This window comes from Anopheles marshallii, chromosome 2, assembly GCF_943734725.1.
Source record: "Anopheles marshallii chromosome 2, idAnoMarsDA_429_01, whole genome shotgun sequence".
In the NCBI taxonomy this organism is placed as follows: domain Eukaryota; kingdom Metazoa; phylum Arthropoda; class Insecta; order Diptera; family Culicidae; genus Anopheles; species Anopheles marshallii.
In genome coordinates this window covers 62,633,362-62,704,442 of record NC_071326.1, presented here as the reverse complement: position 1 = coordinate 62,704,442, position 71,081 = coordinate 62,633,362, and the positions used below count along the sequence as shown (strand labels likewise).

General features: G+C 41.1%; 8 protein-coding genes across 8 annotated transcripts in view; 3 read left to right on the top strand and 5 right to left on the bottom strand.

Moving 5' to 3' along the window:
* LOC128719154 (cationic amino acid transporter 3) overlaps positions 1-890 on the bottom strand; it is a 2,980-nt gene extending 2,090 nt beyond the window's left edge. The window contains exon 1 of the mRNA XM_053812776.1: positions 864-890. Within this exon, the coding sequence (XP_053668751.1) occupies positions 864-890 (27 nt within the window). The remainder of the gene's footprint in view (positions 1-863) is intronic.
* A 20,929-nt stretch (positions 891-21,819) lies between these two features.
* LOC128707163 (general transcription factor IIH subunit 2) lies at positions 21,820-23,166 on the bottom strand. The gene is made up of 2 exons (XM_053802111.1): positions 23,108-23,166; positions 21,820-23,026 (listed from the first exon to the last, which is right to left on the bottom strand). The coding sequence occupies exons 1-2, from the start codon at positions 23,164-23,166 to the stop codon at positions 21,820-21,822; spliced, it is 1,266 nt and encodes a 421-aa protein (XP_053658086.1).
* Positions 23,167-23,493: 327 nt separating this feature from the next.
* Positions 23,494-24,140, top strand: LOC128707776 (ER membrane protein complex subunit 4). The gene is made up of 2 exons (XM_053802732.1): positions 23,494-23,549; positions 23,680-24,140. The coding sequence occupies exons 1-2, from the start codon at positions 23,494-23,496 to the stop codon at positions 24,131-24,133; spliced, it is 510 nt and encodes a 169-aa protein (XP_053658707.1). The 3' UTR covers positions 24,134-24,140.
* Positions 24,141-25,674: 1,534 nt separating this feature from the next.
* Positions 25,675-26,528, top strand: LOC128719024 (B-cell receptor-associated protein 31). Its single transcript, XM_053812643.1, has 3 exons — positions 25,675-25,903; positions 25,992-26,281; positions 26,349-26,528. The coding sequence occupies exons 1-3, from the start codon at positions 25,675-25,677 to the stop codon at positions 26,526-26,528; spliced, it is 699 nt and encodes a 232-aa protein (XP_053668618.1).
* Positions 26,529-29,953: 3,425 nt separating this feature from the next.
* LOC128708148 (uncharacterized) lies at positions 29,954-57,230 on the bottom strand. Its single transcript, XM_053803109.1, has 7 exons — positions 57,176-57,230; positions 35,180-35,520; positions 34,430-34,601; positions 30,928-31,039; positions 30,632-30,816; positions 30,389-30,472; positions 29,954-30,048 (listed from the first exon to the last, which is right to left on the bottom strand). Exons 1-7 carry the CDS (start codon positions 57,228-57,230, stop codon positions 29,954-29,956), a joined length of 1,044 nt encoding a protein of 347 aa, XP_053659084.1.
* Positions 57,231-58,396: 1,166 nt separating this feature from the next.
* Positions 58,397-59,906, bottom strand: LOC128707209 (bifunctional peptidase and arginyl-hydroxylase JMJD5). The gene is given in 5 exon segments (XM_053802159.1): positions 58,397-58,654; positions 58,719-59,139; positions 59,175-59,328; positions 59,390-59,555; positions 59,619-59,906. Coding segments are annotated over 5 exon segments (1,287 nt in total).
* A 6,860-nt stretch (positions 59,907-66,766) lies between these two features.
* LOC128710111 (poly(U)-binding-splicing factor half pint) lies at positions 66,767-68,793 on the top strand. The gene is made up of 3 exons (XM_053805152.1): positions 66,767-66,897; positions 67,269-67,772; positions 67,845-68,793. The coding sequence occupies exons 1-3, from the start codon at positions 66,782-66,784 to the stop codon at positions 68,791-68,793; spliced, it is 1,569 nt and encodes a 522-aa protein (XP_053661127.1). The 5' UTR covers positions 66,767-66,781.
* Positions 68,794-69,630: 837 nt separating this feature from the next.
* Positions 69,631-70,142, bottom strand: LOC128707500 (NADH dehydrogenase [ubiquinone] 1 alpha subcomplex assembly factor 2). The gene is made up of 2 exons (XM_053802454.1): positions 69,895-70,142; positions 69,631-69,832 (listed from the first exon to the last, which is right to left on the bottom strand). The coding sequence occupies exons 1-2, from the start codon at positions 70,140-70,142 to the stop codon at positions 69,631-69,633; spliced, it is 450 nt and encodes a 149-aa protein (XP_053658429.1).
* Positions 70,143-71,081: the final 939 nt, after the last annotated feature.

The following is a 71,081-nucleotide window of genomic DNA, read 5'->3' as shown; positions in this document are numbered from 1 at the left end:
TGCATATGAGAAAGTGACCGAAGTAATGGGGTAACTTGGCGGGCAGAGTGCTCGCACAAATTAGCACGAACCGAGCCAGCAAACCGAGCAGTATTGCGGAAGCCAACGAATTGGCAACGGTCGATCAATTTCGTTTGGCTATCAAATTGGACGTCTTGTGCGTGTAACGGACCGAAATAAGGTAATTCCATTTGCGCACCAACTAATCTACGGTCGGTTCCCAAGCCTGCGACTTAATTTCAGTGACCATCTCCTTTGCCCATCTCTTTAGTAGCGGATATTAACGAACTACTTTCACCCAACGCGCGGACAGCCGGGGAAGCAACATTTCTTAAATTCAAATTTACCCACTTAAGGTCGATGACATTTAGAGCGTAAAGGTTTTTTTTTTTTATCGGCGTACACTAAAAGCCTTTAGTGCTAGCCGTAATCGAGAAATAAGTGCCTTAAAGTGAACGGAAATGATTATTTTCTTGTGTTTTGCTTAGTGAATCTAATGATAAGCGTCATTGATATGAATCTTTGGTGAGGAGTCATTCAAATCAGGTACCGACTCGTAAAAGATTCATGAAACTTTAAAAACCTTTTTCAGGACTTAAGACTTCAAATTTTTTTGTCACTCAAAAAAGTTATGTAACTGAGTGTATTAAAATGCTTACTTCAGGAGCAAGAAGCGTGTAGGAAAATAATCCTAAAATCATGTTTCTGAAGAGAATTATTATTCTAGGAGGATTCATAAATCTTTGAATTATCATAAATCTATGGAGATTCATTAATCTGTCATGAATATGAGGATTCACGAATCTTTTTTTCTGAATGTAATGAGATCATTTGATTCAGTTCAAAGATTCATTCAGATTCACCCTTACTGATAACACTATATTATCCATTCATGTTTGAAGTTAACATTAAAATTTGGAATTGTGTTGGGGTGTTTTGAAAAAAAAACCCAACAGCATTACTCTAGTACACAAGAGTGGGAGTAATCACAAAAGTCCAAGGTCAACGAAAGAGACTACATTGGACAAACAGGAATCAAAATGGACGGTAACACTAACTCTTGTATGTCGTTAGTTCACTTCACAGACAAAGCGACTATTATTTGCATGTCAATGCAATCCAATAAGGGTCTGGTACGAACTCGTTTCACTGGAACCTGAACAAATCTCGTCAAGCGTACTAATTTAGATTGCGTTTCGTTCCGTTAGCCGGCAGGGTAGGGTTGAGAACCTGCTCGAGATAAACCTTGACGACTGGCAAACTATTCGTGATATTGAATCACAATGACCTATCGGACACGGTACCGAGAATAGCTTAGAGTGCACAGTTACCAGCTGGACGTAGTGATCCAAGAAAGAATAAATGTATTACCGCTTAAACTCCTTCTGCTACGACAAATTCAAACAGCGAATGTAATCGTGTTCGGATCACATTAGTGATCATTGTTGAACACAGCTTAAACAAAACACCAATTTAAGGCACACGTTGCGACCAACAGAGTACCGACAAGCGTTTGTTCCATTAGTTAACACCCCGCGGCTACGCATGCTACCAACGCAACAAAACATCAAACATGGCGCCTAATGCGGTCTGCAATAACGGGGTGTGAATTACGTCTAACGTTTTACGCAAACATTGCTCTGAACGGATGATGAATGGAGGAACAAAGCACAAATGGACGATAAACGACGTCGACAATGAAAACGGTATGATTGGACGCGTATTAGTACACCTAATTGATTATGGAGTTATCATTTTTTATGATTGCGTTTAATTGTCTACGACTGTTTGCTTTTCTGATTAATTTGCAAGAATTAAATGAATGTAAAATGTATACCCGCTCACTTTTTTAAAGGTTCGTACCTTATTTTTTTTCTCTTCATCAATTAGTGCTTTTATTCCTAACCATCTATCAATACGGGCACATACAACCATATTGACCTGTAGCCAACATGCCTTTACAGTGCGTTGGAAATACTAAGAGAATTGCACTCTTAAAATATTAGTTAATAAGTGTTTTGTCCAAAATTATCTCCAAAGGTATTTATTTTGGTTTGTTGCTAGCAATTAGGTTAGGTTAATAACCAGTAGCTTTAGACTTTTTCGAATTCAAGGGTTTTTAGAATTCCAATACATTTCTTCCCCTAATTAAAATTCAAATCACACACAGCCGCCTAAATTTACGCCAGTCAAGTCGCTTAGTAGAGCATACTTCGACGAGGAGAGAAAAGATATTCAAACCCATTAATAATAAAATTCAAAACCACTATTGTACACTTAAAAATTGTTAAAAATGGATATAAAACATAACAAACTAACCATATTGAACTGCAACTTCTACCGAATGGATTAAAAAAGGCAGTTTTTGAACGACTGTGAATAAAACAAGGTTAAAGAAAATTGAATGCAGAAATGCAGAAGCTTGCTTGAATCCTATGTTTAATAAGCATCTATAAAATATTATGCTAGGCCATATCGGACGACCATACGGGAACCAGCGAACCTTAGCTTACGCCATTTAAAAAAAAAGTCTGATCTTATTTTCATTTTTTCCTGTAATTGGCTATCAAAGGGCACTCCGCGTTGTCCGCAAACTTATCATAAGAAAAATGTTATTGTCTTCATCTTTCGAGTGCCATTTGCGGGGTTGGAGGTCTTCGTTAGATCATTATAATTAAACATTTTCAGTGTAACTCTTACAAGTCGGATAGCAGGTTTGTCTTGACAAACAGTTTCACAAAACAAGGATCGTCACAAAAAAGGCACAAAAAAGTCAGATCGACCATATCAGGTGAATACGGAGGGATTTCAGTTGATAAAACTATTTCGATTCGGTGTGACGCAGTTTGAACAAAACCTTGAAACCAATTGGCTTATTGTTTTGGTAGCGGTTTGGTTTCTAATCAAATGAGAACGTTGCCAAATTTTAGCTGCGCATAGTGGGATAGCTTTAAAACATAAAACAGGGTGTGGATTATCTTCCAGCTGGCAGGGTACTCGTATGAAAAATAGGTGAAGTATGTCGTTTTTTTTTTAAATCATACGTTATAAAGACTTCTTGGCTCATTCCATTAGGGTAGAAAAATCTGCACAAAAGCTTTCACTGGTCTCTGTGTCGTACAAGGCAATAAAGGCAGAGGTAAACCCATCACAGTAGACAGCGCATGCTATGTAGCAACAGTCACTTGTTCGAACGCGCTCCTAAGGTGTTCGGGACAAATCGATCGCTTCTTTCGTACGTACGAAACGAATGGTGTAATTAAATTATTACACAATGCGCCTACTGTGTCGACTGCTAAGATAGCAAGTTTTCGTGACTTGTCATCTCTGTCCTCGATTAGAACCAGTTCCCAAAGATAGCACGGAGTAGGTGAATGAATAAGAAGCCCATAATGATAATGGGTTGTCGATAGGGATCGTCATCATCGTGCGAAACAGAAGATGATGTATGGTGCAATGTGTGATCGATGCACCACGGGCGACAGACATTGTACCACACGGCCATGCTGCCATGATTCTGGTGGAACCAATGTCGCAAAGCATGCTCTAAGAGCTGTGCGAGTGCAAGGACGGTCAGTGAACCGAATGCCGCGAACGTGTGCGTTGATTAATGCACCGTGCAGCAACCCCTCCTCGGGCGGATCTTTACCTCCCCGAAAGTGACAGATGGCAGTCTCGGTTAGGCCTACCTCACAGCTTTCGAGCGATCGCCTTGTTTTGGTTCGAAACGCATCATGAGTTTCATTGACCACCACGGTGCGCAGTGAGGCCAGACAAACAGTCGGACAGCTATCAGCTTTGTTTTGCTCGTCTCGTTCGCTTTCATTTCGCGGGTCCACCCGAACCGCCTTGATACTGTGCCAGTGTGCCATCTATCCCGATACGGTTCCTCTACTTCACACAAGCTAGCGGTGATGCAGTTCTTATGCAGAAGGTTAACAACCACGCAGTGAAAGCATCCTCACTTGATGGCCTCCGTTTACGTTGACCGCACTCCCGGAAGTTGAACATTAAAAGGCTTTGCGTCCAACCTAGAGGTAGAATTCACCAGGGGGTTATCGGAAACTGCTGACGCTTACAGTAGTTTGATGATGGGTTGCTCATTTATATTTTCAACACACAAGGCACGTTCAATAAGCAAACGGAAGTACCACCACAGTGATTTATAGAATTAACCTTAAAAGAAAATCACATATACCAACGTGATCATGATTTCACTGCCCAACACACCGAATGATTCAAGCGCAACTTCACCATTCTTCATATTCGATTACTCAATATGTCGTCCTGTCCGGCCCACTGATACGATGGGCAATGCATACTGATAGCGCAAAAAAATCCGCCCGCCTGTATCCATCATACCCACAATGACGCCCATTCCCATTCCAATTGGACATAAACAGCTCAATTAAAAATGGTTCCTATCACTTGATAAGCCAACGGGTTTAAATGTCTACCGTAGTATAGAGCATACGAACTTACCCCCACAGTATGATTGCTTCTAAATCACCTGTATTAGAAGGTGCTGATGTTGACGGGTGGTCGACAGATAAAGGGTGTTCAAACTCAATCATTACAGCACTGACAAAGAAGTGGGAGTGTTACGGTAAACACGCCAGAGAAACAGTTGTTTAAAATTCAAACTATGCTCAGCTTTATTTGAGCAGCAACGCATTATTTACGCATATTATGTATGAAGCTCCAGATGGTAATTTTTATATCACCGGCAACAAGTTACCAATTGTGTATCGATTAATACCAGGTAAATCAGGCTTGTAAACAGCTTACTTGGAGGTTCGTCTGGTAGAGCTTGTCGAATGAGTCGAACTCTCAGAACTGAATTAAAGGTGTGTGATAACGCGTCGATGCCTGCAGACAAGAATGTTCGGGCGCGTGCTGGATTGTTGCCAGCGTTATCGTCATCTAAAGTTGAAGTGGGAACGTTAAAACGTGTCCAATTGCTACTTCTAATCCGATGGAGAGCGAACAGCATGGGACAAGAGTGAGATAAAGCGGAAAGCCTAAAGTGCTATGCATGAGAAAAAGATGCTATAAAAACACAGATCCATATTGCTCACCAATAAAAATTCTCAGTACAGAGATTAGGTTGGAAACATTTGTTTAACTCACACCATTTGCGGACTCGTCTTACAAAAATGAAGCAAATCGAGTTGTTCTGGCGTTATTCCAGTGACGTTACCGTGCCTGTCCATTTATTACAATCACCCTCACATTCCTTCAATTTCTTCCAGCAGACTCTAAACATGTAGGCCGTGGACAGTTGCGCTCTGTTTAAATATGCAGATTTGCTACCAGCTCGTGCGGATAAAATCTCGCGAAAGGCTACGTTTAATTGCATTCCATAAAAGCGCACACGACCTGAACCGGAACGGCGGTACACCGCTGTACGTGTACTGTCCACTGCTCAGGGTCTCTGTCAGGGTGGTTGCTCCACAGCTTTAACTTGAGCGATATCGTTAGTACCATCACCCATTAGACATTTCCTGCTTTTCTGGCAGATGATGATGGAGAGCAAAGTTTGGCCGCGGCTATGACGCTGTATACTACCATTTTTTGATGGATCGATCCTTAATCAAGCCGAGGGACTTACTGAATGCTTGTAGTAAACAATCCTTCCAGATAAGCGTATGGCCCTAAAAAAAAAACAATAAACTATACCCCACGCCACCCTCAAAACTGGCCATCGATCAGATGGTAGTAAATCATATCGAAGATACCGCTGTGTATGGCAAAGTGCCAGTGGGGTACCGACCTCTGCCGTATCTAGCATGAGCCACCCCGGGCTCGTGACTGCCAGTGACGCTGATAAGCTCATCGGTTCATTGTTGAATTGCACTGCATCCAGCATGTGCTGCCGTTGGCGTTTTTGCCTGAGGTAAAGAACGGTCGAGGGCGTTTAAGTGGGTTAATTGGGCGAGGAAAAACTGAAACCAAGGTCCCATCTTTAGTGAATACATTCTTGCCGAAAGTGAGCAGAGTTGTTAACCCCGTTCGTTGGGATCGGAATGAGTACAGACACTTTACGCCAGACAGAGTTCCAACACATTGCCAGTGAGCAAACATTCTGTTTTTCGTTTTCCGTCGGCCCAAACAACCCTGTTTCATTCAAATCTGTCTCGTACAACATCACACTGGATAAATAATAATACATCCTTCACTTATTGAACGGCAATTATCTTCTGGTTTTACTGACATCTTTCTTCTTTTGGATCTTCGCTCAAGCTATTCAAGGTAAAGGACAGATTATGGCGGTAAATGATGTTAAAGGTGGAAACAAAGGCTGTGGCTGCATCAGAATTTAAAGAAGAACCCAGTTGAGTGGTATAGAATATGGCATAGGTATTGGAGTTTGTAAACCTTCAGATCAGATGCCTAGTTGAGATCTCTAGATTATTGAAGTTTGTAGACGCTGTACATAAAAAAAAAAAGCCCGAACGTTGTCAGAGTCGTTGTCCTCAGCTGACATTTGCAAAGATCAACAAAGAAAAACAGACATCTCTTCATCATTAAAATGTATTCCACAAACGCCTCTCTCTAGCGCATTAACTATGGCTAATAAGCCAAAACAAAAATCCCCTGGAGCTCATCGGGTGGTTATACACTCGGGTCTTTCGTCAAGGTTTGCATGCTAATTCTACTGCATTGACCTGTGCTTCAAATAAATGAAAACCGGTTTTTGCGTATATTAAACTCGCTGAAGATAGTCTCTTCTCCAAAGTGGAACACGTATAAGTTTATGCTTTTCTATATAAACTCACTTTTACTACCGTAAAGCCCTACACAACTGCAACTCATTAGAAAGTCTGTGTCTGTGAAATGGTTTACAATCGCATTTGGTACTCACTTTATGGCTCCTTGGGGAATCCATAAAAAAATCCAACACTTCATGCAACATACGCCTCAAAATGCAGCACTTGACAGGAAGTGTTAGTGCCGTAAATTATGGTGATTGTGTACGGTGTAACAAATATTTATCAAGAAGCCCAGAAATATTTGAATGCAAGATATTGGTTTAGGTTGTTTTTAAACAAATATTTGCAGAAACTAAACGATCATGCAAGTTAATACAAATCAGCCTGTAATACGGCGCGGCCCGGTGATGTGTTGGTAGCGACAATGGTCTTCACACGACGGGACTTGTTATAAAATTCCATTCCAGATCAATTCCCCGTTCGCAGAAACGTCTATTGGGAAATAAAATCAAACAAAACAAGAAAAGTCAGACCTAGACTTATTGAGGTTGTGTGGCGAAGATTTTTTTTTGATACATTCATTATACGAAGGTCAGTAGATTTGGTTCAACTTCCTACCACACTGGCATCACTGTATCTCTGTATCTAGTAGCCGCCTGATCCGCAATCAAAACATAATAATACACACACCTACGAGTTACCTTCAATGTTTCATACTGAACTTGATTGTTTCAGTATGTGGATACGGCACGTTCTACCATCTTTTACACATTTTAGACCCCCACACAACACCTTCCCATTCGCATCCCAATCGACCCGAACCGACGCCGAAGGTCACCAAAATACGTTGGCGAGTGTTCACAAGAAGCGAAAGAAGCTTGGCAGCGAACATCCCAGCTCAGTGTACTGAGATCCGACACAGATTCTCAGCGTTGTTAATAAGTCTAGAAGTTGTTGTTGAGTTTTTGTTTTACGGGCATTTTCCATCGAATCTGGCAGATTGAACAAATAAAAAGAATAACATCTGAACGACCAGCTTCCATCACGCGAAAACGACTCGGGGCATCAACAAAATGGCAACAAAAAAAAGCAACCTCAAAAAAATAATCATTTCATCGCGTTCCTCTCGTGTTTATCCCATCCAACTTAATAATATGGCAGCGAATAAATGAGAAGGTAAAAAAGCGTTGGCGAAAAAATACAAGCACTAAAATGGCATGGCAAAAAAAAACCGAGCAGATATTCTGCAATAAACAGTTGTCGAACAGCCATCAACGACTCGTTCCGGACGCACAGCTGTATTAATACTACGAGAGTTACTCCCCGTGCCGTCCATTCCGCTCACTTCCCAACCATATTTTAACCCACCAGCGATTTCTTTTTGGCACATCAATGGTAAGATCAATGAGAAAAAAAATTGACTAAAATCATTCGAATACACACACTGATGGCATAGAGATGGCGTGATGATCGTGATGGGGAACCTGAAACACTCTGTATTTTTTGCTACGATATAACGCCAACCGCAGATGTGAATCCGTGCTAAAATGCATTGTCAAACGGAGTAATTTAATCGATGTGATCGTGTAATATTCACACACAACGCCATCCGTGGCGAATGAAAGTCATCAACAAAACATTTATCATCTTTAATAATCTCCTACAACGGCATACAACTACATGCACCGGTATCCAGTAACACATACTGGAAGTAATGTGCGTTTCACGCATAATCTTCCATACTGACACTTGGTTCAGCATCAAGGGCTAAACGTACAAACCAAGGCCATTATAAGGTGATTTTGATTAAAATTCAAACACAAACCCCAACCCGTATGGCCTAGATGATAGAATGCAATTATGGATCATGTAAACCCAAAAATGGTCCCATATTCGATGGCCAGTGCCGTTTCGGGGTGGACATTTTTCGGAATATGTCTCTGAGCATTTCGGTTGTTTCGGGGTTTTTTCCACTCCGCACCTATATGAATGCAGTACGAATCAATGTTTCAAGCCGACAAATTACTTTTACACGCACAGACACACAACAAACGGTTGCACAAGTCAGCTATTGCCTTTTTGTCACGTTTTTAAAGGTGATTGACTGTATACAAGCGTCCATTTATGATACCGAAGGGCTTTTGGGGAGACTGGTGTCTATAAAACCCTTGACGATGGCGATGGCGATGGTGGAATACAATATACGGCACTGTAGTAAGTAGCTATTCGGAGCCTTCGGAAACGCAATGCGATGGTATTAGTCGTAAATATGCAGCCACCGCGTGTAGCCGTGCGGGGAACACCACGCTGAGAGCACTTGAAAATACCGTCAACGAAACTTGACGACTATGAAGGAGTTTGACACTAGAAGCTGACATTGCTACGTGAAGGATGCAGAGCGTATCGTCTCGCTATCCTTGTAACATTAAATCGTACGAAACGTGGACATATTTTGCCACCAGCACAGAGAACAAATGTAAATGGGTATTTCTATAAGCGCTTCTCTCACAAAACCGTGCAATATTTTGTACCGTACTTCATCGATCGACAATAGTTTTGGTTAGCGAAATCAATGGCAGATCACATTCGACTTGGAGTGACTAGGTTTGGCAACAAAAAATCATTTTAATGTACCAAATTTAGTTTGCCACAAAACAGCTTTCACTTTTGCTTCTAAACCACCCTAGTAGCAACGGATACAAACGGCCACGCTATTGGTATGGGCTCTGCGTACTTTAGTTGCGAGCTCATTGTAATCTCTCTGTTGGACAATACCACGCGTAACGGTGTCACTGCGATAATTCTAACCTTTTGCACCACTTTAACGTGTTTTCCAGCACCGTTCTGCGGTTCAACACATTCAACGAGAAAACTTCATCAATTTACACTTCTAAACTGTGCTCGGATTGTGGCTCTAACAGGCGTGATAGCACTTGAATCTAATCTTACCAATTAAGTAACGCACGCACTTACTATGTCGAAAACTTAAACAAGCAGTTTCTTGGATCGAACAGTTAGCAAAGCAGATTTCGATCGACGCGACAACGTTTTGGCTTTCGGTTACCGATCAACTGTACCGGTCGACGTCTGGTCGGGAAATGTGCATTTTTTTCTAGCAATTCCACAGGTGAGTGCAGGTGAGCCCGCTGTCTGCCCGCATCTGATGGAGGGGATACACACGACGCGTACACACATGTCCGTCTGCTCAGTATGGCAAGCTTTTTGTGCTAGTGTGGAGCTGTAGCTGGGGTGGTTTTTGTTGTTGTTGTTGTTGTTGCTGTGAGAGAAGATAAGTAGTGAACAATACAATGAAGCTACAGCTATGTAGCGTAGACCATGGTCTATGCAAAGAAGGCACATGAAAAGCGTAGCTTTGGGTAGAGCTCCAAAAAGATTTGTTTTCCACAAAGCAAAATAAAGCTTAACTAGTGTTGTGCTTAATGCATCTTTTGAGAAGAATCATTCATATGAATCTTAAGAGGGGAGTCTTTCAAAGCAGGAATCGCCTCTAAAAAGATTCATGAATCCATCGATCAGTGGCAACTAAAGCCCCTTGAAGGCCTAAAGTGGAATGGCAGTTGATTAAAATTGTTGGGGGGACAAGCATAACATGACGGATATGACGGACAAGCTCCTAGGTGATAATAAATCTTGGATCAATCATGAATCTTAAAAGATTCCGTTTGAAGATTCATTCAGATTCATGAATCTGAATCAGAGTCACCCATCACTAAACTAAACCATTCCCTAATTTTAAAATTTAACACACCTATGTGCGTCTCTTCATGGTAGACGGGTAGAATCCCTGTTAAGGAACGCTTTGAAAGATTTAAATGCAACGAAAAGCTAGGAGACGATACAAATTTTTTGATAATCGATTTTTTTTATTTGTATATTGCGAATACCTTTAAAATATATAATAACCATTATTTTAATCATTTTACTACGAAGAGTAATAAAACAAGAATAACTAATAATAACTATTAATTAATAACTATTTGTGGTACTATTTTTTAAGCAATCACAAATTGACGCTGTTCGTAACATTCCCGAAGTACTTAAAAGTAAACCCAACTAACCACAACACAAGCTAATTTCGTTCCGTTCTTATCTGCTGCCTGAAACAATAAAAACATCTTCTGCGAGTGTATTTCCAAAAGATTAAATTCCAACGTCAAATGTTCTCTACATTGCCATATCGATGACGGGATACGTTATCCAAGCAGAGCGAGACAGCACCAATTGCCATCAGATGTCTGGAATGCCTGAATGGTAATTAGCTATTTGGTCGCAGACTAGAAATGGATTATCACATTGGTGATGGACGTCAATAATCACCGAATGTAAGTACAGTTCAAGCTTAAGCACATTTCCCGGAGTTTTGTTGTAGTATGGGTGAGTTTGTGGTATGCAGATTCTATCAGCAAGCGCAGCCCTTGATAACACACAGTCTTACCATGCAACGGTACTGCCATTGGTTTGAATGGGAGATTAATGAAAGAAAAGAAAAACAAAATGATACAAACCTTTCCAATAGGTTTGGGGCTTATAGCGGATATATGCACTCAATCATGGCGCAGTCGGTTTGATTGATGCCGAACCGTAGATTGCACCGAGGTGATTGGGCAATCGTAATCATCATATCACAAACGCACACGGTGTGATCTAGTCGCGATAAAGGTGATTCAATGTGTTTAGGGATCGCTGCGTAGTCTTACAACGACCCGATAAACGATATTGCTGTCGTCTCGGGGCTAACCATAAAATGTCTGTTAGTAAACAGAGAGTAATAGGTTTGCCAAGTACGGATAGATTACCACCGGACTTTAGATAGGTACACTGTAATTTCTTTACAACTGATTAGATAATACCATGCCCTAAATCTATAGGACAACCATATGATAACGATCTGGTAATGTTCATAAACAACTTAAAATTTACATACAGTTTCATTATTTACCTGGAAATCCTCTTAATATAATGTGTCATAAAAACCGAAATATGTCCTCAGTAATCACACGACACGCCGCTTCACGTTAATGAGAAAACTGGTACACTCGATACAGCTGACAGGAGCGTGATCTTGGACAATACAGATGGAGTTGTGCATAATGCCGCCAAAATCTCCATAAACGGAGGCGACCAGGCAAGACACAATGGAAAAACACTTGCGCTGCCGCACTGAGCACTGAGGTTATCATTAGGATACGCTGTTATCAACCTCCAAAACCGGTTGTAGCATGCGTTTTTGTACGTAACTAAGGTGAAGTGGTATGAACGAGAGAGAGACAGAGACAGAGAGAGAGAATAAAAGATAAATTGTATTCACAGAAGGGACACACTTTTTTACACGGTTGAGAAGAGATCTCTTCGGGCCCGATGAACTAGCCCAAATAATCACGGAAACTTTTTCGTGCCTTAAAAAGTGTTCAACCAAAGAAGATCAAATTATGGTAGTCTTTCAAATAGTTCAGAAATATTGCTTCCCATGATGGCGGTCTCAAACAAATTTATGTTTTCATACTGGAATGCAAACGGTATCTCCAACAAAAAACAAGAACTAATACAATATTTAAGAGATTATAATGTTGATTTGATGGGCATTGTAGAAACTTTTCTCAAACCGACACAAAAATTCACAATACCTAATTATACCACACACAGGTTTGATAGAATAGAAGGTGCCAAAGGAGGAATATTAATCTTAGTTAAAAATCACATCCAATACAAAGTAGCAAAAAGTCCAAATCTTAAAATAATCGAAGCATTAGAAGTAGAATTATCCACAACAAAAGGTTCCATTGTCTTTACCACAGCATATCATCCAGGCGCAAACACAGATGTGAGTAAATTTAAAAATGATATTAAAACTTTAACCAACAGAAAAAATAACTTTCTGATATGCGGCGACCTTAATGCTAGACACAGACTATGGAACTGTACTACTACAAATTCAGCTGGAAACTGCCTGTTTAGGGAGATGCAAATAGGTTGCTTTACCATTTACCACCCAAACTCACCTACATACTACCCATTAGATCCGGCACGGAAACCCTCTACAATAGACCTCACATTATCAAATGTCACTTTCGAAATATCCGACCTGATAACCAAAACCTGCTTGACATCAGACCACCTACCCGTGATTTTTTCCGTTTCTATTTCAAAACTAACAAACAATTATGAGCAAAAAATATTTGATTACAGCAGTGCAAATTGGAGTATATTCAAAGAACATATAAATACCACACTGAATCCATTTGAGACGCAATTAAGCGACATTCAAAATCATACACAAATAGACGAAATGATAGAAAACCTCACATTAACCATCACAACAGCTCATAACTTATCAGTCCCTCTCAAAACACCCAGTACTTACAGGATGATTATACCACCAGAAATAACCTCGCTCATAAAAATTCGTAATATAGCCCGGAAAAGATGGCAAAGGCACAGACAGGACGTTTCTCTTAAAAATTCGTATTACCGACTCAAAAAGAAAATTGAACTAGCTTTGTCGGAAGTAAGAAATAGAGAATGGACAAAGAATTTATTGTCAATGAATAACGATAATGCCAAAAATAACAACAAACTCTGGAAATTCATACGCATTATTAAAAACAACATTAGATCAATCCCCCCACTGAAATGCCATGATAAAACTCTAATAACTTCTGAAGAAAAATGTAAGGCGCTTAAAGAACAATTCCAATCAGCACATAATTTTACTACACACTCAAACAGGAATGTTGAACATAAAGTGGCTAGAGATATTAAAAATTTACAAAATTCATCCATCACAACTGAGCAAATCTTAGAAAATCTGTTAAAGCCGAGAGATATTAAAAAAAGGTTGACAAATTTAAAAACTAAAAAATCCACAGGTTGTGACAACCTAAACAACCGATCACTAAAAAGACTACCACGCAAAGCAATAGTATATCTGACCACCATTTTCAATGGATGCCTTAAACTTGGCTACTTTCCTAGTCGCTGGAAAATAGCTAAAGTAATCGCAGTTCCAAAACCTGGTAAAGATCCATCCCAAGTAGAAAGTTATAGACCTATCAGCCTTTTAAGTAGTCTTGGCAAAGTATTCGAAAAATGCATTGAGATCCAAATGAGATTACACACCTCACTAAATAAAATAATCCCATTTGAACAGTTTGGTTTTCAACCCACATTATCTACAACTCACCAGCTACACAGATTAACAAAAGACATAAGAGAAAACAGACACAAAAAAAAATCTACAGGCCTAATACTCTTAGACAGTGAAAAAGCTTTCGACAGAATTTGGCATCAAGGACTGATTCACAAACTCATACATCTCAAATTTCCGATGCATCTTATTAAAATCATTGAATCTTTCCTTAAAGAGAGGAAAAACTTCATACAGATTGGTAAATGCATGTCAGAAAAGTATACTCCCACAGCAGGAGTTCCACAAGGCAGCACATTATCCCCTCTTCTTTTCAACATCTACACATCAGACATTCCTACCATGAAAAATTGTACCAGATATTTATACGCTGACGATATAGCCATAGCTTCTTCTGCAAAACATTCAAAAAGCATTATAAAAACGCTGAATAATGGACTTAAAAAATATTCCAAGTACTGTGAAAAATGGAAACTTAAAATTAATGGAACCAAATCAGAAGCAATATTTTTCACCAGGTTGAAAAAGCCTTCTAAATTACCTAATCAAAACGTTAAATACAACAACAACGAGATTCACTGGAAAGAATCGGTCAAATATCTAGGCATATTATTGGACAAAAGATTAACCTTTAAAATCAACACTGAAGCTACTGTGTTAAAATGTGAAAAATTGTTTAAAATTTTATACAGCTTTCTACACAGGAAATCTAAACTTAACTTTAAAAATAAGATACTGCTCTATAAAGCAGCAGTACGTCCATTAATTACTTACGCTTCCCCAGCTTGGTCAGATTGCGCTAACTGCCACAAAAAAACACTCCAAATAATTCAAAACAAAATCCTAAAATCTATCTTAAATGTTCCTCCTTGGTACCGCACAACCTTACTGCATGAAAAATGTAAAGTGCCTCCCATTATCCAATATATGAAAAACATTCAAACCAACTACATAACAAAATGCCAATCAAATCAACTCCCGGTTATAAACCGACTTGGCTCTTAGGCAGAATTATAACAAATGTTATAACACCAGTTTTTTTTTTTTTATAAAACATTCAATCGAAATTCAGCCAAGTTAAAAGTATTTAAATAGATTAGATAAAATAAAAATTAGTTAGGTATTAGTTATAATATTTTAGTTATAAGCATAGTTTGTTAAGAATTATTAATGTTATTTTTTTTTTTAACTTGTTGTTGGGTTTTTACCTGAAAACTTTCCCACACATATTTCCAAACGCCTTACAGGTAACAAATTAATCCTATCTAAAATCGCTATGCGAGCGAAGTTATTTACAACGGTGAGGAAAGACGCGAAAGTCGAACCCGCTCAAAGAATTTTCTATGTATAAATTTATGTTCTTCTCAATAAAACTTAACTCTACTACTACTACTACATGGTTGAGAAGAATGGTATCGTCGAGCTCTTCGCTGAGGTACTTTAATGAGAATGCACATTGCATTGTAATTAAATGAGGTGTGTTTTAAATAATTTAAATAGCAAAAAAGTGGAAAAACGAATCAAGCTTGTCATACATTTTATCCAAAGAACTTTGATCAGGAACGCTGGATTGGTTTTAAATTCCGAGAAGATTGAAGATCAGTTGTAATGATTTTGTTTCTTCAATTTATGTTCATAATATAACTCAACTATAAAATTCCATGTCTACTTTTCATGAACATGATTCTAAATCGTCCGTTTTGCTAGCCTAACCCAGTCAACCAGTTCGATTAATCGAACGCGAAACAAGTTTTGAAAAACAATTTCCATTTCATCATATAATTTTTACAAGCGAACGTTGTTTCAGTGTGAAAAACGAACAAATCTCGAACTGGAATCGAGACTAGACTAAGGATCACTGAGGTTACCAACTTCATTACGATTTTTTTTTCTAAAAGAGAGGTACTTCAACTTGGTATTGCAAAACGTAATGTGAGTCGTTTCTAAACTAAACTAAACAATTTGTAATTTATTGATGGAAAAAAGTTTTACAAAAAATCATACGTGTTGCCGATCAATTGCGCCTTTGAAACAAAACCCTTTTAGCCGCGTTCGAGAGGAATGTGCTCAGAAAGATTTTTGGCCCCGTATGTGTGGAAAGGCAATAGAAGAGCTGCTACAATGAAGATCTCTATGAGCTGTACGACGAAATCACTATCGTACAGTGTATAAGACCCCGGCTGGCTGATAATGTCATGAGAATGACACCGGACGACCCAGACCGTAAAGTCCTTTTAAGTCGACCAAATGGACAGACCAAAATTCGTGGTAGGCCCAAACTGAGATGGAGTGATGGCGTTGATGCGTCCGACAGAAAGGGCGGGATAATCGATTGGCAGATGACGGCGCTCGGCCGTGAGCGGTTTAGAGGTCTCATGCATCAGGCCAAGACCACTGAGTCCTGAATTTCTTCTTCTTTATCGACACAACAACTTCAAGAGCTTAAGGCTTACCATTTCTGGCTTTATTTGGCTTTATTTACCTCCTCCACCCCAGACTCTTAAATCTTGGGTTTTAGATTTACACCATCAAAATGTAGCTGTACTATTGTAAATAGATATCTTATATTAGAATTCAAATTAGTAACATACATTTGGCGTAAATTTGACAGTTGCGCAAAGGAAAGAAATTCTGCTTTGTACTTATCATACTTCATGAATTGACAAAAAAGGTAAAGAAAGGTTGAATTACAGTACTATAAACCAATGAGTGGATAAATCGTTTCCTTTAGTTTCCTTTTCAACGAACGCGTCATACGAAGTAGTTCATCGGATTAAGTTATGGGAAGCTGGGTAACCAAACAATTGAACTAGTGTTCTTCGACAATTTCTTCTATTCTTCGACAACAAATTTCATGCTTTTCCTTAGGTGTGGCTGTCAGGATGCAACCTGACAGTTAGCTACATGGTGTAGCTGTTTTCTTTGCAAACACTGTAGACAAAAATGTCAAACTCTTAACCTAAAATATACACACGTGCTTCTGCACTTCTCGATAGGAAAGTCGTCCGTGTCGCCTCAAGCTTCTATTACATCCGAAAAACTATTTCAGGTTATGGGCCCAGTATAACCCAAACCTAGTTCATCTGTTTATTTTTTTTTCTCATCGTAGTCTCCCTGAATACTGTTGATCCAATGGAAGAAGAAAAGAAAGTGTATCTTTTCGATGGTACGAATTTCAGCAACTGGAGCTTCCGGACGGAAGTGTTGCTGGAGGAGCTGGATCTGATTGATTGCATTCGTGTTGAAGCGGAAAAGGCTTTGGAATGCAAAGTATTGGCTACTGATTCGGCTGAGGTAAAGAAAACCAAGGAGGACCAGCTGAAGAAGAGGAAAAAGAAGGATGCTAAATGCAAATCGGTTTTGGTGCGGAATATTGCCGACTCACAGTTGGAGTATATAAAAGGTAAACAGACCCCGCGAGAGATTTGGACCACTTTGGAAAACCTTTTCGCACGTCAAGGAACATGTGGCCAGTTCTATATTATGAAAAAGCTTTCAGCGATGAAGTTTGTGGAGTCAGGTTCTCTCCAAGCGCACCTACTCGGGTTCGAGCGGATGGTGCATGATTTGGAAGCAACCGGAATCAAACTACAAGAAAGTTTGGTTGTGTTTTACCTGTTGCAAACCATGCCGAGTTCATATGGACAGCTAGTGACTGTCATAGAAACACTGCCTCCGGAACAAATGACGCTGGACTTTGTAAAGGCTCGTCTTCTCAGCGAGAGTTTGAAGCGAGAAAATAATGGAGAAATGAGCGAGAAGAACGATTCCATGGCGTTTGCTGGAAAAGCCCAGAAACATAAACTGAAGTGTTTCTATTGTAAAAAGTTTGGGCACAAACGCACTGAATGTCCCATATTAAAAGATCGGCAAGATAAGAAAAGAATGTTTGCACATGCGAAACCGAGAGCAAATTTCGCTGATGCAGAAAACCATGGTGGTGGATCAAATAAAAGCGTAAGTTTCGTGGGTGTGAGCAGGGGAAATACAGTTCCCATTGAGTCGAATCGTATACGATGGTATATCGATTCAGGATGCTCGGATCATCTGGTAAACGACAAGACGCTATTCGAAAAGTTGCATCCGTTGCAGAATCCAGTCGAAATAGCAATTGCGAAGGACGGTGAAACAATCGTTGCAGAATACACCGGTACAGTGAAAGTAATAACGCTTAAGAATGGTAAATATGCTACATATATCATTCACGATGTACTATTTGTTCCTGAGCTGAGATGCAACCTATTTTCGGTATTGCGTGTGGACAAGGCAGGTATGCGTGTAGAGTATTCGAACGGAGAAGTAAAAATTCATTGTGGATCTGACATCATAGCGTGTGGTTCTCTACAAGGACAATTGTACGAGCTCAAGTTCTGGAGATCGAATTTCGACAGAAACAAAGTGATGTTGACACATGGTCGTATACCGGAAAATATGGATTTATGGCATCGTCGCTATGGACACTTGAACGGTAAAAGCCTTGAACATCTTTTTCGTAAGCAAATGGTATTAGGAGTAAAAATGCCATGCGATTCGAAAGATTTCAAAGACATGAATTATTTCATGTGTAAACCGTGTTTGCTTGGTAAGCAAACTAGAAATCCGTTTTCAATACGCGAAGGAAAAAGATCGTCACGGGTACTGGAACTGATCCATTCTGATGTATGTGGACCAATAACTCCAATTGGAATATGTGGTATGAAGTATTTTGTTACTTTCATTGATGATTGGTCGCATTTCACAATGGTGTTTCTCATCGAATCAAAAGATGAAGTATTCAATATGTTCAAGGAATATGAAGCTCAAGTAACCGCAAAATTTGGGCAGAAAATAAGTCGACTTCGCTGTGACAACGGTGGAGAATATCGAAGCAAAATGTTCGAGAGGTTTTGCAAACAACGAGGCATCTACGTAGAGTGGACGGTTCCCTACACTCCAGAACAAAACGGGGTTAGTGAACGTATGAATCGAACTCTAGTGGAAAAGGCACGTTCTATGCTGGAGGATAGTGGTATCGACAAGAAATTTTGGGGTCAGGCAATACAAACTGCAGCATATCTTACGAATCGGAGCCCATCATGTGCGATTCCATCTGGTGTTACACCATACGAAATGTGGGAAGGTAAGAGACCTGATATTACTAACTTACGAACATTTGGTTGTAACGTATTTGTACACATTCCGAAGGAGCACCGAAAGAAAATGGACGCGAAGTCATGGAAGGGAATTTTTGTTGGATATTCCCATAACGCATACCGTGTATGGAACGAAAGATCCCAGCGAATTGTGGTTGTACGTGACGTCATATTTGATGAATCTAAGCGATACGAACCGGTTTTTGAACGAAAAGCACCTTTTATGTATCCTGCAGCTGAGAATGATCCAAATGATAAAAATTGTGAGTCGTTAATGATAAATGATGATGAACCTCAAACATTAATTGAAGAAGAATCGGATGACGAATTCGAGAGTTTCTCTGAAGGAAGCGGAACAGCATCGGGAGGTTACCGTGATCAATCTGAAGCTGAGCCAGAAAGTAGTGAGGAGTCAAGTGCGAAGCAACGACCGCAAAGAAACCGCAAACCTCCTGAATGGCATAAGGATTATGATGTCGAGTTTGCGGCATATGCATTAAGTGCAACGGCATATGTGGAAAACGTACCAAACTCCTTGGCAGAAGCCAGAAATCGAAATGATTGGCCCAAATGGGAAGCTGCGGTACAGGATGAGATGTTTTCGCTGGAAAGGAATAATACCTGGGTTTTGACGAAATTACCTTTGGGTCGTACAGCCATCACCAGCAAATGGGTATTCCGAATCAAGAGAGGAATAAACGGACAACCTGATCGGTACAAGGCACGTCTAGTGGCCCGTGGTTTTAGTCAACGACGTGGTTTTGACTATAGTGAGACATATTCTCCTGTTGCGAAACTTGACACTATACGTACTGTGCTCGCAATGGCAAATCATGAGAAGATGCTTATACATCAAATGGATGTGAAAACGGCCTTCTTAAATGGAGAACTGCAGGAAGAGATTTATATGCGTCAGCCAGAAGGTTATGAAACAGGAACAGATTTGGTATGTCGTTTAAAAAGGTGTTTGTACGGATTGAAGCAAGCATCAAGGGCATGGAATGAGCGTTTTCATTCATTCGTTAAATCTAGATTGAGATTTGAAAGGAGTATGATCGACCAATGTATGTACATCTGGAAAACTGATAGAGGATTGGTGATCATGCTGATATATGTGGACGATATTATCATCGCTGGTACGTCATTGCGGCTGGTGGAGACGGTGAAGAACTGTTTGGCACATGAGTTCGAGATGACTGATGCAGGGGAAGTAAAATACTTCCTTGGTATGCACATCGATCATGACTTGAAAAACTGTGTGATGAAGATCAGCCAGAAGCAATATTTGGAAAGCTTATTGCAGCGATTTAAAATGGAAAATTGTAAGGTGGCATCAACTCCAATGGAAACCCACTTGAAGCTTCCTCGCGGTGAAGAGAAGGATCGAACGAATCAACCCTATCGAGAGTTGGTTGGCTGCTTGACATACGCTACGTTGACTACACGACCAGATTTGGCAGCTGCTGTTAATATTTGCAGTCAATATCAAAGTTGCCCAACGGATTTACACTGGACTTACTTGAAGCGAATTTTGCGCTTCGTCAAGGGAACTTTGGATGTTGGCTTAGTGTTTCGTGGAAACCCTGAGGCAGTGACGATGGAAGTGTTTTCGGACGCCGACTGGGCAAATGATCCTGTAGATAGGCGATCTATCAGTGGTGCAGTGTTCAAAGTTTTTGGGTGCACTGTTGCTTGGATTACCCGAAAACAACAGGTTGTCTCTCTTTCATCGACGGAGGCAGAACTAGCAGCATTGTGCGTAGCTGCATGTCATGAGCAGTGGTTGGTACGACTGTTGCGAGATTTAGGATACGATCCTAAGGAGCCGATATGTTTCTACGAAGACAACCAGTCGTCCATAAGAATTGCTGAAGAGTCGAAGGATTTTGGACGCTTAAAACACGTTGATGTAAAATTCCATTATCTTCGAGACTTGATACGGGAAGGAAAAATCTGTCTGAAGTATATACCATCTGCAGATCAACAAGCGGATATGATGACTAAGAGTCTTCCAGTAGCGGTTTTTCGTAGACATTGCTCAAGCATTGGTTTGGCTAACTGTAGCGGTTGAGCAGGGGTGTCAGGATGCAACCTGACAGTTAGCTACATGGTGTAGCTGTTTTCTTTGCAAACACTGTAGACAAAAATGTCAAACTCTTAACCTAAAATATACACACGTGCTTCTGCACTTCTCGATAGGAAAGTCGTCCGTGTCGCCTCAAGCTTCTATTACATCCGAAAAACTATTTCAGTGGCAAGAGGCTGTAAGACGGTATCCAAGGTTTTAATATGATGTTCTGCAATTCCACGTAGCAAGTTCATGACTACACTAGCCCAAATGTTTGGCAACCAATCATGTCTTGTGTGACCTCCACAGCCATTTTCTTGATTCTTGTGCACTTTTGTTTTATTTCGCATTTGTGAAATAGGTTTGTGGGTAAAAGTGGGTAAAGAATTCGATTTTGTACGCTACGTAATAAATGGTATGTGTAATTCACAGTGTGTATTAATGTGTAAACATAAGAGTTAGCTTACCTCTCTATTTTGCAAGCCAAGACCGAATAAACAATTAAAATAAAACAAAAAAGTAAGCATTGAACAGTAGTAACCAAAAATTCCTTCATTCAACTTAAAAAAGATAATGTGGCCTCTATGTTTCGGATGGCTTTCCTAAACACGATTTCGATAAGGAGGATAGCGCTAAGACGCATTTCTTCTCGTAATAGATTGTAATATAGTGTTTCTTACGGGTATGTATATTTGAACCACGTTCAGACATTTACATTTACTCACCGCTACTTTCGCCTACTCAAATGACGGATAAACTGTGTGGTGGTGGCACTGGTTTACGCGCCTGTAAGCTTTGAGCAGAAGCCGGAATCGTCGTACATCCAACACACGAGTGCAAAGTTTCATGAATGAAAATATCGCAATCGATGCAAAATACTTGCTGGCAGGCACCACACTCGTACACCATTTTATCTGTACCAATAACGAGAGTTTTCTGACATGCGTAACAATTTGTTACCGGAGGATCTCGTGGTTCCAGCACCTGTAACTGTTCCAATGGTAGTTCATTAAAATGCGGCACAGGGAACAGATGATGGTAGCTGCGTGCAAGATGTGGTGCCGAAGCTAATGTGAGACCACACGCTGAGCATTCCACCGGCAACTCGCAATACTTGCTGTAGCACTGAGGGCAATGGTAACCCCCCGAGGTAAGCTTGGCCGGTTCATCTGCACTGTCAATGTGACACATGCACATCGTCAACGGTGGTTCCTTGCCCGACTCTGTTTTGCCATGTGGGAAACCCATCTTTATCAGTGAAAACTCCTGTTGATTGCCGGCCTGCGGTGGATCGATGTGCTGCAGCAGTTGATCTTTGTAGTGCGCATCGTCTAGTACAGCACCGAACATCCCGCCAGTTTCGGTGCAAAGGAACTTACAGATTCGAATTTCAGCTGACAGTGAAAGCACGGAGCAACGCACACCCTCCGTTTTAAGATTTTCTATCGTCAGATGAACGTCGTTGGGGTCGCAGCTGGTCAAGCTTCCCATGATGATCAAAATTTCTCTGCTAGCGTGTTGCGGAATCATGCGTAACGTCTTCAGTGCCAATTCCAGGCCATTTTGAAGCGATGGTTCCCCGACCAATTGTACACCGTTGTTTAATGCATGTACCGCCTTAATATGCTTTCGGGAGCTACCACCCAGTTCGGAGATCTTTTCCGCGCGCTTAGCTTTCATTGCAATAACACCAAGCTGGGAGATTGGGTTCTGATCGAAGAATTCCTCAATGAACAGTTCAAGAAGCTTAAGCGAGCAGATAAAGCGGGTTGGTTTTAGATCCGGTACAGTCATAGCCTCGGAACAATCGAGCAACACGTATAGATGTCGCATCATTCCGAGCTTGCTGAAACCACGTTTCATTGCTTGCCGCTTGCGTTTGGCCTTCTGGATGATGTCGGAGACAGAACCCTCGATAAGGCCATCGTCGTCTTCTTTGATGGCTTCCCTGGGATATATGCAACGGAATGAAAAATTATCAATCAGTCGGTAGGGAATGAAGCAGCTTCTGCAGCGCGAAGCTTCTTACCATGTTTTCTCGTATCCAGTCTCCCAGCGATATTCCTTTGGATCTTCTTCCTCCGCCATTGTGATAGTTTTATCACTTCGAGGTTGGAAAGCAATTAGTTAAGAAATACAGACTTGTTTCAGTACTTTTTCGTACAGTATGTTTGTTGCGCGCCGGTGCTAGCTGTATTTTGTTTACATCGGAATGCTTTGGACCCAGGTGGTGAAAAATGCTACAACTCATCGGGACTGCTGTCTATACAATTGTCAAATAAACGTCAAGGTGCAGCAAAGAGAAGAAAAAAAAACTCACACACACGATTTCAGTGCATGTTTTTCTACCATACAAAAATCCTAAATTTTGTGCAATAGTTTTTATTATCATATTGAAATTGAAGACAACTAACAATGGCAACAAAGGTAGCAGCTAAGAAGTTCAAATGGGCGCTGGATTTCAACACCAAGTTCGTAATTTATTGAATTAGTAAAGCGTGGCTCTGCGCTGGTGGTGCAAGGCTAAACAAATAGTGAAATTCTCAATGCTTGTTTTGGTATAAAATGTGCCTTTCCTTGTTTTGGTTGCAGGTCTCGCAGCAGCGGTTCTGATATTGCCGCGCCGCCTGGTTACAATCCGTCGGCTGATGTGATCAGCAGCAAGGTGGTGAACCAAACCGATCAAAGTCACCTAATCCTGAAGAAATCGTGGGAGATTGCCCTTGGACCTATCAAGCAGTTCCCGATGAACCTGGTAATCATGTATATGTCGGGCAACTCGATCAGTATCTTCCCTATCATGATGGTGGTGATGATGTTCATCCGGCCGATCAAAATGATACTTTCGACGCATTCCACATTTAAAGTGATTGAAGGTATCTCTGCCACCGGTCAAAAGCTCGTATTTCTGCTTGGTAACCTCGTCAACATCGGTCTGGCTTTGTACAAGTGTCACAGCATGGGCCTCCTTCCAACGCATGCGTCCGATTGGTTAGCCTTCGTCGAACCGCAGAAAAGATTGGAATACTCCGGCGGAGGTATCTCGTTACTTTGAGCCGAAACCAGCAAAAACCAAATCCGGGTGTGCATTTTGGTAAACAGTTTGTATTTATTATTCACTACCACATAGAGGATGGTGAGAGGGCGAAACAATAAAAGACGTAAAGCATATACAATATAGCAAAAATTTGATCTGCATCACTTAGTGGTCAGCATGATAAACAAATTACTCTAATGTAGCAGTGAAAGAACTAATTTAGAGCCATCCTGAGAATAGTATGCACAAACAACAGTCCCGCTGGCCGCGTGACGGCTATCATCGATCCTTAGTTACGGTTTCTTGTACTGATCAGCAAATTCTTTCGCCTTTTCCAATAACTTGCCCGGTTCGTCAACTCTCGGTACCTAAATGATGAAATCAGAACGATCAGTGACCGGTTACTACGTCGTCATATAGATGAAACAGGAACTGTAGCTCACCTCATAATTTTGGGAGATGTAAATTCCGGTGTAAACACCGGCACCGAACGTCAGCTGTTTGGGATGAAAGAAAAAGTAAGCAAAGGTCACTTAATCTGATCACAACTTTCCCTCTCTTCGTTGATTTTTAAGCATCAAACTTTTTTAGATCTAAAAATAGTCAGCGGTACACATGCTGCTTCTATCATTGATTCAATTGAGACGCGAAGATTATGCAATGGCTTTGCTCTATCTTTTCGATCATGTGATGATCGGAAACAAACAAATCTTCCAAAACTCTGGAGAAAACTCACCAAGAACTTCAACATGTCTGATATTCCGAGTGGATCCACTTTGGACTGCTCTTGTTTAACCCTTGGGGTACTGGAAAACGAAAATGCACGGCAAAATCTCTTGTTTGGAAAACGAGGTAAACAAATGTAAACTGTCAAACCAAGTTCGAAAATGGTCGAAGCTGTTCGAAAATGCCTTCATTTTTGAGAAAGTTGCGTTTTTCTGTTCATTCGCAGTCAGTAGCTGTTTAATTAAAAAAATTATATATTATTTGTCGTTGCATAGCTACATGCTGCTGGAATTATACACCTTGCCTCTTTATTTTTACGGAGATGCAGAATGCATTCGGTAGCAATTCGCTGTTCGTAAACCGACTTCAGTTTGACGTTTGACGTTTAATGCAACACTGCGTACCAACAACAAGTCCAAGGCCAACTTCGCAGTAAAAACGTTTTTTCTTCTGTTGAATTTTGCAGCTGTTGGACTACGGTGAGTCAAACGCGTTCGTCAATCTGTTGTTTCGTCGGTCAAATACAGGTAAGCCCTTTCCTCCCATCTTCCCAACATCTTCATCCGTGTCTTGTTTGGGTTCAAAGTTTCATCAGCGACATACGTGTCTCTAGCACTGCTATTTGAAGCGCATCCGTACGTTCAAGGCATGCCATTGCTTCCTGATCGTACGCCGCGTTGAGACCTTTCTGTGAACCCTTGCAATACCGGAACAAATTTGTGTCGTGCGAAAACAAAAGAAAAAACACATCAGCGCTTTCCCATTTGTGATATTTATAGACTGTGCCGTACCCATTCTGAATTCTTGATAAAGCGTATTACAGTCCTGCCAAAATGACTCTCGTCTGGGGCATTATTGCATCGTTTTTGTACGTGGAGATATTCGTCGTGCTTTTTCTCGTTCTACCACTCCGGAGTCCCCAGCAATGGCATCGATTTTTCAAATCCCGCTTCCTGGCAATGCTGAGCCGCCAAGCTCAGACCTATTTCTATTTGTTGCTGGCTGTGTTGGTTCTGTTCCTCCTGGAAGCCATCCGTGAAATGCGTAAATATTCGTCCAATGGTAAGTGGTGCAAACGAAAACATACGTTGAAATCGAACCCGTAGCAGAGTGTTGGCTCATGTTTCTTCGATTATTGGCTCGCTTATAGATCATACACACACCGAAACTCACTTAAACGTGGAGATGCAACACAGCATGCGATTGTTCCGGGCACAGCGCAACTTTTACATTTCCGGCTTTGCCATCTTCCTGTCGTTGGTGATCCGTCGCTTGGTGTCACTCATCAGTGGACAGGCAGTACTGCTGGCACAAGCAGAAGCTTCAATGAAGCAAGCGCAAAGTGCAACCAGCGCTGCTCGCACCTTGATGAATCAGCAGAAGGACGGCGATAAGAAAGCCGATGCCAAGGACAAGCCGGCTGGCGGTGATGTTCCAAATGTGAGTTTGACGTATTGTGCATTGCTGTCGTGCAATGTTTCATTATCGTTTATGTGGCTATTTTCAGACCGAAGACTTAAAGAAAAAGGTCTCCGAGCTTGAACAAGAGCTGGCCAAGGAGCGTAAGGATAAGGAGGCTATGAAATCCCAATCGGAAAGCCTGAACCGCGAATACGACCGTCTAACAGAAGAATACAGCAAACTGCAGAAGAAAATCACCATTTCTAGTGCGGACAAGAGCGACTAAGGTGTAGTGGTTACTGTTTGCGACTAACCATCACTAATATTTTCATCTTTCGGTTTAAAAGGTTTTTTTTGTTTACGACATTTTCAAATGTGCGTACATTTCTATTCTACCAATGATGTTCATCAGTCATATAAATTTAAGTATTTTTCAACCTTTATATACATGCTTTTCGATAAGTTCACGCGTCATTAAACAGGGTTTCAGTTTTCTTACTCTTTTAAACGCAGTTGCATTTCCTTCTGTTTTTTTTCAATTACGTGCTTCACGTTCAATACGATTAGTGGAGCATTTAGTGTTACTAAGTACTCCACGAGCGAAAATTTAAGACAGTGAACTCTATGCAGCAGATAAAGGAAGATATCCTTTTCCAGACAGAGTGATATTAGGCGACAGTACTGAATTTCGAGGGACTACACAAATCTTAACTGTTTGGAAATAAAACAAATCTGTTGAATGTAAAAAACTAAGACAAAATAAATGTTTAATAACAAAACGACGCTACGAATTCGGCTATTTCATATTTAATTTTTGATTGTGATGAATCATGCAAGAAAGTAATCTATGTTACAATTCTTTGATAAACAATCGGTACGTTGGTAATCAACGTAATCATAATCAGCAAAAGCTGGTCCGGATAAGATAAGATTCACGAGCTTACATACAATGGTGAATGGTCCTTATGCTTATTGGTTTCAGCGAAGATGTGCTTCAATTAATTTATGGTGTTGGTGTATACATGCACGTGGCAGCATGTATCAACGCACATCCAAGCTTCGATATATGTGCTAATCCCAACCCATGGGGCGGTTGGTGGCGCATAATAACACAGGAGGGGGTGGATAGGAAATGGGCTAGCTGAACGACAACCAAACGCTAAACCAAGCAGTCACTAGGCCCTCCAAAGGTACTTGGGCCAGGGCCTGTCTCCTTACCACAAATAAATAACGGACAACAGAAAGCTTAAGGATTTCTCGATATGGACTTAACGATAACCGATTCTCGTTACGCCCCCAGACTACGATTATTATGGGCTTTTGTAATTCGCATTTGTAATATATAGCGCACCCAAAGACTCCGAAAATACTAAATGACGTCCTAGCCACACATAAACAAGGACCTCGAAGGTTTATCGATAAAGGTTCGACAAAGAATGTAGACAGCGAATGAAATCAGTGAGCGAAAACAAGGATGAGAAGATTTGGTCAGTTACCAGCCAAAGGTCGTCTCGCGATGGGCTCAGTATTTTTATCAATTACTAAACGATTAATTCAACGAGCATCGACGAAACACGAAAGGTCATCCGTCGGCTTAAGAATAATAAGGCATTAGGCATTGATGGAAGTAGTAGTAGCAAAACTGATAAAAAATGGAGGTGTATTACAAGAAAATGAAATTCATCGAATTATTATTGAGGTATGAGATAGTGAACCGATGCCTTGTGATTGGAATCTTGGTATCATCTACCCCATATACAAGAAGGAAGATAAGCTAGAGGGCAGCAATTACAGGGGTATTACCGTGTTGAATATCGCCTACAAAATATTCTCCCTTATACTAAAAGATCGTCTTGTTCCAGAAAAGGTAGTTGGAAACTATCAGAGGGGATTCCGACGCGGAAAATCAACCAATGATCAACCACTACACTCCTTCCATCTCTTCATCGACTACAGGGTCGCATACGACAGCATAACCAGAGTAAAACTTTATGACGCAATGAGCTCTTTTGGAATCCCGGCCAAACTTACCAGATTAGTACGAATTATAATGACCAACACCACATGCCAGGAGATGGTGGATGGAAAACTCTCAGGCCTCTTTGCTGCCACCAAGGGTCTGGGCGCCAAGGGGGTGGGCTAGCTTGTCTACTCTTCAACCTTGTACTAGAGAGGACCATCCGCAACTCGGAGGTAAACACTTCAGGGATCAGGACCAGGAAGCAATTAAGATTTTGGCATACGCTGATGATATAGACAAATAGGTAAGCGATCTTTCGAAGTCGTCCAAAATATCACCTATCTTGGGTCATAAGTCAGTATCGACAATAAAATTGATGTTGAAATACGCGCTAGGGTGCTGGCCGGTTGTCAACCAATCATACTACAGTCTGAGGAAACTTCTTCACTGAAAACATCTATCGCGACGAACGAAGTGGGAACTATATAGAACCTATATAATTCCAGTACTCACATCGTCTAAGACATGGACTTTGTCCAAAACTGACGAAACCCTCTTATCCGCGTTCGAGAGGAAGATGCTCAGAAGGATTGTTGGCCCCGTATGTGTGGAAGGACAATGGAGGAGCCGCTACAATGACGAGATCTTTGAGCTTACTGCCGTACAGCGTATTAGACTCGCCAAACTCCGGAGGGCAAGTTACGTCATGAGATTGATACCGAACGACCCAGACCGTAAAATACTTTTGAGTCGTTCAAATGGACAGAGGATGCGTTGTAGGCTCAAATTGATATGGAATGATGGCGTTGATACGTCCGCCAGAAAGGCCGGGATAATAGATTGGCAGATGACGGTGCTCGATCGTGAGCGGTAAGTGGACTCCTGCAGCAGGCCAAGTCCGCGAAGCGGTTATAGCGCCTGATAAATAAGTTAGTAAATAAGTAAGTAAGTAAATAATAAACCTGATATGGACTAACCGAATAAAAGCTAAAATGCGAACCGCACATTGAAAACCAAGAAACTTCCAGCTTAGATATCATTAATTATCGCGTTTTCCGTGATTGCGATTGATCATTGATCGGAGCGATTGATCTTATTCAGTTTCCCCGCCTAGAGCCTCCGGCCAATCCGCTTAAGGGCCCCTCAAGCGAACATCCACCATTGGAGATAATAAAGTATGGATTTAAATGAACGAATTTAATCATGTTTTTAAGCAAACCAAAGAATTGCTACTACGACACTAACTCCTCGACTCATGGAGCTACCATCAAAAACATTAGCTCGTCTAGTTCATTAGTCCTTTGTAAAAGCATCAGACCAATGATTGCTATACGAAAAACGTATTTTAAGAATATTGTGGTTTTATAAATAATACCCAATTATGGGAAACATTTGATCAATATTTTAAAAGGAAACCACCATTGGCAACATATCTCCTTCCCGTATGATTACGATAATTAGACGTCATTTTTAAAGAAATTAATTAATTTTAGAGCAGCAGGAGAAAACAATTAAAAGTTGCGTGTGCGAAAAAGAACAACCTAATGTTTTAGACCCATTAAACTTACCTAACTGTTTCTTTTAATTTATCAATTGTCATCATGCTTAAAGAGACACATACTGATGCTTTTGGTGATTTTTGTTTTGTCTATCACTATCATCGCATTATACTTTTTTTTACCTATTGGACGAATAACAAATCACCTAAACGAAACACAAAACCGTCTATGTATGGTTCGATTCGATCGTTCCTATTTGATTGAATCCGTATCGTGTCGCCAGAGAACAGCGCGCTGTAGAAATACAATTAAACTAATCAACCAACCGGCAAGTGGATTTAATTGACCTGCAAACGAAATACGATACATAGCAAAAATACGATAAAATGAGTAAAGGTGTGCTTTGAAAAATGCATACATTCACGCGCATCACAGATGCAGATGGATACGGACGGGATTAACCACCCACACCGATCCCGTGTCCGGCAGGGCTTGTGGACGGTAGGAAAAATAGGGTACGGGATCAATATTTTAACACCACCCAAACCACACGCTATCCAATCAATCGGACCAACGTTAGGCAGGGTTTGGAAAATGGAAACTGTCATTTCCGGTTCCGCCAGTCGAATTCGAACGACGTTGGGATCGAAAATTTATGGACCAATCAAACTCGCTCACAATACTGACCTGCAGCACCATCATCGGAAAGCAGCTGAAAGTGGCCCCGTTCGTCCATCCGTAAGCGACTCCATTTCGTCAGTGGTGTTGGATCTACACGAAAGCGTTTGCGTTTGAGGAAGGGTCAAATATGGTTAGAAGCGCAGTCAAAAAATGACGTTCGATTGTGGGGAACCAGTGTAAGCTCGGTATCACACATGTCCTCCGGTGCATTGTGGTTACAATCCTACCGGCCCGATGTTACACACTTACCGTAATAGATGGTTTCGCGCTTGCGGATGTAACCGGAATCGGGCACGGTCAGTACGCAGCTGATCGAGGTCGGTGAGATGAGCAAATGTTTATCGATTTTCCCGTAAACGGTCTTATTGTACATGTGGTTTGCATCGGCGGTGACCAATGTGCGCGAGCTGACCAGGAACAGATTGCCGCTAACGCTGTATTTCATGGTGCGAAAGAAAGATTCGATAGTAGCATTAGCCGGTGAGATATTTACGGCTGCAGCATGTCCGTGGTCGTTCGTTAAAGGATCGTTTCATTACACTTACAGCAACAGAAGGTTAGGTTCCGGATATATCATGAACACGCTGCATTTGATAAGCAACATATTTTCACTTTCACCATCATTTTCGTAGTGTAGCAGTAACGTCTTTTCGGGCACTGGAAAGAACAAACGGCATTAAATTAATTAATGGCATTAAAATCGAAGCCCTGTTTGTGATGTGTTGTTGCATATAATTTGTAATTAATTTACTTTTATCAATCAGTGAAAACAGCATGAGAACATTGTAAAAGGAATATTTTAAGCCTAGAATATTCCCATATTGCGGCCTGATTCGTGTGCTTTGCAGTTTGCGTTTTTGTATAAACTCATGCACAGCATTGAAAATGGGAAACGTTCGATGAAAAGCGCACGTTCGCATTGTCAGTATTATTTCATGTGCCACTTCCAGTAGCACTGCATTGATGGACGTAGGTAGTTTATATTTTTAACGACTCATTTGCATAATTCTCACCATATTAATAATTTATGGACAAGCAAGCATGCTACATGAAATAATGCAAGAGATGCAAAAGGTACAAACTGTGGTATCGTTAGTCTGTTTCGCTGAACCAATTTTGGTTTAACAATTTTTATTTTGTATGGTTTTATCTGTTTAATTTAATGTCATTATGAGTAAGAGCGTTTTAAAGCGTTTATGGAAAAAAGTACCAGTATTACAAATTTGTTATGCTTGAAAAACGACCAGTCTGGTAAATATAAGGATGATTTCTTGATGGTTGATTTTAAAATCAAAAGGATGTTTTTCTTAACAACTTGCATACAACGGTAGTCTTGAGAAGACTAAGATGATAGGATCGGATACAGGCTTGAAAATTGTTCTCTTTTCCAAAGAAAATAAAACAAATGTCACTCACAAATCTTCAATGTTTCTTGCATGCACATAATGCATGTTTAATGGACTAACAAATTACCGCCCAAATGGTACAGTTAGTAATGTAGAGTATCTACGACATGCCGAATCTAAGTTCAAATCTCAAATAAGCCGTTCTTTTCTTGAGTGAAATATCAAGTAACAGCTTTTGAACACAAGTTTAATCAAGATCTAGGTCATGCCTGGCCATCTCTGGCTTGCTAGTCTTATTTTGCCACATATATGGATAGTCAGTCTAGTCAGTCACTCCTAGCTCCTCCGCTACCATCATGCCACCCCACCACCCGTTCGCCCCGGATACTATTTTAAGGACCTTGGAACCTCTCGCCGCGCTCTTTAAATCTTGACTTAATTAAACGTAAGAAGTTCTCGAGTATCAGATTGGTGAAGTGAAATATCAAAAATATGTGCAAGCCTGAGATGAGACGAAGCTAAAAGCAGGATTGGATGGAGCCCACAACTGTCTCAGAATTCAGTAACAAGGGAATGGGGGGGGGGGGAGCTGGAGGTCCTGTGCATATTTTATAGCTATTGAACGGGGAGGGGCTTGCATTCCCATTGCTCCAGAGGCCCCACTAGCCTACGAAGAAGGTTTAAGCGGCGCTTGTCGGTCCCATTTCTAGGATGCTTATGCGCTTTTCCTATTAACCAGTTTTTTTCCGGGGCCCCTTGCACGGCGGGGCCCTAGGGGGCCGCCTACTCCGCCCACCGTTAGATCCGCCATTGGTTCTAACTTACCTTACCTAGTGTAGTAACACTAATACACTTAAACGGTAATTATGCTATAATTTACAGAGTGTCTCACACCACAAAGAGCTTACTGTACTGTTTGGTGGCACAAAGACATTCTGAGGGTGGTGAAAGCCAGAAGGATACGATGATTGGAACACGTGATAAAGTTGTTTGAGTAATAAATAGTAATATCTACCAAGAAGGTACGCGACTGTCGGTACAGCCGAGGGTATAAAAGTGTCAACTTATAGACCATCCTTCCTAGAAACGGATTGAAAATTTGACCGTTTTAGCGAGACGTAGTCGGAAGCAACTGTGAGCGAGCCAAGCAGAACAAGTTTTTAAGAAACGGGAAAACTATATTTAAGTAATACGTCCCACACTGTGGCTAATTTAAACGGTACAAACTAGTTTGTTGCTATACAGCACAAGCAATAGTGGAACTAAAAGGCTAAATATCATCCATATTTCCATCATGCGGAGTAATCTATATGAGCAGACAAATATGAAAAGGAACAAGCAGGATATTGCTAGTGATGAGACGTTCATTTCGAACCTACTAGGTTCGTTCAGTTCCTTTTGTTTTTTGTGGAACGATTAAACCCAGGTGTACAAAAATGCATAATGTAGTTTTATGGAACCTACATGTTTCGTTCGTTAGTGAACCTAGGATAATGTTTTTTAAGTGAACCTAGGATAATGTTGTCTTCCATTATCACGGTTGACGGCTGTCCATGTGCCACGATATTGTTGTGTAGGCTTACAAGGTTAGTTTCTGTGTGGAATGGTTTTTCTCCAAAACGGGACGAAAAAGACCAACTTTTAAGAAATTTTAACAAAACACGTTTATAAATTATACCTACGTTCGTTAATGGTTATAGTTGCTATCGGTTCGAATATGACATCGTTTAATATACGTCTTTATATTCACATTTTTCAAAAAGATCACTTGATCTTGACATACAATTCATTGCACCAAAACATGTTCAAAAATTCTTCCTCTGCTGTTTGAGAGAATGTTTTCAGAACTCTGATAAACAAAAAATGTGTCGATAGCAGCGAAGAATTCATAGTAAAACATTTACTTTCATAACCTATTTGAAGAAAATGGAATCGAAAACAGTAAATTAATTTTGAATAATATGTTTAATAATGGTAACGAATATATAAAAATCATATCATGGAGGATTGTTTTAATTTTCCCGTGAAAGTAAGTTTAACGAACCTACAAGGGTCGCTAAGTTCCTTCAAGAAACGACCATGGATCCGTTCTGTAAGGCAAAAAAGGAACTAGATACTGCTCTATAATTTTTCAAATTTCGACCACAGAGGCTTTTTAAACGTAGTTAAATAACCTTTTTTTCAGGGAGTCACAGATAATCATACGATAACGTTACCAGAAGCATTATCTAAAAGTAGAAATTGTGTAGGCTTGGTTAAATAAACCGTTCTATAGTTTTTAATAAGAGAGTTTGATACGCATAGCAAATTGTTTTCATCCGGCAAAACGGACGAGAAACTATAAATAGATGCCCACCATGATAGCAGTAAACAGATGGAACGCATGCGGTAACATAATATACCGTGAACAAACCCCCCAATTCCCCCATGTCGCAGGTCGGTAAAATTCCAAGATGTAAATCAATAGATGCGATTACATCGTAAAATGGCACAACGCAACACGATCTGCCAGCTGACGTTTACGAAGCATACGACGCACAACCCTCAGGAAGGGTAATTACATCCCCGGCCTAATCGAATCACATCTACCATCCCGACCGGAGACTTCGGGCCGGATGTGCCGGAGCAGAGCGGGACGAGAAATCGTTCCGTCTATGACAGAAATCAGGACTGTCGGCGTGGGCAGGATGGGAGTACTTACCGACAATCTGAAACCGTGCCATTCGCCGATCGAACGAATCGTACGTCTGCACGGAGCACATGTACTCGCCGCTGTGGTTCAGCTTCGGATTACGTATCACCAAGGCACGGTACTTGTAGTTCATGGAATCGGACATCGAGTAGTTGGTCTGTAGCTCGTACTTAAACTGGTTCTGTGTCGCGTCGCAAGGGGCAGCAGTTTACCGAAAGGAAATGAACATTGGAATGCCATGAGGTGCTTGAAACGGTTCGACCTTACTGTCAATGTGCTTGGGAATGATGGAATGAGAATTATGGATTGCTTCGAGTGCGTGTACAGTATGGCGCAGAGATTGGCTGCGGACATAAAGCTGAATTTGGCATTAAATCGAAATTTAAAAATAATAGCACTTCCGTTAATAGAGGAAAAATCTGCTGAAAGATAACATTAATCGATCGTACTGTGCTTTAAATAAGATCTTTTTGTACAGCGCAAGGCATACATTCAGGCGCTTTTTTCTTAATCCCCACATCAATGTAGAGGCTATATATTTTTTTTTAAATTGCATAAGACCAAACATATATTGGTTAATGTTGAAGGATAATCATTCAAACTTTGCACACTGCCGCAACGTCTGAGCCACACTGTACCTGCTCACAGTATGCTGTTTTATGATCGACGACGTTAATGAAGAGCAAAGCCCGCCCCATTTCTTCACTCACACGCCAAGGAGCTCCGGCGTTCGGCGCTTCCTACCCAGCACCTGCTTACCATTCCCACCGGTGTCCGGGACGGTATCCACTGGTAGATGAGCTTCTTGTTGAAGTACCACTTGAGCACGAAGCCACACTCGCGTGCCTTAATCTCGTACTGACAGTCCATGATGAGTGGCTTCAGGCCGGCATCGGTGAAGTTCATTTCGCCCGGCACGGTAGACACGATGACGGGGCGATGTTCCTCGGTGGTCGATGTCATCGGCAGGCCTGTGGTAACGTCCTCGCCACCGTACGGTACCGTCGGGTGTGTGCCGGATCCGACCGCATCGTAAGTGCTCCGATCGAGAACGTACGTCTTCGGTACGTTTAGGTTCGTTATGTGCACGGAATGGTACGCTGCGAATGAGAAAACGGCACAGAATCAGCGCAGGTAGAACAACGCGCCAGGTACCCCTTGTACCGTCGCACCGATGTGTGTGGTTAGATTATAATTTTATGCAATTCCCTCCACATACCGGGTGGGCTCCAGTTTGTAGCGAGGTAGATTCGTTTAGCCGCTGGAAATGCTCGCCCACACTAAGCAGGTTTATACAACCATTTGCAACCATCACCCGCAGAACAGCGGTTCCCGCACCAAAGCACACGCGCGTGTTATTCAGATCCTCACCGTGCGCCCGGTGGGGAAACCATGAAGTGATTGCATCGCTAGCAAAAGCTACCAATACTGATGTCACGCGGAATAATCATCATCATTTGCATGTAAATTCATTTATCTTAATCACGGTGGACTTTGTGGGATGTGCGGAGGTGTGGTGCGGTATGCGAGGAAACCCGTCACAGGGTCCCGTCAAATCATTTTACGAGGCCATACTGAGGCAAATGGCGAGACTTTCAACACGCCCCGAACCGTGGAGGGTGGATCCGTTTTGGTACCGGCAAGAAACGCCGGTGTGAAATGAAAATTCGTTTCGCTCCGCGATGAGATTGATGTAGCACAAAGGTACAGCGTACCGTATGCTGTGAGCATGCTGTGTGAAGTTGTTGTGGCGATGTTGGAAAGCATAAACGTAACTATCACGCGTCTTTTTACCGTCTCCACCCCCACCACTGTGGCCGGTCGGCCACAGAAAGGGCGAAGCAAAAAAACAAAAACAACAACGATTGCTGTTGAACATGAATATTTCATTCAACTCGTTCCTTTTGCTTATGCTTACGGTCTGTTTTAAGCGTACCTTTGGTTGGTTGGTGCGCGTACCGTTCGTGCCCGACGTCAAGAAAAAAGCTCTGATGGCTGTTTTTCCTTCTGTCTGTATCTGTGTGCACAGCTCCTTACAAGCTGTTGGTGCCATTCTGTTCTACCCCTCGATTAATGGAGCGGGAGCGGGTGAATATAAAAATGGAATTAGAAAAAAAGGAAACGATTGCACTTCATCCACTGTGGGCTGTGTAGCATCTTGTTTATTGTGTAGTCACTGTAGGATGAATAAAAGCAAAACGGACACAAAACATAACCATTATCACCATTCGCACCGGGAATGGACAAGTGTCGGTTCGTTAATGAAATTTGATACTTGTTTCACGCTCCCGCACGGATGATTGATCATTGTTCTAGTGGACGGCTAACGTTGCAGTCCCTTGTACGCTCATTTCCATTTCATTGTTATTTTACTACATTATTTGCTTCATTTCTTTCATTTTACTTTCACTCGAACGTATTACGATTTGAAGTTTTTCCCAATAGAAAAAAAAAACTTGTTTCCGTTTTTTTTATTGCCTTTCTTACAACTGTTCTTTCCTCTGCTACAATTGCATCATGCTTCATAGTTTTTTATTTCAGCGTCTTACACTTCCATCCAGCACCAGCCTGGCAAGCTTATGCAATAGTGATTTGCACTAGTACGCGAATGGCTTCACCCGGACGTTTGCAGCTCGTGCGGCAAATGGAAAACAACCACCACCGGGGACCACTCAACTTTAGCCATCCCGTGCGCTTGCTTTTAGTGCAATTAAAGCAATATCAATACGATGTACAGTCATTGCATTTTCGACTGGCCGTCCGGATTCGCCTTCGTCTCCCACCGGGCCAGGGTTTGCTCAGGGAATTGGAAAAATGCATGATAAACTTACTGTATTGCATAGCATCCCGGGCGCGCTAGAGAGATATCGTGACCCAACACAGCCATTCACAGCAGGCAGTGAATACGCGAGAGGGTGAAGCAACGAGCAGCGGGTTGGAAAGTTTAATTCAATTTCATTCCACACCACCAACTGCAGCAAGCGGGTCAAGTGGGTCAAAGTTGTCATGCTGGGTTTTTCGGGGCCGGTTGTATATGGGCTGGCCGGCTTACACTTTACCGTCCGCTGAGAACCGCTCGCTGCAGTACGAACGAGCGACCGGATTGGGTTGTGGGTGCGGATAGAATGCAAACGTTGCACTATACCGGTGGTCAGTATCGGCAAGATATCGGCATTGTTTGTTTTATAGCAGCCACCAGGCGTCTCCATCGGGTGAAATGCACGACGATGGCAGAGATTACGGTGCACGTTTTCTGTGAGCAAATGTCCTAAAAATAATAATACTTTGAACAAGAATAGTGACCGGTAAGGAAATTGATACTTCTAACGAAACGTTAGGTCAAATAAGTAATGAAACTAGAGTTGTTTAAGGCACCTTTGCTTGAAAAACTTGGCTAGATTCAGCGAGCAATTATGTAGTAAGTAAATTATTTACAAAAAAGTTTTTAATAACATAACACAGAACAAAATTATACTTATCTTTCTCTGATCAATATTGCTCTGAGCAATACTCCTTCGGCAACACAACAACTGTCCCACTTTTCACCACAAACATCAAATTATGCCTCAAAAAGTTTAACCCAACAATTGGCAGCTTGTGGTTTGATTTTATAAAACACAAAACAAAAAAACCAACCGAAAGCCTCTTTCTGCCTTGCACTATACGGATAACTTTGATAAGCTGCGATGGTTTCGAGGCTTTTGGCGGTGTTAATTTTAAGATCAAAAAGTACTGGAAGGATACGAGAACTGAACGGAGCAGTGTAGCGGGTGAGTAAGAGTTGAGATTTGATTGAAAATATTTGTTGTGGAGCAAAATAAAGCCGCGTCAATTTTGAAAACGCTGCAAATGGTGCAGAAAACTGGACAGTTGGAGAAAAGTTTAGGTTGAAAAATGTTTTGGAAAAAAAGATGCAAAAGTTGTGCTTTTATCTACCGCAGAAGTGTCTTTAGTTGATGAATATTCACGATGTTAATTGAAGGAAGAGGGACACAATGAAAAAAAAAATAATTTCAATTATACTACAGAAACAAAGAGGAACAGCAGTAGTATTAGCTTATTGTTATGGTCTTTATGGACAGTTCCCATATTGGATAAATATACTTGAATCAATAATGGACAAGATTGTTAAACATTCTGCTCAAGGTAATATTATAATATTTTGAACGGTAAAATGAACAAGACGAATAAACAAAATGTAAATATGCTGACTAGACACCATGAACAAACGAACTAATATGCACAGTAAAGTGCCATCTGAACAGCATATCAATGAATTTTACGGACTCCAATCATCCCAACTACACATCGCATAATATGATTGATTTGAATAAATAATAAAACAAAATAACAATAAAAAAATCCCTAACCCAATTCTACAAATTTTCTACCCGTCTTTCGATGACCAGCTCGGGAAGGGTGTGGGTTAAATATTTGATGAACTTTCAATTTCGGGAACTGGGAATCGAATCGAGAATCGGGAATACTAATTCCGGAAATACATTCCCAAAATCCAATTCTGCCCAAAAGTCCAGCCCAAAAACCAAATGCGTGGCAAAGTGCTACCCATTTACAACGCCATATGAAGCAGCGTAGCCAACACCCCAGGGTTCCGTGTTTTTTTTGGGAATACGTGCACGCAAAAATCCGCACCATCGACGGGGAATAGCAAAGAACAAGTTCAAAGGTTCTTTAGCAGGGAAAGAGAAAAAAAAGTTTATGGAGGGATAATTTTTGCCCACGCGAATTCAATTTGCTGACTTTGCCCCGGAATGTGCAAATGTGTACAGTGGATCGACCGGGCAGAATAGTATTCCAACGATGAACGAAAATAAAAAAAAACACACACACATCCCGAACACACACAAACACACACGAACGGAGAGATCATGTCTTTTAACCTTTTTTTTGTTTTTTGTTTATGTTGTAGCACTTGATTTTTGAAAGGTCGGTAGGGGCAATTTTGCCGACCATTTCTCATTCATTCCGGACGATGCACCGTTTCCTCCAAATGACGGCCAGTGACCCTTCCGGATGCTGGGGCCGTGTGTTTGTGCGAAGAGTGATCCAGGTTAAAGTCTTTCAGCTCCAGACAGAATTGATCCGGAGGGATACATAAGTGTTGGTGAGGATGGGCAAACAAGGAATCTGATGGTTCGGGAACTGAAAATAAAAATCCACACCTCCAGAGGCAACATTGAAGAATGGTTCGGTTTATACGTAGGATTTGTTTTTTTTTTCTTTGGTTTTCGTCCCAACCAAGCAACGAAGCTGATCCGTATCTTCATCTCTGGGGTTTTTTTTATTATCCTGCCTTTCAGGATTCAGGCGAGCAAACCGATATGTATCCGACATCACTAGCCAAGAAGCGGTAGACTAGCAGACATGGCAGTAGTAGCAGCTGCAGTAGTGGAGGGTATGTTTATTTTATCAACCATTCACTTCAGGCTTCCTCCCCCACATTCACCACCGGCAAATCAGAAAGGTGGCGTACGGTTGTGGCAAGAAAGAAAATAAACCCGACGCCCGGTAAACCCTCTGTTGCACTGGCCTTTCATCTATTTATGTGGCGACCCTTACCGGCTTGACCGGGGTAGACGCAGCAAAAGATGGTTTATTTATGTCCGATCGCTACACACACACACATATACACGTCATCTTCATTCAGTGTGGATTTTTTTTGCCTCTTGTTTGTTCCTTCTTGTGTTTGCGAGCGGAAATGGAAAATCAAGCATAGTGTGAACCGAAGCTTTGCAGAAGCTCCGAACACTCAAGCGCAACTGCTTGCACACACCAGAAAGGCCGGGAAGACGAGCTTAGCCGCTGGTTGTGGTCCAAAAATGCCGGGCCCAAACCGACTGGCGACGTTCCGGAGCAGTCTTGAACCGAAAGGATGACGCTTCGTGGTTGGCTCAAGCTCAAATAAAGTTTGTACAGTCCGTTGCGATACCGCCATGATTGCAGCAGCCACCAGCTTCCCCCCCTCATCCTCCCTCCTCCTTTATTCTGCCTGGCCGTGCTGGGTAAAGCTAAATTCCACAGCCAGCAGCAGACCACCAGAGGAGGAAATAGGAGACATGTTAGCCTTTATTGAAATTCTGCTACCCTGGGTCGCCTCTCTGTCTGCCTGGTTGTGGTAAGAAACCGTTCTACGGACCGCGTACGGCGTCATCGGACTAAAGAAAGTATAGTTTCCATTCGGTATTTCTTTTCCAACTGAAAAGCGATCCCATGGGTTTGTAATAGCGAGCAGGGGAAATAAAACGAACGTAGTTCGATGTAGTTCTATGGTGAAGTTGTTTGTTTTGTTTTTCAGTGTAATGATTTATCCAAGGGTACTGGAAACGTTTGTTTCATTACTGCTCGATTTATTTTATGTATATATGTATTTTATTTTGTACAATTAAACAAAAAATGTAAGAATGATTTTTTTTCTTCATATTTCACTACTGATCTTCCTCTTGTTCGTGTGAATGCATTGTATGAAATATGTATTTTCTGTATACAGTGACCTTAACGTAAGTTTGAACAATCAGAAAATTGTATAATCGTATACCTTAAGAGTATTTTTGTACGATTCGGGATTAAAAAGTGATCATTTTCTGGTACAATTGTCATGTACAACTTTAAGTAATATATTCGAAAAAGCATCTAAAGAATTTAGATTTTAATCCTTCAATTAAGTAAAATATCATATTTTCATGACGGAAACGAACATGTATACAACTAGACTAATACCACTAAATTAATACTAATACCGACACCCTAATACCGCTTAGAGGATTCAACTGCTAAGAGTATAATTGGAGCAGCGTCAGTCTTCACACGAACGGACTGGTCCCAACCCCTATCCGGACCAATTCTCCTGACTATCCGGCTTGGGTAAATAAAGTCAACGAATGCTAAAAATAGCATGTCTAGACCTCTCGAGGTTGTTGTGCCGATAAGGAAGAAGAAACTTGTACAACTTCCAACATATTAGCAGTAATTATGTTAGTTATTTTGTTTTATTCGTAATTTTGTATCTGACTTTTTTAGGCAATGTTAAATATGCCGTTTATATACGCATATTACTTATTATTTTCCAAAACCAAGTAAACTAGTACGCCAAACTCAAACAGAAAATGATGGATTACTACTTAAAAAGTATCTAAGGATGTATGATGTGAGTTCAAGATTTGTAAGTTCCAGTTATACTGGTCACGGGTTATCTACAGTGAACTCAAAAAGTATTCGTCTACCCGTGTAATTCATGCAAAATGACCAATTATGGACGTTTTTGGAATGGAACAGTAAATGAGGGTTGATAGGTGGACAGTCAATCATTTCTTTCAGTTCAATAACAAGTAGTAGAAAAGTTAAATAACTATGATAGGTAGTACAACAAATTAAATTTGAACTTTTTACATGCACAAAAGGTATTCGTCTATATGACTTTCGATGCAATATTTGTAGGAATAAAGCGATACTGAGATCAAAGTGGCGCTATGCCATGTTTTCGGATGCAACTATGACTACTTGTAGTCCACGTGCCATCGAGTTAACTCAAATAGCCGTTACGCAGGATGAGTTTTGAACAACTTCTTCTTTACAAGTTTCTTACATTTAATTTATGGAAAGCTTTGCCTAGCCAACTAGTTCAGCACTTTCTAAAGATTTTTAATTAAGGAACATATCGGAACACCAAAAGGGTCGTTTTGAATTGATTGGAGTCTTTGTACAGAGGCCAAATCTCTGTCTGTTTAGACTTTTATTTAGCATTATTGTACTGTTTAAAGATACAAAGCATAAATTACGCAGCTGGGAATGGAACTGAGACCCGTTGGTTCTTCCAAGATGCGGTAAGACGTTTTATAATCTTCCGTATTCTAGCGTGTATAACGACCCCCTTTTAGTTCAAAAATGACGATAGTCAGATTAAGGGGGTCGTTATACATGGGTAGTAACTTTTCGATTCTAACACTGAGGATGGTGCAACTTATGCAGATAGTTATGACGAGGTTAAGAACATTGACGATTGCAACATTGATAATTGGCTAGGAAACATCAGTGAGGACAAAATGGAATAATAATGTGAATTGTAATGTTAATTATGAATTGTTATTATAAAATGTTTGACATTGAGTTAAATTAGAAAAGAGTAACTTTTTCCATAAACATTGTATAATTCATCGGGGGGGTCGTTATACCCGTGAAAATATTTATTTTTAATTCAATGTGTTTATCCCACCCCCGCTGCACCACACATCATTGTATCGTACTGTAACGTTGAAACGAGATTTTGTGACTGCATCTTTTTTCAATCATTCTTTCTGATTAACTGATGCCCCTTGGTCAAACTTAAAGAATTTGAAAGTGGGTATTACACACCCAACAATTTTTCCAAGCTGCTCCTACTTCCTTGCTTGCTCTAAACTCCCGTTGGGTTAGGAATTGTGGTTTTTAAAGTGATATTCTCTGTTGTTCCCTTTCTCCCGAAATTCCCTGGCCATCTGAAGCGTTGTTGCTTTTCTGTACAACAAACTAGCGATTTTTTTTTTAGCGAACTAGCGACTAGTGAAGAGACCACCTGACCACCTTCATACACTTTGTAGTCAGGGTGCTGTTTTAACACGGAATATGCACCATAAATCAAGTAGACGAATAGTTTTTTGTACTGTTGTCATAGTTTTAGAACTTTTTTACTGGTTATTATTGAACTAAAGGCATAAATTGACTCCAGCCAGCTATTAAACCGCATCGTTAGTTTTACAGTCGCATACCGAAAGCAACCAAAAGTCGCTTATTTTTTGTGTAATTCACAGATAGACGAATACTTTTTGGGTTCACTATAGTAGGCAATGACCGCAAATAAAGAAGATGACCACATTGAACCACTCATCGTAATAAATAAAATAACATAAATGTTTTTAAAAAATCATGCACTCCACCATCAGTTGTCAATCATTTTTACTTAATGAAATGAATTTTCATGTATTAAATTTGAATGCTTATAGCTCCCGTAATGAGGGTCTAATTTTCTATCATCATTTATTGTAATGATCTTCTCTAATAAACAAAAGAATTACAAATTTCAAATTTTACAATTTCAATTTCAACAAAACCAATTTCAAATATTTTGAAAAAAAAAAACTCAAATCGTCAAATATGAGCAAATGGTGTACTAATAAAATAAATCGTGTACAAAAAGTTTACCATCTTGTCTTGTATAGAGGAATGAAACAAAAAAAAACTTCATTGCTTATCTGTTACAATATCTGGCCAGCATCCGTGGGACGTAAGGCAATGGGCAGAAATAGCACAAATTGTACGATAGTAAACATTGGCTAGCAAAAGTAAACAATCTCGAACCCACACAGCATGCGAAGGGCGTAGGAAAGGAAACGATTCCTTTTATTGTCTTAAGCTGACGCACTCTCTTCTTCTCAAGGGGTTGCCCCACCACCCTGGTGAATCACTTCCCGCTAGATCGCAACAGTCAAAAGTTACCATCCGATCGTAACCTGGGCCGTGTGCAGGGATGAGATAGGCAAATTTCTTTCACCACTTTTCGTCCAATGCTCCGATGCATAGTTTGCCTGGCGTAGCGCAGTAGCACTAGTACCACGGCACGCTAAAAGCACCATCACGAGCATCCGCCTAAGCTTTAGTTTATCGCAAACAAAAATCTCAAAAACTTTCCCACCCATCCTATTCACACGGTAGCGAAAGGAAGTTCTTGTGTTTTTTTTTTCTCGCCACTGCTTTGTTTTGTCCACCGCCTACTAAGTGTTGCCTTTCGTTTCGTGTGCCCTCCATCGTCGAGGAGTACTGCTGTTTGAGATTGTGGCAAGAAAGTGGATGCTCTCGACTCGGTTCACTGATGGATATTCATCATACTGTGCTCAGCACGGATAAGAGCAGAAGTGTTTGTACAAGAAGTGAATTATGAAAATCGGAACGCGATTTCAAAGGGTGATTTTACAAGCCGTCTTAAAGCTCAGTATCTATTTTTTATAGCATTTTACCCAATAGTACTACAAACGTCTGTGAAAAGTTATGAGATACATGTTTATTGTAAGTAATAATTGGTATATTTTAGCTTTTTGCCAGTATAAAGCAATTTATAAGATGAAGCACTAACATAGTTCAACACCGTTCACACCAACTCTATCCAACACTGTAGCGTACCCGATTTGGAATGCCAAAGTATGATGAAAGCATTTATTTCTCTGCCGCTATGTTAATCGACTATGCTTTTACGCGCTGTGCCGTCGTTCTCGAAAGTGCTTCTTCCTGTGGGGGAAGAAGTCATTCGGGACTCATTCAAAGTTTAGCTTTTGCCCCCCCCCCCCCCCCCCCCCCCTTCACAACCTCCCGCCCTTCCCTGCGTTTACACCCCGTTCGTGTCAACCCCTTGGATCGTTCTTGGAATTTATATTATTCCATCCCTCCGCTTACCTGTACCTTCCGCCAGGGGACGAAGGGAGGTTTGGAACGCTAACCCCAAACGGAGATGCTTTGCCGGCGTGTTTTAATGACGCCAACAGCAGCGTAAGCTGTTTTGCACCACCATCCCGAACACATTAAGCACAACACATTTTAATGAATCCCTATACCGCTGCTGTTGGGCCGCCGTTGGAATTGTCGGAGCTAATTAAACCGTTCGCAAAGTGTTTTGCAATAATAACGATTATTGGATTAGGTGACCTCCGGTAAGGTTGCGTCCCGGTTTGCGTGGCGTTAGCAAAACCCGGAAGAAAGCACGGGACAACGGGCACGCTGCCGATGGGAGGCGAAAATCGATCGAAATGGATGAACCATGTTTTCGACGATCCTGACAAAGGCCCATACTTTTGATTAGGGTATGAATGTACCCAGGCCGTTGCTCGCAGCGCGAATGATGGGAATTGTATGTTAAATATGTTATTGGAAATTAATTGCAGCTTTTGCGCGGTTCCGTACCACTGCCAGGCAGTGCAGCTTTTGCGAGGAGTGGTAAAGCATGCCCACACTGGCTTTCCAGTATAGCCACGGAACGATCAAAACTTGATGCAATGCAGTTCAATTATAATATGCCAGTAGGCACGAAGCTGGAATGGGCGGAAGGGATTATATCCTATCATCATCATCATCATCATCGCTGCAATGTCGTTAAAAGGTAATAAAATAAAATAATTGAATGTAATCTACATAATGGACGTGTGGTTCCGATCCCTGCGCTGTATGAATGCTGCGAATATTTTTGATTTTGTAGTCGTGCTTCGCAAATACATACGTGAACATTTCTTGCAAACGTTTCTTCCATGACTTCGTTCGAACAAAGACATATTGCCATCTTTTCGGGCTAGATTAATGGTTGCCTTACACAGTGCATAACATAGTTATAGAAACGATCAAAGTCAGTATAGGATAGGAGGTCGATGCACATATAGTAAAATGACAAGTAGCCGTGGGAACTGTTTTTGATAGTTAGATGAAAAATGATTTACGTTTTTCGTCCAAACAAAAGTGTTGCTTCGCAGAGGCGACTCTTCCGAAGAGCAGACTAAGCGGTCATTTAGGGTCCCGAACTTCAAGTGACGGCATTCGAAGTAGGGCCGCTCGTGAAGGGGGACTCCGAAGAAAGCTAGATAATAAAAGTGTTTGCTTGAATACATTTTGCTTGTGTGGTAAGTTAAGAAAGAAAAGGAGTCCCTGAACGTCGACGAACCTTCCTCTACTGGTGGGTCTCAAATACCATGCCATACCGTTGACATACCTGTTGGGGATACTAAATCAGGCAGTGAGATGAGTAGTGAACCTCATTGCAATAGCCGACATGTTAATGATAAGTTATCAGAGACTTCAAACAGCTGTAATGTTACAAATCAGCTGGCTGCGGTGGTTCGAGGACAGAACTCTTCACGATGGGCCCGGCAAGGTTTATCGCTATTGACTGATTGTTAGGATCTGAGAACAGGAAGAATTACCGAAGTAGTGAAAGCTGAGTGTCATACACCCAGTGAACAAAAACGACGACAGACTGGACTGTGCCAACCTATAAGCCATCACAGCCCTTAATGCCACCCACAAAATCCTGTCCCGAAATCTCTACTGTACATATGTACATCTTGCGACTCATTTCTTCAAAAGCCGATTTATCAAGCTTAAGTTTTTGAAAGTTATTATGCTGGAGCAAGGTGGACAGCATAGATTGCACGGGACGTGGCCCAACTTTGGAACATCATGCAGTAGTACGCATTTCTTGGGAAGCTAGTATAGTTGTTGACGGCATGTACGAAATGCAGTACGTATCATATTCTGAATCGTCCGTTAATCCTCTATGGCCATGAGTCATGTGCAATAAGAGCGGAGAACACCAACGCTCTCACCATTTTTAACCAGTGGATGCTGCGGACTATCTATGGCAGTGTTTACGAGCAGAGCCTATCAACAAGAAGAATTAATCAAGAGGATGTTGTGCTGTTTGGCCGAACAAATATCCAACATCAGTGGCGAAGGTCGTAAAAATACAGCGGCTGAGGTATGTGATGAAGATACCGTACTCATTTGCATATTCCAACAGGTAGATGCTTGACGACTCGTTCAATACGAGGCTCGATATCTGGATTCAAAACGTTCTGAGCCGTGAGATCGATTGAAGCGAACTTTCTGCAAGTTTCGGATTTGGCATCTTCTGCACGGCGCGATGGAGACGCCCAGTCATCGATTAACTGGGTCGTATTCAACTCGGCGAGGACCCACAGTCTCTCTAAAGTCCGATCTCTTTTTTAAGCCCCAACTTCTTTTTGTTTTACTGTCAAAAAGTGCACCAAAGAGTAAGGACATCCAAAGGAATTTCAAAACAACCATTAAGGACATCGAACAAAACAAAAGGACCAACATAGAACGCCTTCCTGACTTGTCAGACCCGTCTATAAAATCTGATGATGCATTGCCTACGCAGGTGCAGGTGCCTACGCTAAAGATGACTAAAGCTTTATTAATTTTAGTTATCAATACTTCTATTATGACGGGTTTTTTGTCTTATTATCCAAATAGAACCGCTGAATTACGAACAGTTCGTGCCAAGTTTTGTACTGACTGGATTTTTTTTTATTTCAATAAGGCTCATTACTTTTGGGATAATCCATGTCATTCATTGGAAAGATGGTTTAGAACAAACAAAGGAAAGGAAAGGATACGTGAAACACGTAAGATAAACCTATTTAATAAATTTGAATAGAATTTAAATGTATAATAAATTATAGCATCAATTGTTACAGAAACAAACATAGGTAATGAAATTAATGTACTTGTTCGATTGTGAAATCGCTTCCAAATCGCTTATGTTGAAATATTACGAAGTAATAATAACATAACACGTGATAAGAGAAAAGTTTGAAATAAAAATAAATCTCTTTTCAAAAGCTTACACCTTTCACAAGCCATAAAGCTGAAGCGATAAATGTTCCATCCAAACAATACAAACAATTTAATTGCGGCAGCCACGATATCAGCAGTAGAAATATGATAACATTGTAATGCACGTTGCGATGGTAGTGGGAATATGCTTTTTTTTTATTTAATAAATTTTAAATTAATTCCACATTTCTCAGCGCACTGCAAAACCATACAAGTGTGCACACGTATCGAGATGCGAACTGAATTATGTCCACTCACGTTACATCCTTCCCTTTACATGCAAAGTTCAGTCGTGCGAGTTCACTTGACCACCGTACCACTTGGGTCAGCTCCGGGCGATAAGTTTATGGCAAAAATGGTTCCACCAATGCTCCTTTGCATCATTTTCTACGTATTTCCATCGGTGGTGGTGCGAGCATGCAGCTACTGCGTGATAGTGTGCACTGTTCGTTAGCTAGCACACCCGGAAATGAGCTTAAATGTGCCAATTAAATTTAATAAATTGACTTGATAAGCAGCGTGGAAACGGGGTTGGCCATAGTTACACCCTAAAGTGTTGTACTGCCACAGATACAGCGAGAAAAACCCATGGAACAAACGAAAAAATGTTGGGAATGGAGTTAGTCCGTTCAAAACTTAAACTCGCTAGAGCACACGGTACGCGTATCATAGGACACAGAAATAAATTAATGACAAGTTGTATGGTAACTTCAGTCCATCAAATCAAATCGTGTAATAAATTCAAATTTTAATGCAAGAATAATGTCAATAGTTGACGACATTTTACTAAGGCATGAGAAAGTCCGTAGATTGAAATGTTCAGCCACAATTGATGTTCATACTTGTAAAGTTTCAATTGTTTCATTAAAACGTGCTTGGTTTACGCGACCGAATGGAAAACTTAAATCAAAAACTTGTTCGAATTGTTCAACCGTGGCACTTTATAACCTTGAAAACAACAAACGACGTCTTTTCTGTAGCAAATATGTACCGCAAATACACTTCAGTGTAGCAACGTTAAGATTCTCATCTTCGTTCGAACGCTTTAACCCATTATATCCTACGGGTACGAAATATTAATCCGAATGTCATTCGAATTTCAGACCATTTTGGAATAACTAGAGTCACTCCAGAAAGTAGAGACATCATTTTCATTTAAACATCTTCGGGAGTCGAGATATCTAAAAGATTAAAAAGTTATTTTTTTGTTTACTCATCCTTAATCATCCTTTATTTTGTTCGAAATTGGTGCAAAATATATCACACTATTACAGACACTATTAATAAACTCGGCCGAAGCTCGAAAATATCACAAAGAACATTGAGTCGACGACATATACATAAAAGCAGGTCACGAGAACCAAAAGATATCTGAGGTTTATCAAATGCCAACATTGCCCGCGAACGGAACATCTTGGCAGGCACGTACAGGCTGATCGACGAGCGTTGGGCACTCATTGCTACCGTTGAAGAACCCGGCCATGAAATTCGAATATGTATATTCAATCCGCGCGTCAAGGAGAGGCAGCCCAAGCATCAAGCATCTTGTTTTGTGTTTAATATGGTGATCCCAGGAGCGAAGCGTGATATTAAATGCCGTGCGAGAGAATGGGCAGTAGGCCACTGCACATTGCACATACATACTCCATCACCGACCGGATAAGGGAACAGTACAGCGTCTATGTGCTTGCCGGATCATGAAGCTCACTCGTCATATTGATGACCACACCTAACAATCAGCTACATCTAGCTACAACATGATCAAGTTGATCCTTGAAAGACAGCCTCGAGTCAAGAAGGACGGCCAAATATTTGACGCAATGTTGTAAGGTTCTGACCATCTAATGCATATTTAAAGACCGATTGAGCCCTCGAGCAACTGAATGTGATGACAACACTTTTTTCGATGCAGATATATAGGGCGTTGCGCTTGCACCAGAAGTAGAAATCACTTAGGGAGGACTGCAGGCAAGCGTGATTTTCAGGCACACCGCGTCATCTGCATATTGTAGGTAGTTTTCCTCGGGCAGCACCATGGACAAATCATTAATAAACAACGCAAAACGCAAAGGCCCGAGATTGCTGCCAGAAAAAAAGGCACGGATGGACCTTGATTAATGTAAACCCATCCTCACAAAACTGATCCAGGCCACCAATCGTCCTGGAAGTCCTAGCCTGTGGAGCTTAGCGAGCAGAATGCTGTGAGGTACACTGTCGAAGACCGCTTTTATGTCTCTATAGATGGCATTAGTTCAAACTAGCCTTACTTACACTTAGCCTTGGCTAACCTTGCACTCTAGTTAGATAAATACAGCGATTTAGAAAAGAGTAATTTTGCGTATGGAATTTCATTCGCTGAGATGTAATGGGTTGAGCATAATGAAAAGCGTGACGTGTTTAGGAAGTAGCGATAATTACGTCGCTCATAATTATGCCTTCTTGGAAGCTGAATAAAAACTGACATGAACTGATTAACATTCAACTTGAACGATCTGCACTCGAAATACGATCTCCACAAAACCATTAGACATTCCAATCCAATTCCAATCAACCGTTCGCATACCTGCATTCCAGCTGGTCGCCAGCACGTAGCTCGTTCATGCTGGCTCAATTTACCTATATGCAGCAACCACTCCCCCACCGGAGTAGTCTAGACCGCTTTCAATTCTTCCACAATCAAACAATTTCCTTCAGAGCGTACCGTCATCAAGGAAAATCATTTCCGTGTTCGTTTGCGGAATCACTGCAACAAATTCGGTCTAACGTATAATCTTCCCCGGGCCGGTCGTCGGAAGGAGTAATCGCACGTACCGGGATTGACGGGAGATGCTGTACGGAAAAATCGAAAATTAATCCAATCTCCGATACCGACCGGATTTTCGCCGCAAATGCAATATTTCAGCGCATTCCCACAAAGCGCCACGAGTGCCTGGTAGTCGCGCGAAAGGTCAAAATATTGACGTATGTGGCGTGTAGTGGCGTGGAACCAAGCGCCCGGGTAGGTATATAGCAGCTTGGCAGTTTTAGATTTCTGCTCCACTTTGGGAGGGGTAAAGTGGGAAGCAGAAAAAAAGATTCAAGCACATACACATTTCGCTAAGTGGTAGCGATGTGAGCAGAAATGGAGAAAACGGTTTAGGTACGGAATGTCACCATTTCTGCTGAAAATAGCAGTTGTGGTACGGTGTAAAAAATGAAAATCAACTTTTGCCAGCAATCTTTTAAGAGCTTTAAAGACTTCGAAGCAAGCGGAGAAACTGAAACGTATAGCCAACGACTATAGAATCCCGGGACAAGGAAGGTTCTAGCTGAGGATTGGTAACCGAAACAGGTCATTCTGGACAACATCATTAACTGAGTTGGGTGGAGAGTTGAGTCTTGGGCATTAAAACACCTGGAGTACTGGAACATTCCCCGGTCTGTTCTGGCCCTTGCATGAAGACGTCGAAGAATTAACCCTTCACATGCGAACCTTTTTCAAAAGAGACGGAAATATGACTCGACTACCCAAAACATTTATCGATGCAGCTTGTTATGCTATAAAAAAACAAACTTTCATTGCTATTTCTTCATCTTTTATAAAGTTTCGAGTTCGACTAATGGCACTTTTATGCCTTCCGTTTTTTGTGTATTTGAAGAATTTAATTGGACAACCTGAGTTAGAATGCTTTGGAACGCATGGATGCACGCCCCAAGTTATGGTCAGTTTGCTCAAGACCATCCTCTGCTTGGTTTTGTGCATGTGCGCGTGGTGCGAAGTGTGCATTGCCATAGGTCACTTCGTCGCCATTCGGCGCACCCATACCGCAAGTGAGAAAAATCGAAGGCACAAAGCGTAATGCCCCAACAGGTTCCGGAGCGAACGTTTCGTAGTCCTGCCTGCGATGAAGTGCCAACGTTTGCCAGCCGTTGACCAGAGAACTAACCGACATACAGTCCTCGGGGTAGCGTCGCGATAGCGTCGAACGTCTCACAAATGAATGGAGGCTATTTATCTTCGGTGACAAAACCATTCACATGCGAGTGCTATCCACGCATACACATGCAGGCACGGATCGTTCGTCACAGCACCGAACAGCACAACAAATAGGCTAGTTGACAGTGCAATAGGGAAAGTACTGGCGGTGGTCCTCTCGCCACCGCCCAGTATATGCAGGACGTGGAGTGGAGTGCAAAGAGCAATGGAAAGTGCAAAGTTGTGGAATAAGTACAATGGGGTTTTTTCGTTTTTTTTGTTAAATACTGCAACGTTCCACAAAGGCAGCGCTTATCAAATCGGATCTATTGAAAGTTTTCGTGTGTATGCGTGTGTATGAGTGCGAGTTGGGAGGACCGAAGCAGGAGGAATGTTTCCGTTTTTGCCGACTCTATGGGGAATTTATGATGCCGGGTATTTGTAGATCGTTTCCAAACCACTTGCAGGAAGAGAGAGAGAGAGAGAGAAAGAGAGAGGGAAGTAAGAGATAGGCTCACGGGGGTGCATGGGTCATTCTTATTAGCACTGCTCTCTATACGTAAGGATGGGAGATACACCAGAGCTGAACCCTTGTCAGATGCTTTCAATAGCCAAGAGCTTTTCTGACCACTCTGTTGGTTGACTGTACAGTTAGGTGCTGGAAGGCGATAACTTGATAAGATGAACGAGGATAACTCGGGAGAAGGGAGAAAATAATAAAGTAATACTAAGATATATCCATCCAGGGCACCATAATGTCATGATCTCCATTATGGACTAACTATTTTACAACGCTTGTTATTGCTGCTTCAACTTGCTACTATTTTGCAGCTTCAGCGCTTCTATTTCTCGTATATGAGGGAACATTTTTCTTTGTACAACATATTCGTTCCAAACTGCAAAAAAGTCAACGCACAAGCTCTATCGCGTAAATATTCATTCCGAACCAAATGAGACCACACCGTGCGGTGCATCCTTCTTTTTTTACGTTATTTGCAAGTCAACATTTGCGGCCACATTCGCACCAGCACATCACGAACGTCCGGTTTAAATTCATTAAAATTGCGCTGCAAATGGGTGGCCCGGCTTTGATGCGTTCGGTGCTGCAACTACAGCATCACCGAAAGAAAAGGCCAAAAGACACCGAAAATTCTACCGGCCCTGTCAGTCAACGAAAAACTTTCCACAAACCATGCAGCGACAAACTGCAAGGAAGGTGAAAGGAACAAGCTTTCCCCTTCCGTTGTTGCGGCTCAGGGTTGCCGGTGTGCAGGCAAAATTGTAGTAAATCTTTTGTGCTCCTACTTTTAACACTCTAGTTCTTGCCTGTTCTTTACAGCACCATCGCCGTTTTCCATGTAAGAGGAAACTTTTGCCTCATTTTTGAAGCATTTTTTTTTTTGTTGTGACTGAACTGACAGGGTTCTACTTGCGTAAAAGAGACGAAAATATGAAGAGAAGAGAAGAAATTTTAATTTTCACAAGATGGTTAAATATTCATGTGCGATTATTATTACTCTGGCCACAGTAACGGCAAGGGAACGGATTGTTGGTGGATCGATTTTTATGGTACATAAGAAACAAAAAAAAGTAGGATATTTGTATAGTTCAGCGTGTATCAGAAACAGTCAGCTTACGTTTGAAGTCTGTTTTATAAATATGTTTTGGTTTTTTGCTTTGATAATGCCATAGAACAATCACGAGGGGTTTGAATTGGAAATCATTTGCAAACATGAAGAACAGGTTATAGTACTGGCTTTGAAATAAACAACACCGGCATACCGGTTGGTGGTCGTAGATCCTCCGGCATTAGATCCTCGTGCAAGTATTGATGCTCATTTGCCATCCGTACCGGAGGGAGAACACGTACATGACATGAGCTTTTGAATTTTCTCGTTGTTCATTTCTAAGAAATTTCGTTACGTTATTCTACAACCACTACCCAACCCAACCCAGGACCAGTCGTACCAAACTAATTGGAAAATTGCTTTTTAAATGGTTTCACATGTTGAAGTGTCGAAACGCAGGCCCCGTCTCTTGTGAACGCCGGTACGTACCGGAAGCATACGCCTTTCTGGCTCACCCGATGCTTGAGTAGTGTGGCTCTGCTGTGCAGGTTGTTAAAAAAATGCGAGAAAACGCTAATCCATAAAAGCAGTGCAAAGGATTTAAGCAGGTTTTGGCTGGAAAGTTATTGAATCATTAAATATTAAATCGCTTTCATGAAATTAGGAGTTGTTGGAAGGGTTTACTTGGTTCAAACCAACGAGTTTCCGGGAAATAGGGACCTTGTGCTTTAATGGATTGTTTATTAAATTTGATTAGCTCGGTAAAAAGTTTTCTAAATATGCGCAACAACCAAACTTGTTTTTTTTTATATTTTTTTCCAGCTCTTGAATGTATTATGAAGTGCAAAATAGTGTTAAGTTATTTATTATCTAGTTGTAGCGTTAAGTCATATATTTGCAAGCAATGTTTATCAAGGCGCAGTTAACGAAAGTGGCACATCAGCAAAGAAGCGATTTCTGATAATATTATAATATAATATATATATAATATATAATAATATATAACTAATATATAACTGGGTTTTAAAATACATTTGGTATGACAGCCGGATTCAAGAGTTGAGATATACTTACTTACTTACTTGTCCGGCTCTACAACCGCTTCGCGGTTCGCTATATGTACCTCCGAAAACGTACATATAGTGTACAACTAGGAAACCATATATCGCGCACATTTGTAGGCACATCAGATGTTCCACAGGGTAGCAACCTGGGACCTTTGCTGATCCTATAGTGCATCAACGGCGTATGCTCTCTACTGTCCAATAGTTTTTCAGTACTGTATGCTGACCTCGTCAAACTATTCATGCCTGTGTCAACATTCGTTAATTGTTCTAAACTACAATATGCTGTTAGCGTGGTCAACGATTGGTGCGTCCTCAACTGAATGCCACTGTGTACGGAAAAGTGTTTCGTACGGCACCTATACACATTACATGTTACACGTTCTCGGACACAATTCAGCCATAATGCTCCTCTCAAAGCCATGATCCACGGTTTTAATGACCACTTGGATAAATTCGATTTTAACACGTCTCAGTCCTCGGTTAAAGAAATGTTACGCATTCCATTACTACTTAACTATGGTTCTTTGTCGTTACATCCAAGTTTCGTGTAAATATTAAATATAAATCAAGTTTATAATGTCAAATTATGCCGCCTTCGATGGACGATTAATAATAATAATATTATTATTGACGATCATAACATTGATATAATAATAATGTTTAATAATAACAAATACTTGCAACAGACAGTCCCCGAGATATGGTATTATAGCGGACCGCTATAACCCTGGAATAACTGCGAATCTCGAATTTCCGCGTAAATCGAATCTGGGAGTAAAATCGTTTATACTCCAAAGTTACATAGTTGCCTTCATTCCCTGCACTTAATGTATTCAGCAAATCAGGCGACTTTTTAAAATAATACACTAACATAAATTAAAAACATATATTTTATATAACAAAGGAAGATATTTTCGATCAATTTTTCAACTTTCTGCTTACAGTTTGAGCTATAAACAGTTGTCAAATTTCCAAAAAACCGCGAATTCTCCGAATCCGCGTATAAGAGGAACCGCCTATCTCGGGGACTGCCTGTTCTTAGTTTCCAACTAATAAAATCCTCAACAATGTCATTTTATATCTCAATTCTTGTATCCGCTAATATGTAAAACCGACAGCCGGTATTCCATTCACTGAATTGTACGCTTGAATCCATAACCAGTTTCTGCGATTCAGTAAAGGTTTTTGTGTTTCACTAATAATCTAGTGTAAACCCCTGTAAAACGGATTTTTTAACGTTCTTCACAGCGTACAAAACATTAATTTCGAGCTCAGTAAAAAGGAATTCGCTACAGCAGTAAGATGAAACGAACATAAATTTTCTTTCGTGTACCCTTGTAGGCCTCTGCCATACCATATGAAAGGTTCGTAGCACATCGATCGTCCAAAATGTGTTATTTACATTCGTAATTATTTTTCGCATTACGCATATTGTTTTTATACCAGCCTGTTTGACACAGTAGTACATAATTCAACCATCCCTTAAACCAACGATCGAAACCTCCGGCGTACTTGCGTCTTTTGGCCAAGCATTAATTCGAAGCAGTATTAACCCAAGCTGTAAGCCGTGCCTATAAAAAAGGTTCTACAGCAAAAGTCATGAGACCGTTTAAAAAGCCATAAAAAAGGAATAAACAATAAAATCGGATTTCTTCCACACCGTTAAGCCGCAGGATTAGCAATCGGGGATTGAATGGTCAACCCCGGACAGCCTGAACCCCGGCTGGGCAATGCGAACCAGTGTAAAACAATGACGAAAAAAAAACGGACCGGAAAAATGACAAAACAACAACTGTCTGGTATCGGTTATTGTGTGCGCAATGCGGATGGAGACGCCCAGCAGCTCATAGAATGATAGCATTCGCGCTGGAAGAGGAACAGCAGGAACAGGCAAAGCGCACTACGGTGGGATTAAAACAAATAGTTCAAACGCTCACATCCTCTTAACCTGCACCGTCCACCGTTTATTGACCGCACCAAGCACAGACGAATTAATGTTTAATCCTTGCAAATCCTAGCACACGACCAACGGGAAGAAGCGTTCTTGTTTTGGATTTGTTTTGGCGCAATTCCAGTAAACAGCGATTTTTTGTTTTGTGTGTGTGTGTGTGCCCTGATACTGCTACCATCGTAGCACGCTGCCCACGTGTCGCACAATAAAGCTTAATGTATACAGGCGCAAGGGAAAATAAAAACCGCCAATGAAATACTTTCCTTTAAAAGGTTGCACTCGGTGGTTTAGAAATTCGGTAGAAATAACGATACATAAATGCGGTTTTCTACCGCATCTTCTCGCACAACTTGCTCGAGGAATCGCAAATGGTGGGCCCGGGCGCGTGTAGGTTGCTACAGTACAGATTGGATTTCATGCTCATTCCGGGGCTGTGATCGTCTCAAACTGAAATAATATGCCTCCGGCAAACAAAAAATCTAAATCGCAAGCGAGGGGTGCCAGGAATGGGAAATGTGTCGAAAACCACGTTTCCGGCAGCGCCGAAATCAGCCGAAAACCACAAAAACCCAAAAATGTATTAAACGGGATTTGTCTAACCAACTGGCAAACGTCGCCTAGCGGGCGCACCACCGGGAGTCATCACATTTGAAAACACGCTTTATCCCGCCAACCAAACCCTTTGCCCGAAAACCCATTTCCCCAACCAGATTACCACCAGTTCCCTCATTGCCAGCCGGTTGTTTTATTTGTCTCGTTTTTGGCTGCGATGTGTTTTGCTTTTTTTTGTTTCGCCTACCCCGGCGCTATGTCACTTGTGCCACTCACCTTGTGCAAATACGAAAACTGTCAACATGCTATTGAACAAATTAATACCAAACATTTCGTCGGCCTCGTTCGGTATTTCGCTACAGAGAAATGTGCGTGCAGGTTTGTGTATGTGTATTTTGGAACTGTGCCCGTCAGCCACGTCTGATTTCACCAGTGCTCATCGGCACAATTTTTGCGCGCCACATTCAATTTACCGTTGACCAAACCGAACCACGTTTTCGGAAAACGTCACAAGCCGCGGTTTCAACTGTTTCGAGCACAATGTACAGCGAGGGAAGTAGGAATAACAAATATTCACAAACACGCCGTACAAAGCGATCTGTAGAAATGTATACACTACAATGTATGGTACCCGGTGTACCGGAAATGGATTTTGTTTTTCTTTATGTACGCGTACCACGAGCTTCGACTTAAGTGGGATTAAAGGCGCCAAAAAATACAGTTATCATACGCGCGAAAGTTGCCGTTAGCGTTCGGCAAGGACCGGCACTAGTCGAAATCGTACGGATAGTCTGAAGCTATTGAGCAACGTGCAGGCTTTCACCCCGAAGGCTTTGAGCACACTGAAACACGTTCACGTTGAGAGGAAGATAATTTGTGGCCGAGCAGCAATACCAATAGAACGATGATGTTCGGGCAAATTGTACAGTGTAGGACACAAATGGAGGTGTGCCCTGATGAATGTCTAAATAGTAGTTAACTTCCTTCAATAGTACCATAAGTTGTAATTTACAGTGTGACCAATAGTTATTTTGTTAATTATTTTTCGTAACCGAGTATGCCAGAGATTAGTCAAATTACAAGAAGGGAAAGCCTTGCAATAATTGTACAACACTCAACGTAAGCAGCGTTCAAAATATGGCGTATGCCGTAAACATTCAATAAATAAATAAAAGATTTTTCATGCAACACTCACCGTATGATGGATGTAAAGCTCACAAATATATGCATTTGGACGTTTCTAGTTGGGCACTGTATTTTTTTTTTGTTATCGTGTTGATGTTGTACCACAGCGCATGTGCTTGCCTGTTCCGGTCGGTTTGACTTCGTGAACAGAGCGCTTCCGAAGCAACAGTATATTCGAATACGGTTCTTTCTTTGCTACGTTGGCTATCAACTCATACTATTGTACACAGAGTAGTATGTTGATCAGTATTTATGCTGGCCTTTGGTTTCCTTCGCTTGCATCACGCAGCAGCAAACAGCAATCAGCATAAATCATTCAAACCAAAAGCTAACGGAGAAGCTTGGTGACAGTGATTCGACATAGTGCCACCATTTGGGCGGTATGTAGAGCACTTCACCTCGATGCAGTGTCAATCGGTGGAACGATACCTCACGGGCCAGTGGAAACCTTTCGTAGTCAACCTGACGTGCATCCACCTGTGAGGTGTTACTCAGTATGAAGTGATCATGTGGGTAAAGCTTTTCAGTATCTTCCGGTCGTGCGAGAATGATGATTTTAGCGCCGAAAACCTACCACAAACGAACCCGGTTAATAACATTGCACATGTTTCACGTGGTGGTTCGAATGAACTACCTGACACAGAAGATTATGGCAGGGATCGGTGTGAAGTGGTGAAACAGTGCCTTTTGGGCCAAGCCATGCTTTAATGCGTGGCCGTGCGTCCGTTCGTCCGATGTAGTCAGGAACGGCAATGTCCGCACGGAGTGTTGGAATTTGATCAAACAAATCATGCTGCGCTAGATAGGCTGCACGTTGCTCGCCCGATGTTGAGGAAGTTGTTTCGTTGCACAGATTTTGTTCAACGAAGTCACGAAACTTCATAAGCTTTTGTGACCAGTCATCATTGCTGTACTGCGAACCAAGCTCAATCGGAACTGTCCTTTCTCCTGCAACGTTGAGCAGATAGCTCGGATCGTGCCACCGTTCCATTGCCGGCCAACCGTCGATTATTCCTTTAAGAACGGCTGGCTGCTTCAGATCGTAGCATTGCTGCCTAATAAAAAGATACCCGTATGTTCATTTATAAACTTTTTTCTTTTGCAAAATAATTACCCAAAAAAATCTACCGAAGGACATTGCAGTACGGGAATATTGTTTAAATAGTCTTCAATCGCATTAACGTCTTCTACCTTTGCATTCAACCTCAATCGTTTTCGGGGAGGTTTTTGCTTAACGATTATAGCTAAAAAAAACACAGAACAAATTACTAGCTTTACGAAAGAAAAAGGACGTATGGTACGTACATAAATGGTTCGACAGTGTTGATGCTGTCTCTGTGAGTAAATCGGTAGTACCACTTTTGCATCGAATTTCGATTGAATAGCCAAGCATAAGTCCGAGATCGGCCAGGTATATGCTATCTTTAATTGAATCCACATCACTTGCTGATATCCACAAAGTATAGATGATCTAAAATGTTAAATATTATATAAAAAAAAAACATCATATATTCATTGATTTGTGGTTACCTACCCTTACGTAACTTAAGATAGTAAACAATTCTCTGTCCGCCGGTTCGACTGCATTCCACTGTCCTGTGTGTAAGCGATTATACACAGTATCGTACAGAACACCGATTTTTACTAAATGTGTAGCAATGCTTTTATCATCAGTTTGAGACCGCTTTGAGGAGTTTGAAAATGGTTCTAGCACAGTTGAAAGCACCACATGGTAAAGATGATTTTGTTCCACACATTCTCGATTTAGAATAAATGATTTATCGGAAACTAAAGAAAGTATCGCTTCAACGCACTGTTCCATGATAAAACTTTTGATATTGTTATGATTTGAAGCTCAAAAAAAAACAAACGTCAAATTGCCGTTTCAAGGTTGCCAGCGAAACTAGTTTCATTTTAGAATTGGTAGTTTAGAATAATAAATATTCGTACATATTAACGTTGCACAGAGTGAAAAAAAATCAAAAATCTTTTTTTTGTGTGCTTTTAATTATGCAAATACAATTGAAATCCATATTCATTTCCTTTATAAATTAAATATGTTCCACAGTGTCGTCGAATCGCAGCTTAACCGAGATCTGTCACGAACTGTCACAAGAAGTGCCAAGCCATAAAAAAGAAGCGATTTCAGCAGCAGGCACGCACAGTTCAGTTCGTTGTTAAATATAAAATATAACCGTGAAAAAACTCATTTCACGCATTTTTGTGGTGTGTAGAATATGAATGGTGCCGTAACAATGGTAAGTATAGTGCGTTTTTCACGTTAACGTTGTTTTCGGGTCGTAAAATGATGAACGAAAATTCGGGCACATCCGCAAGTGCAAGGTTGAGAAATCCAATATGGCGGCTACTTTGAGCTTGCGTTTGTTCTGGAGTGGGTTCATAATTGAACCGGGTGTCGATTGTGGGAATTGGTTTTTAAGTTTCTATGCTGGAATAGAGAATCTTTTGTGTTATAATAGCAAACATCTTGCTGAAATGTTGTGACCTCGTTCGTGTAGATTGAAAAGAACTGCATGTAAATATTAATATTCGACGCCTGATTGTCCTTCATCAAGGTCCTTTAATCCTGCTCCTGCTCCTGCTTTAAGTCCTGCTGGGCTGTACAATATAAACCGTGGTGCGCAAAAAGAATTAATCAATATTCATGGATTTTCTCTGACTTTTCATTTTAGGGAAGCAACGAGTACAATTCTGGTAACAACAACAACAACAGCGAAGCCTCACCGGTTCGCGAGGAGTATCGCAAGGAAGCGGAAAGCTCCCCACCCCCAGCCAAGATATCAAAGCGTGATAAAGAACGTGAACGTGATCGCGAACGTCGGGAGCGTCGCGAAAGGGATCGTGACCGGGAAGAACGCGAACGTGGTAAGTTTCTACGGCCTCTGTTGCCGTTTGTATCTGAAATTTGTCTAATAAATGTTTGGCCTCTCCCCCGAATCCATGTTTCGCCCGAGAACCGAACACGAGAGAAACAATCCGCTCGCGGGGGACACACACCACCTGTTGAACGGCCATAAAAGCATGCTTATTGATATACAATTTAATGGTAAAGGATGGTATAGCACGGCTCAATACGGAAAGTCTTATTGGCGGCGAATTGCTCTGTTCGTTTACACGAGGAATTAAAAAAGTAACTGGTGGTGTTCTCGCACGGATATCGCTTCGCTGGTTCGCGTCCATGCCTCTTTTTTCTCTCTTTCTCTCTTGTCTTCTCTTTTCATACAGTTACCGGAAACTATTTATGCAAATTTATAGTGTAAAATGGATACTGGTCATATACCATGCTACTGTAAATAGTCATTAAATAATCAGATGTGTCTTTATTGTGCATCACCTCCTCTTTCTCTCTCTTTCTCTTTTCTCTCATTTTTCTTTCTCTCTCTTTTCAATTATAGGTATTGTACAATATCATGAACACTATTGTGTGTAATTTTCACCAAACCATATTTGATACGAATTGAGCTAGACTATTCAAACCTGTTAATGTGTGTAATTCACATTTTGAACATTTGTGTACATGTCTGCTGTGCCACATATTTAGCCATTTGCTAAGGAAAATTGTCTTTTTTATTTAGCAATTTTCCGAAATTTTATAAACAATGTTTTAGTATTAGTGGGCTATTGACATGCCACAGATCCACGTATACAAAATAAGTTTATTGTCGAATGTGGCTCAATTATCAGTACATTCTATTATACGACCCCGATAAAATTTCTATTAGCAGTTTAAAATCTTCTTAAGTTACGCCAAATGCACTAAGCAATCGATCACTAGGCAATCAATCTTTACACAAGTTACAATGTTGATTTATGTTTGTTTTTTCTGTTTGTATGCTTTTGACAAATTTTGCGACCAATTGAACGGTGCCACAGTACACAATATTGCAAACTTATGCACTAGAACAACGCTAAATTAAGCCGAAAACTTCTTAACGGTAGTAAAGAACGATTAGCTTCAATTTGTAGTCAATAGCTTTGAGACCATGTTCTCTTAACTATATGGCTATTGGCTTGAAATCGAATAAAAGACCGTAGTTTAGAATTCCTAGATCCATATTTACCATTCACTTCCATTATCGCTTCCACTGCTCATTATACGCACACGGCCAAATCAATTCATGAGATTTCTTCGTTTTTCTTTCTTTCTTTTTTTTGTTTCTGTACTTTCAGCGGCTTTGATATCATAACATTATGATAATAGAGAGAATATTTCAAAAAAATACATGAATCAGTATGCATATAGCTTTAGTAAAAAAGAAACAAAACTATATTGCGCACCCATCATCCTTCCGAGAGGAGAATCAGTTGGTGCATGCTTTTCCCATCCGTTGGTGTATGGATGATCGGTTATGTGGCTGGGAGGTAACATATGTTTAGTGTACTGTAATAGCCTTTCATGGGCGGGAATATCAGGTGTAGGAATGCTCCGATCGTTGGCCGGATTTGCGTTGAAGTCTGGTAATAGTTGGTATACTTTCATGTTGATATCATGAGTACCACTTCATCACAAAGATCTGTATAAAAGATGCAATGTTTGTCATGCATCGATTTGTAACGATGATCAGACCTCCTGTTTTATTGATTGGATTTGTTTTTGTGAAGCCAGGGTGGAGTTTCTATATATTTTTATTCAAGCTTTTCATCCTATCGTTTGGGCCATGACAAAGGGAGCGCGGAAATGGTTGCCGATATGTTCCAACGTTTGGGGTCAATCAATCGGCAGGCGACTGGTTTGTGTATTTGGAGAATCGTGAGAGATGGTGGATGTGGGTAATATACACGCCTAATGCGTGTTTACTTAGTTACCGGATTGTTTTCATTTCGATTACACTATATTACGCTTTCGTCCTAGGGGACCGGCTAACAAATGTCCTTCTTTTTTCTCTTTTCTCTCTTTCTCTCTTAATTCTTCTTTTTTTCTAAATATTATCGAACTCATGGGAGATCGAGTGGGTTGTTCCCCTTCTATGCATCGTTCTGTATATGGGCAGTACATCCACAGCAAACTGTTAAACCGACGCGCGTAACGCGAGGACACGGGCTTCTCTTCTCCGTCATTCGCTGTAATCATCATCGGCGTATATCCCAAATCGTAACGATTCAACCTTCCTTACCCGAGGGAAACAGAGAGAAGGCGCTAGTAGAGATCGTGTGTAAATGATCGATCTATTCTTTTTCTCTCTTTTCTCTTCTTTTTATTCTCTTTCTTTGTGGTTTCTTAACCTCTCAACACTTGACTGTATCTATCACACAGAGGAATGATAAAATTGCGTCAGAGAAGCATGTAAAATGTGCCACGTGCAGAGAGCAAGAGTGGTGTATGGGGATGTACGAAACAAAACGAACGAATTACCGGCGGCAACACTTCATCCCCTATCTTCTCAATATATCCTTTCTTTCGTGCAAAGCGAAACAGACGTGCACTGTAAAAACAAATCTCCCACCCAACTCCAAAAATGGGAAGAGGTCCTGACGAACGGCAAAATTGCGGCAACACGGTGATCGTGTTTGTAACTATCATCATTGGTTTATGTTTTTTGTCCATCCCTCTCTTTCTCTTTCATTGTCTCTCTTTTTCGTTTTGTTCAATCTGTGTTTTCTTTAATCGTACTTTCAGCGAACTGGGTTTTGTTCGTGATTAGATGGCGTGATATTATTATGCGTTGAAGGAACCATATCGATCTTTGTTCGAATGAGCCATACTTCAGCCCAATATTTTAGCATTTCGTATCATCATACATGCGTTGTTGTTGAGTATAATTGTACTTCCCTGCTATTCATGAGACGAGAAGGTAGCCAATTTAATATTTTGAATTACTAGTAGTAGTACTTCCACTGTTTTTCTCAGCCATCGTCTCGGAATGGGCCGCGAAAATGAGATGTAATGTGTAGGCACGGTGTGGGGATGCTCGAAATTCTGCAAGGACCTCCAGTGTCCGTGTGGGCGCGCTTCCCGTCCTGGTTGTACCATCCAATATCATCGTCACCATCTCAACATCGCAACTATACATTAATTACAGAGCCTGAGAGCGAGGCTCTTAACAGTTTTATTTTTCTTTTCTGTCTACGTTTTGGTTTTTTTTTCTCTTTTCTCTCTCTCTCTTTTTCTCTCTCACCTGTAATTAAATATATATATAAATATTGTTCTCTTTTTCAAACATACAAAAATGTACGCCACATAAAATACCCTTCATGGCGCCCGGATGCGATTTCTGGTTCTGCTGTGGAAGAAGTGACAAATCCAACACATCTCCTTTACTGTACTGGGCTCACTCAACAGACGAACTGTTACCGTTCGCCATTTCTCGCAACCAATACTATGGATCTCGAGGCATTGCTTTCTGTTACATGTTTACACATATTCATTACGCGTTAAACCACCTATGTTTTATTTTATTTTATACATGCATAATCTTTTCACAAATCTTGTAAGAATAGTGCTGAGGTCTTTACATACAGTACTAACATTGCAACAATTTTGTTAAAGGTTTATGAACTTTAATCGTCAAACCACATGGATAGTTTTGAAAGTGAAGAAGTTGTTGAGCGCATTGAGCGTTGTTGTTTGTAATGATAAACAATGCTAGACAACTTCCATATTCTATTGAGAATTTTTCAATATTAATCCGTATTTAAATTCATCTTGCTTGTTCGATATAATTAACTCATCTGGTAAAATTTCCAGAATGTGCTAGATTATGTGTGATATATATTTGAATATTTTGTTGACAAAGGAATTTTTCCATTTGTCAAACTCTGATCTGACCAAGCGCTCTCCATTTACATGTGTCTGTGCCTGTGGTTCATACCCTTCTATTGATTATACCGCTTCGCTATTCACCGTCATCGAGTCAACTAATTAATTCACGTTATTTTTTCTTGTTTTTTTATTTATTTTCAGGATCTATGTGTATCTCGTATTGTTTTTGTTTCTCTCTCTCTCTTTCTATCTTTCTCTATTTCTCTTTTTGTTTCATCTACTTCCTTATGTGTGCCAAAAGGTACAGAAACGCGCTTTCTATGCAAAAATACCACCCAAAGAACGATATACAAGCTATCTGCTACTACTACTACTGCTACCAAAACAACTATTCTTCCTTCGTCATCATGTTACATTTTGATACTTTGCATAGGCCAACAGTGAATCCGTTCGCCTATCTACTACTACCAATACTAGCGCCTACTGCTACCTACGCTACTACTGCTACTATCATCAACACTACTACCATCATAATAGCTACCAGATCTTTCGTTCGTCCTTTGATGATTTTTGCATCACGTACAAACGCCTACATGCGTACTGCGTAATCGCGATGGTTGTTGGAACAAGAATCTAAAATGTTGCCTCAAACCATCCCCCACTGCTCTCTGAAAGGTAGAGCGTAAATGAACAGAAAAGTACCAAAAGTATCACACACATTCACAGCACGTGGCGAGCAAATGTATGAATAGTTGTGAACTTGTGCACATCCTCACATAAGTTGACTCCCCCAGATCCATGGAAGAGGTTAGAATTGATTTGTAATCTGTTTCTTTTTCTTTAAATATATTTTTATATGTTCTCTAGTGCAAAAGAGCTGCAAATCGAGCCTCCCAACTATGTACAAATAACGTTTACTTGAAAGTATAATACACTTAGCATGTTACGAATAGAAAAATAGGAGGATGTTTTCTCTTGTTTTTGCTAATATCATTCATATTCAATTGTAATGATTCAATTAGTTCTAGCAAAACACTATGTTTATTCTGTTTTTTTTTATTCGGAACTTAAATGTAAGTCCCGGAAATGTTGTGAACGCATCAAATTGTTTATGTTTAACACGTTCTGCGCCACAACACCCGAATTAGGGGGATGCTCTATGGAAATCGTCTTGAACGATTTTGATACGGCGTTTGAAAGGGTTAAACTTTTTATAACGGTTTGTCGCATTGGCTACAATATATTAAAAACAAGATTTCTCGTTTGAATTTTACAGACAAATTAGAGCTATCTTCATATATACCTGAAGTTGGTTCAATTATTTAATTTAGATATGAGTTGCTGAATTAATGAGTAGGTTTTCGATCAAGTCTAATGGTTTGATTTTTTCTTTTTTTGCGATTCTTTTCCACCATGGAAATGTTTCGACTTGATTTTTTAGTTTCATGAGTGGTTTGTTTGGCACATTATACGGTTTCTGAATGTTTATAGTATATAAAATGGCTCGGCTCCAGCTTCTAAAGGAGGAATATAAAAAGCAAATTTTCTGTACGACTTTCTTCTGCTCATAACTAGTATCTTATAGCGAAGGCATCTCTGATCATACCCCGCCCATAATGTCATCTTTCGCCGTTAAGGCACCAAAAAGCAGGGAGAAACAAATTCGAAACCATACGAGAATCAATAGATTTTAAGCAATATGAGTGTAGATTCGTTACATTCGAGTCTACGCTAGCAAACAACCCGACAAGTTGTCTGTAGAAGGATTTTATTAATGCATTGTTTTCTCCTCCATCCTCCTCGCAGAACCGAAAATTCTCCCGTACATCACGCAGCCAGTGTATGACCTTCGCCAGATTGGTGATGTGGCATTTGGACCGGGTACACGTTCGGCACTGCTGGGTATACTGGGTGGCGCCTTGCCCCGATTAAATACAGAGCAGATCGAGCTTGTATCGAGAGCCAAAAAGTACGCCATGGAGCAGAGCATCAAGATGGTGCTGATGAAGCAGACGTTAGCTCATCAGCAGCAGCAACTGGCCAGTCAGCGTACGCAAGTGCAACGGCAGCAAGCATTGGCTCTCATGTGTCGGTAAGTTCTGCAATAGTCTACGATTCAGGTTGTTTAAATTTCGGCCGAAGATATTCGTTGATCTGTACGTAATTTACTATATTTAACAATGATATGAAACAGATTTAAATGAAAAGACGAATATGATGTTATTTAAAACGATACAATTAATTCTGAATGTAGAAAACGTTGATTTCCGGCTTGTGCTTTGTTCGCATCGCTACATTGTGGAAGTAAATCCATTTTCATGCAATCATTGATGTTATTTCATATAAGCTGATAAGATCTGATCGTCTTAAATGATCTGTCACTGATGTATATGGTTTTTTTATGTTTCAATTGATTTATTTAATAATGGTTCCCTGACAAAATCTGTTTTTCTTGCTTTACAGCGTTTACGTCGGCAGTATTTCCTTTGAACTGAAAGAAGACACAATTCGAGCGGCTTTCCTACCTTTTGGACCGATTAAATCGATCAATATGTCTTGGGATCCGATCACACAGAAGCACAAAGGGTTTGCGTTCGTAGAATATGAAATACCGGAAGGTGCACAATTGGCGTTGGAGCAGATGAACGGCGCAATGCTCGGTGGGCGTAATATAAAGGTCGGTCGGCCAAGCAACATGCCTCAGGCACAGCAAGTGATCGATGAGATCCAGGAGGAGGCCAAAAGTTATAATCGCATCTACATCGCTTCGATCCATCCGGACCTGACCGAGGAGGACATCAAGAGTGTGTTCGAAGCGTTTGGGCCAATTATGACGTGCAAGATGTCGCAGGGTAATGCGGTACATACCCACAAAGGATATGGATTCATTGAATATCAGACGAACCAGTCCGCAATTGAAGCAATCGCCAGTATGAATTTGTTCGATTTGGGGGGACAATTGCTAAGGTGAGCATAAATGTAATATTTTCTAAGTAACGTAGAATATCCACATTGTTCTGTTTGCATATTTTTCTACAGAGTTGGTCGATCGATTACACCACCAAACGCACTAATGGGACCAGCTGCAAATTCAGCAATGCCTACGGCAGCTGCCGTTGCGGCTGCTGCTGCTACCGCCAAAATCCAAGCAATGGATGCTGTGGCCACAAATGCAGTGCTGGGACTGTCCGCTACTACCCCTGCGCTGAAGGTTGGTCTCACGGGACTTCCGCTTAATCCAGCCATTACAACGGCAGCCAGCGCAGGGTTTGTCGCACAAGCACAATTGGCCGCCGCAACCCAAGCCGCAGCTGCTATAAACAGTCAGCCGGGTTTATTGGTCCCACCCGTCTCGCTTGCTCCATCCCTATTGGTTAACCCGGTACTGGGAGCAGCAGCCAAACCACTTCCCACAGTATTGAGCCAAGCTAATCCGGCTGCGGTAGCTGCGGCAGCGGCCGCGGCAGCAGCAGCAGCGGCCGCAGCCGCTGCGGCTCCGAATGCTACCGCTGAAGACGTGTACAAGAAGGCACAGGAGAAACAGCAAGAGGAGTTACAGAAGAAGTTACTGGAGGAAGGAGAACCGCAGACGTTGCAGCAGCAAGAATCGATGTCGATTAAGGGACAGAGCGCTCGGCATTTGGTGATGCAGCGGTTAATGAGGCCGCGCGAAAGCAAGGTGGTTATTCTTCGAAATATGGTCGGACCAGAGGACGTAGACGAGACGCTGCAGGAAGAGATTCAAGATGAGTGTAGCAAGTATGGTGCTGTGGACCGGGTTATTATCTACAAGGAGCGCCAATCGGAGGGTAACTTTGCCGAGGACGACAATACGGACGTGATCGTGAAGATCTTCGTCGAGTTCTCGCAGGCCACCGAAGCAGATAGAGCCCGCGAGTCACTGAACGGTCGCTATTTTGGCGGTCGGTTGGTCAAGGCGGAGTCTTACGATCAAGCTCTCTTTGACCACGGCGATTTGTCTGGCTAAACCGATGTCATGTGGTTTTCCGCATTTTTTTTTTACACTCGAGGAATGATCCGCAGTTCAACTTACGACGCGAATTAATGTGTTTACAAAGACAGAAAGAATTGGCCTTCTACAATTGAAATATCTGTATTTTCATATATTCCAACTGGTTTATAGCCATGTTAGTTGGGCCACTGTCCACTGTCTGTCCAGGTAACAGAGACCGCACTATCGATTTGCCAGAGAGATTGTACGGAGCAGTATGTTTCAATCATCATATTTACCACCAATACTACAAGCCCCACTCAACTTGAATCCCTTTTGAAATGTGAAACAGGGGTTAATTATCCCTTTTTCTTTAAACCGTACATGCGTGGAATGTTTACATTTGAATAATACAAGCATCGGATCGTAAGATTAATAGTAACCATCCTTCGACTACGCACATAAATACATGCACTGTCGAGTTTTTAATTCTGATGAAATTCTATTTTTATTGCACATGCTAGTAATGTTCAGTGAATGAATCGGACGAAATCATTAAGATAAACACATAAATATTTTCTCATTGATGCGGTGGTTAGTCTCGTCCTAACGGTAAAAAATATTTGCTGCAAGAGACGAATTGTGTGTAACATGTACGCAATATTTAGGAACACATGGATTTAATAATATGCATAAACTTAGAGTGTTGCTACTCGGCGCTCTGCTAATATATTATCATTAAAATGTATATACAAATTCGGGTAGCCTAACGAGGATTACTCGTTATATGCCTCCCGTTACTACTTGATCAAGCAAATATAGGACTAATGTCTCAGAAACAAACGTGTGGTGTGTTCGATAGGGTGATAGTTTCTATTTGTCGTGTTTTCCTTTCCCAGGCATCACTTCGTACTCGTCGTACTGAGGGAACGATCCCATTCCAGTTTTTTGTTGCTCTAGCGCCACTGCATCTTTCGGTTTGCTATACTTTGCTTCCAGTTCAGCTGCGTTACGCTCCTTCATTTTCATAATAGCCAAATTTTTTAATAGTTCCTGCTCTGTCGGTGGTTCCTTCCTGGCAGCAAGCAAAGGGATAGGTATATTCATACAAGAAAAAACTCATATATGTGTGCCTACCTTCTACCGCGCAGCCAAGCTTCCCACTCGGCAGTAATCTCTTGATCGTATGCTTCTTTAGCAGTAGGTTCGAACCAGCGGGATGCACGTCGTCGTCCAACGGATGGATCGGGAGGAATTTCATAATATTTATTGCCAAAATAATCCTCTCCAACGTAATTTCCTTTTATCTGGCGGGGTCGAAACGATTTCAGAAAATTGTCCAACACAATGCGCAACAAATTACGTGTTGGTGGACCGTTTGCCATGTTTGCGTTCGTCTATTAATTAACGGAAGAAAACTGCTTCGATAAATATACAATAATTATATAAACAGGAACACTCCAGCACTGAGCACCGGTGTCGAAATTTTCTAGAGAATTTTGTAAACAAAGCGACTTATGATCTACGTACAATTGCCATTAAGCTGCTGGTGTTGTCAAACGATGCTACTGTAGATGAGCAAGCAGTAGCGTGGATGACACGTAAAAATAGAATATTTTACCACTGTAAAAGCTGATTAATGGTCTAAAAACTTGAAGATGATTTTATATTGAAAGATGTTTTTATTGTAAACTATCTTATTTGTCCAAGTCGTTTATAATTTATGAAGTAACGTGAGGGAGAGTGAGCGAGATGTCTGAAAGTGGGGTGCACGATATTCAATTCTCGGAAGAGTGAAGTAGATGCCAACCACCACTTCAGCGTAAGCGAGAGAACGATAGCCACGGATGAAAAGCCCTAGGGAAGGATCTGAAATTCTTCACAGTTTCAAAGTAGCTCTGTTGTCTAGCAAGGTGTGCGTTGAAACGTGTGCAACTTCTCTGGTCGGTAGGGAAAAATACGCTCAAAAGTCGTGAATTGTTTCGTGTTCAAGTGTAGCCATTGTTTAATACGTTAAATGGTTCAACATGAATAGTGCAAATATGTTATATTCTGAGTCGCTTTTTCGACCGAAGAATGTGATGCAGCGCTGTTGGTGGTGTGTTCAGGTCGCGTTCCATTTCATACACAGTCGAATCGAGAAAGGCAATAGTGTGCGTGTGTGAGGATCGCTTGCACCACTATTCTTGTTGGGCGCGTACGTACGCGAACGTGTGTTTGTGTGCATGAACGACAGCGAAAAAATGTCCGATGTTGACGACGACGACATCGCGGGTCTTGTATTCGTTGTGATCGGCGTGGAATGAAGTTGTCCACCAGCGGAG

What these genes read in the sequence shown, in the direction of transcription:
- LOC128707163 (XM_053802111.1), bottom strand. Translation starts at nt 23,166, where the DNA reads ATGGCGGAGGAAGAAGATCCAAAGGAATATCGCTGGGAGACTGGATAC. An exon ending in ACTGGATACGAGAAAACATG is followed by an intron (nt 23,027 to 23,107) that starts GTAAGAAGCTTC and finishes CATATATCCCAG; the next exon opens with GGAAGCCATCAAAGAAGACG.
- LOC128707776 (XM_053802732.1), top strand. Translation starts at nt 23,494, where the DNA reads ATGGCAACAAAGGTAGCAGCTAAGAAGTTCAAATGGGCGCTGGATTTC. An exon ending in GCGCTGGATTTCAACACCAA is followed by an intron (nt 23,550 to 23,679) that starts GTTCGTAATTTA and finishes CAGGTCTCGCAG; the next exon opens with CAGCGGTTCTGATATTGCCG.
- LOC128719024 (XM_053812643.1), top strand. Translation starts at nt 25,675, where the DNA reads ATGACTCTCGTCTGGGGCATTATTGCATCGTTTTTGTACGTGGAGATA. An exon ending in GCGTAAATATTCGTCCAATG is followed by an intron (nt 25,904 to 25,991) that starts GTAAGTGGTGCA and finishes GCTCGCTTATAG; the next exon opens with ATCATACACACACCGAAACT. An exon ending in CTGGCGGTGATGTTCCAAAT is followed by an intron (nt 26,282 to 26,348) that starts GTGAGTTTGACG and finishes GGCTATTTTCAG; the next exon opens with ACCGAAGACTTAAAGAAAAA.
- LOC128708148 (XM_053803109.1), bottom strand. Translation starts at nt 57,230, where the DNA reads ATGTTTGGTATTAATTTGTTCAATAGCATGTTGACAGTTTTCGTATTT. An exon ending in AGTTTTCGTATTTGCACAAG is followed by an intron (nt 35,521 to 57,175) that starts GTGAGTGGCACA and finishes TCTCATTCGCAG; the next exon opens with CGTACCATTCCGTGCACATA. An exon ending in GGCACGGTTTCAGATTGTCG is followed by an intron (nt 31,040 to 34,429) that starts GTAAGTACTCCC and finishes TGTTCTTTCCAG; the next exon opens with TGCCCGAAAAGACGTTACTG.
- LOC128710111 (XM_053805152.1), top strand. Translation starts at nt 66,782, where the DNA reads ATGGAGCAGAGCATCAAGATGGTGCTGATGAAGCAGACGTTAGCTCAT. An exon ending in GCATTGGCTCTCATGTGTCG is followed by an intron (nt 66,898 to 67,268) that starts GTAAGTTCTGCA and finishes CTTGCTTTACAG; the next exon opens with CGTTTACGTCGGCAGTATTT. An exon ending in TTGGGGGGACAATTGCTAAG is followed by an intron (nt 67,773 to 67,844) that starts GTGAGCATAAAT and finishes ATTTTTCTACAG; the next exon opens with AGTTGGTCGATCGATTACAC.
- LOC128707500 (XM_053802454.1), bottom strand. Translation starts at nt 70,142, where the DNA reads ATGGCAAACGGTCCACCAACACGTAATTTGTTGCGCATTGTGTTGGAC. An exon ending in GCTTGGCTGCGCGGTAGAAG is followed by an intron (nt 69,833 to 69,894) that starts GTAGGCACACAT and finishes GCTTGCTGCCAG; the next exon opens with GAAGGAACCACCGACAGAGC.